Source organism: Coffea arabica, chromosome 8e, assembly GCF_036785885.1.
Source record: "Coffea arabica cultivar ET-39 chromosome 8e, Coffea Arabica ET-39 HiFi, whole genome shotgun sequence".
NCBI classification, from domain to species: Eukaryota; Viridiplantae; Streptophyta; class Magnoliopsida; order Gentianales; family Rubiaceae; genus Coffea; species Coffea arabica.
In genome coordinates, this window is record NC_092324.1 from 7,667,236 (window position 1) to 7,738,392 (window position 71,157).

General features: G+C 35.3%; 4 protein-coding genes and 1 long non-coding RNA gene across 9 annotated transcripts in view; 3 read left to right on the forward strand and 2 right to left on the reverse strand.

Moving 5' to 3' along the window:
* Positions 1-1,642, forward strand: part of LOC113704405 (uncharacterized) — a 1,655-nt gene extending 13 nt beyond the window's left edge. Inside the window, exons 1-2 of the long non-coding RNA XR_011820082.1 lie at positions 1-869; positions 1,162-1,642. The exon at positions 1-869 is cut by the window's left edge and continues 13 nt beyond it. This is a non-coding gene — a long non-coding RNA (uncharacterized lncRNA). The remainder of the gene's footprint in view (positions 870-1,161) is intronic.
* Positions 1,643-6,920: 5,278 nt separating this feature from the next.
* LOC113703428 (B3 domain-containing protein Os04g0386900-like) lies at positions 6,921-9,612 on the forward strand. Of its 2 annotated transcripts, XM_027224783.2 has the most exons (4): positions 6,924-7,126; positions 7,941-8,089; positions 8,796-9,008; positions 9,147-9,612. In XM_027224783.2, exons 2-4 carry the CDS (start codon positions 8,042-8,044, stop codon positions 9,450-9,452), a joined length of 567 nt encoding a protein of 188 aa, XP_027080584.1. In that variant the 5' UTR covers positions 6,924-7,126; positions 7,941-8,041; the 3' UTR covers positions 9,453-9,612. The 2 variants fall into 2 exon arrangements, with proteins under 2 accessions (XP_027080586.1, XP_027080584.1); XM_027224785.2 differs by lacking the exon at positions 7,941-8,089 and having other exon boundaries at positions 6,921-7,126.
* A 515-nt stretch (positions 9,613-10,127) lies between these two features.
* On the reverse strand, positions 10,128-15,358 carry LOC113703427 (protein NUCLEAR FUSION DEFECTIVE 4). The gene is made up of 3 exons (XM_027224782.2): positions 14,635-15,358; positions 11,312-12,204; positions 10,128-11,107 (listed from the first exon to the last, which is right to left on the reverse strand). Exons 1-3 carry the CDS (start codon positions 14,941-14,943, stop codon positions 10,636-10,638), a joined length of 1,674 nt encoding a protein of 557 aa, XP_027080583.1. The 5' UTR covers positions 14,944-15,358; the 3' UTR covers positions 10,128-10,635.
* A 9,118-nt stretch (positions 15,359-24,476) lies between these two features.
* Positions 24,477-53,908, forward strand: LOC113703218 (uncharacterized). 4 transcript variants are annotated; one of them, XR_011819839.1, is made up of 26 exons: positions 24,477-24,785; positions 33,568-33,648; positions 33,883-34,020; positions 36,096-36,206; positions 36,365-36,415; positions 36,523-36,623; positions 37,308-37,401; positions 37,477-37,608; positions 38,185-38,436; positions 38,535-38,613; positions 38,842-38,930; positions 39,020-39,103; positions 39,657-39,731; positions 39,816-39,863; positions 42,920-43,015; positions 43,169-43,398; positions 43,596-47,122; positions 47,221-47,419; positions 47,514-47,594; positions 48,681-48,752; positions 48,831-48,936; positions 49,240-49,294; positions 49,969-50,097; positions 50,177-50,294; positions 51,444-51,526; positions 53,202-53,908. XR_011819839.1 is itself a non-coding variant. In XM_027224512.2 (26 exons), exons 1-26 carry the CDS (start codon positions 24,621-24,623, stop codon positions 53,614-53,616), a joined length of 6,492 nt encoding a protein of 2,163 aa, XP_027080313.2. In that variant the 5' UTR covers positions 24,477-24,620; the 3' UTR covers positions 53,617-53,908. The 4 variants fall into 4 exon arrangements, 3 of the variants coding, with proteins under 3 accessions (XP_027080313.2, XP_027080314.2, XP_027080315.2); XM_027224512.2 differs by having other exon boundaries at positions 47,221-47,300; XM_027224513.2 differs by having other exon boundaries at positions 47,221-47,300; positions 53,205-53,908.
* Positions 53,909-67,088: 13,180 nt separating this feature from the next.
* Positions 67,089-71,157, reverse strand: part of LOC140012925 (uncharacterized) — a 4,272-nt gene continuing 203 nt past the window's right edge. Inside the window, exons 1-4 of the mRNA XM_072061506.1 lie at positions 71,024-71,157; positions 67,686-70,430; positions 67,511-67,612; positions 67,089-67,439 (exon numbers count right to left, since the gene is read on the reverse strand). The exon at positions 71,024-71,157 is cut by the window's right edge and continues 203 nt beyond it. Of these exons, the coding sequence (XP_071917607.1) occupies positions 67,182-67,439; positions 67,511-67,612; positions 67,686-70,418 (3,093 nt within the window). The 5' untranslated portion in view covers positions 70,419-70,430; positions 71,024-71,157 and the 3' untranslated portion in view covers positions 67,089-67,181. The remainder of the gene's footprint in view (positions 67,440-67,510; positions 67,613-67,685; positions 70,431-71,023) is intronic.

Genomic DNA, 71,157 nt, shown 5'->3' on the forward strand with positions numbered 1-71,157 from the left:
ACACCCTTTTTTAAAAAGTCTCTAGTCTATGGCCTCTTTCTTTTTTTCCATCTTCCCAATCCCAACTATATTTTTTTTTGTTTTTTGTATTTTTTGTTCTCCCCCTCTCCCTCTAGTTCTGCTAAACAGTTTTAAAAATTCGTGATCTATATATTAACTTTTATTAAAAAAATTTGGCTTTAGGATTACATATCGTTTCTTGTAGGCAGTTTCAAGTCGAGAGAGGTAGTACTTAGTTTTTTCTTTTGCTTTTTACTCCTGAATCTCACTGCTGTTATTGCTGTTTAGTGTTTCTGTATCTTTTTTTTTTTTGTTTTCCAAAAAGAAAGTTTTGTTCAGGCAAGATGTCTGGCCCTTTGGTTCAGCCAGTTCATGGCATCGTCAAGGAGGAGGTAAAGACCCACACCCTCGACTTTTTCATCCTTGATCTATTATGCACTTTTATTTCTGGCCCTTCTACTATGTGGTTTCTACTCAATCCATGGTACAATGCGTTTCATGGTACAATCCTGATCATGGACTCATTTAATAGTACAATCCTGTAGTTTGAGCAATGGCATACGGATCAGTTATCCCAGAAGCAATGTTGTACGGTATACTCAATACGTATATTGGTTTGATTTCAGTAAGAAACTTAAAGTTCTTATTTCTATCAGCCCTTTAGTATATTGCCATTTATTGATGAAAAGCCATGTTTGGATGCGATGAACATGACCTCTGTTGCCAATCGAGAGCGCTTAAATTTTCAACCTGGATCCAGCAGTCGAACGGCTGAAGTTGATGATACTGAATATTACACAATCTCTGGGACAAGGCCGTATTTTGATGTGATTCTTTCAAGAACACATGTCACTCCTCCATATCGATTGGTAATGTCTTTCTTAGCTGAATTCATATGCAGCTAGATAGTGATAGAGAATGTTTAGCAGACTATCAATTCATTCATGGCTATACAAATGGTGAATGTTGTGATGTATTGAGCTTAATTCATAGATATAAACCAAGTAATGATTTCTCGGTTTCCTCTAGACTAAGTAACTTGGTGATTGTTGTACATCTTGTAAATACTCATGGAGGCAATTTAAGTTGAAGATACTTTGATGGTATTGTATCCTGGAAAGCAGATAAAATGATCAAGAATTTGTAATTTCTTGCTTTCAGAACCTTCCCACTAGAATGGTGTCAGAGCTTCCTTCTAAGTTAGTCCCTATGGTTCTAACTTCCTGTGGCAAGACCTGGGAGACGTTTTACCATGGACGAGGCTCAACCAAAAGATTTGGCTGGAAAAGATTTGTAATTGATAATGGTCTGAGAATGGGAGATTGCTGTTTCTTTGAGCTCATGGAGTGCAGCACGACGAAAATCGTATTCAAAGTTATCATCCTCAGAGGTACCCTGCCTTTGGGTGAAGGAGCTGGAGATGGTGACACTCCGGAGACTGCAATCTTCATTGAATAGAACAATCCATTAGATTTATCACTACCTGTGATAGCTATTGGATCTTTCAACCATTTAGAGCTCCCACGTCTATTTACTGATTATCAGTTTATCACCTTATCTGGATGCTAAACATTTCATGTAACAAAATTTCTAGATCCACCCGGATGAGACCTGTGAGGTAAATTCATTTGTTTTTGTCATCTATCTACACTTGGTAAATAATCTGAGAACCATCTAACCTGACAAGTCATTTACGGCTGAATTCTGAAAGTTATGAGATGCTTTGGCTTGCTACTGCAAATGCCTTAGGTTGCCAAATATTCAGAAAAAGAATTCGCAGATGCCCTTTTCAACTAATGGTCTAAAGACCTCTGCGTCTCTTGACTTTGTCTTGGATCCTTAGAGCTTGAAGCATCTTGACATGAGAAACAACAGGGACACAGGCAATTCTGCTAAAAAAACGTTGTTCCTGAGATTGCTATGCTACATTGGCTGGCATGTTTTCTGAGATGAATACTTGTAAAGTTGTTCTGGACGTATAACAGTCTTGGCACTAAATTTTCAACCATCATTATTTTGTTAATCTACCTGGAAGAATAAGCTGTTGCAGGCTGAATTGGCTGCAATTTTCAGCTTCGCCTAAAGGGCAGGTTATCAGACATTGATTCAGAGCTAATTCTGCAGATAGTTGCCTCTCTTCTCCCCTTCAACTACTGATAGGCTATTCAAATCTTCTACTTTGTTGCTGGTTGTTGTGTATCATTAAAATCTTCATCAATTTGAGCTAATGCAAGGATCCTCATGCGAGGTTCGGACAAGAAATATTTCAAGCCATACAAATTTCAATTTGAGGAAATATCACCATCAATTGCCCCAAAAATTGCAACCAATAATAGCTTTTGAGAATTGCAGAGAATCCTCTCGTCGAGTCAGCAATGACACCAGTTGTTTTGCAACTTAAATAAAATAGGAACGTTTCATACGACAACTTAGCTACAAGTTATGGACACTTTCCAGTTCTTCGATACATTCTATTTTCTGAGACAAATCCTCCTATGTGTCAAAAGAGGATTTTTCGGACTGCCAAGTGTTACTGAAAAGCCAAGGAATAGTAGTGTGGGGCAGGGGATCCGTTGCGCGCAAGAAATTTCCAAAAAGTGCAAAATAGTAGTGTGAGAGGCTCATGTGTCTTTTTCCAACTTTTTTTATTAGAGAAATAAAAAGTTGTAACTTTTTCTTAAACCTTGTGTGCATCCAAATGAATTTTTGTAGACACCTATACGTTGATGTCCACTTATATATTTTACATGTATATGTAAACATATCAATTTGACAAATTGGCTTAAATAATTGTTGAAATCTAATCTCAAACTCAGAATTATCTCTCCGATTGATAAGCAATGTAGCACAATTTAGCAATCTAAAACCGTAGTTATTAAATCCGAACCAACTGACTGGTTGATTAGTTAATTTGGTGAACTGACCATTCAATTAGACTGGTTGATGATTTGACTAGACAAAAATACTGGGTTGGCTTTTAATAGTTTGACTGTTCAGATAGGATCCCAATCGGTTTAAGTAATTGGCTAGACTAGTGTTTTAAAACAGGGCCGCCCAATCAGTTCGACCGATGAAACTACGAACCGGTCATCGTTCTAATTCAATTTTGTGTTTAGTCCAAAATGTCAAATCCACTAATCAAACTCAGTTAAGAATTAGTCGACCCGATAAAAACCCAACCTTTTGAACTTGCTTCTAGGAGTACCGGCGATCTGAGTAACTCGCGAGCTATTCAATCAAAGACTCGATCCAAGTTCGGCTTTGGGCTGAAATCACTTTTATACAGGCAGTCAATTCAAGTTCAAACTTGATTTTCTGGAACTCAAAAGCTTGACAAAGCTTATTTGAGTAATTAGATATTTATTTATTATATATATTATATGTTAATGAATTTACTAGTTTAGGTGTATAAGTTCAATCATTTACGACATTTCATCCGTTTCTTATAACATTAATCAGGGCTGACGTACATTTCATAAATGAAAAATTATAATTCAAAAATCCTAGAAGGGGAAAATCATGCTTCATTCTCATTCAGATTTATGCATTTCACTTAGAGTCTCAGACCCTTCTCTTCAACAATTACATCTCCATCTTCTTCTCTTCATTTCGCAAATTGTGAATCCATCTTCTTCTCTTCAAGACTTAACTCGTAATGCGCAACTCTTCCTCTTCTTCAGCTGCTCGAATTTGCAGTGGGTATTGGGCAGCTTGCGGCCAGTGACTTTAGCTTCAGTCGAAGGTAGAGCTGCAAAATCTTCCACCCTAAATGATACTGAGCTCTTATTTGATAACTTAATTCAGCACTTAAACTTAATAGATTTAGATCTTAACATATTCAGACTGTTTGATAACAAAAAATTAACATCTAAATTAATTAAGTGACATTGAATTTTCTCGGCAAAACTTGCTCCTAAAATTAAGTGATAAACTATTTACTTATCACTGAATGTAATATGCACTCAAATGTATTAGATTTAATACTTAACAATTCAATAATTTAATGAATTCAAACTTTAGATTTTAGATTTCAGACTTTAGTTTTCGTACTTCAATTTTATCAAATGCACCCTGAGCCGCTGAGGCACTTTCACCACCTGAGCTCATACATATTGTGGTATGTTCTTATTTCTCAAGTCTACAAACCCTAAACTAATATGGATGAAATTGGAGAAATTTTTGGTACCGTAAACCCTAAATGCAAATTAGCGGTTTTCAACGTAGAGAGTATTGTGCTTCTGGGAATTGAGAGGAGTCAGGAGTGCTAAGATAACCTAAATTTTCTAGTACATTTATGGATTTTTGGAAGTTTGTTTCCTTTGTCGATTGGAATGAAATTTTTACTGTTTTTTATATTTACTTTGTTGGTGTGAATTTTCTAGAACTACATTGGATTGGAAATTATTTATAAATGGATGAAAGGCTTGAAACAAATTGATTCTGGAGCTTATGAAATTGTACAATAGCAATTGCAGAATGCAGACTACTTCTGGCAAAATTTTATTGAGTTTGAGTACCTTTGAGTCCTCGAGCTCGATTGGGCTTGGTCTAGAACTTGAGCACAATCGAGTCGAGTCTCGAGCTCTGCAAATATGTTGTCAAGTCAAGTACGAATTTGCGAATTATTACTCACTCGAACTCGAATACAGCGCTACTTGAGTTTGACTCGGTTTGAATTCACCCATATTTGCTCCCACTAAATTTTTTTTTTCAATGTTTTTCAAAATCATTAAACCAGAGTCAAGTTGATCAAACTGTCAGTTGTAAGCTCAATTGGTTTACTTGTCGATCCGAGTTTTCAGAACATTGAGTTAGACACCCCAATTCACTCTTTTTTTTTTTTTTTTGATAAATAGGAGGTTTTGAATACAGGACTTCCACTTACAATCCCTCCCCCCTTACCACCCGACCTACACTCCCCAACATCCCAATTCGCATGGTAGTAAACCAAAATAATATATTGCTAGAATTTATTATCAAGACACGCATTAGAATTTCACACTTTGAAATTTGTAAAAAAGATGTCATAAAAACTAAACAAAAATTAAATTCTACATTTGAAAGTTGGGTGAATTATTATTTAAACTATTTTGTTTTCATTCTCACAATAATAATATGCTATTACTTCTTTAAAAATAGTTATAATTTATTAGAACATATTCTATTATTGTCTTTTCCACATATCTCGTATTAAAAAGGGATAATTTCAGAAACCTCCCCTGAGGTTTCTGACATTTACACTTACGTCCCTTGTGGTTTGAACAATTACACTGACCTCCCCTTGAGGTTACTACTCCTTTACAAATTCAGTCTAAATGATTAAAATATTATTTTAGAGAGTGAAATTAGAATTTTGTACCTGATTTGTCATTTGTGCCACATGTCCAATGAATGGCAAAGTATTACAAATTAATTAATAATTAATAAACTTTAACGAGCGTAGTTTATAGGCAAATACGTATTGTCTATTTAAAGTACCAGCTCTTTACATGAATTTTATTTTCAAATATTTACTTTATCACAAATATTTATTCTCAAATACAGATTTGTATTTACTCTCAAATATTTAATTTTTGTTAAATACAAAACCTACCAGTTTTTCTTCCGTAGAAATATTAATATAACATTTTTTCAATTTCAGTTACAAATATTTATGTATTTAACATAAATTAAATGATTCAGAATAAAATACTCATAAAGAGCTAATACTTTACTCATGGAATGGATGAAAATCATAAAAAATTAACATTTTATAAGCCATTTCTTTTTTTTTAAAATTTTAATTTATATTAAATAGATAACCTATCGATTTTCTTTTTACAAGAATATTATTGTAACACCTTTTAATTTTTAATTACAAATATTGATATATTTATTGTAAATTAAATATTTAAAAATAAAATACCTGTAAAGAGCCGGTACTTTAAATAAGTTATGCGTATTTGCCTATAAACTACACTCCTTACTTAAATCAATAAACTACACTCCTTAACTTAAATCAATAAACTATACTCCTTACTTTACATAGTGTAGTTTATAGGCAAATACGTATATCCTATTTAAAGTATCGGCTCTTTACAGATATTTTATTTTCAAATATTTAATTTATGATAAATATATTAACATTTGTAATTAAAAATTAAAAAGTGTTAAAGTAATATTCTTGCAAAAAAAAAATCAGTAGGTTATCTATTTAATATAAATTAAATATTTTTTAAAAAATAAATGGCCTCATAAACTGTTAATTTTTTATGATTTTCATCCATTACATGAGTAAAGTATTGGCTCTTTATAGATATTTTATCCTGAATCATTTAATTTATGTTAAATACATAAATATTTATAACTAAAATTGAAAAGGTGTTATATTAATATTTCTACGGAAGAAAAACTGGTAGGTTTTGTGTTTAACAAAAATTAAATATTTGAGCAGAAATACAAATCTGTATTTGAGAATAAATATTTGTGATAAAGTAAATGTTTGAAAATAAAATTCATGTAAAGAGCTGGTACTTTAAATAGACAATACGTATTTGTCTATAAACTACGCTCGTTAAAGTTTATTAATTGTTAATTAATTTGTAATACTTTGCCATTCATTGAGCATGTGGCACAAAGGACAAATCAGGTACAAAATTCTAATTTCACTCTCTAAAATAATATTTTAATCATTTGGACTGAATTTGTAAAGGATTAGTAACTTCAGGGGAGGTCAGTGTAATTGTTCAAACCACAAGGGAGGTAAGTGTAAATGTCAGAAACCTCAGGGGAGGTTTCTGAAATTATCCCTATTAAAAATTATCCCTACTAAATTTTAAATTAAAAAAATATTATACTGATCCATACATTCAAGCACCCAACCATTAATTACGCCAGTAGCCCATTGATCTGCCCTTCACTAGTCAGGTCTAGGTCCTCAACCTACCACTATTAGCATTCAATAGCATTTCAACTTACAAATGAGGCGGTTAGTTTCGCCCATTTTCGTGCGGACGGACGTTTCTTGATCCTTTAAACACCCTTTTGTCTTCCTTCTCACCTCATTGGCACATTCTCCAAGTCCAACCAAAGAGAAAATACACACAAAACACTCTTAGCCAAAGAGCTCTCTCACCTTAGCACATCTGTAAGGGATAAAGTTCTTGCAGTGCCTTTATTTTCTGTTTGTTAAAGTAATCAAATGCGGCTATGAATATTAAGAAACACTCCATCAGTGATGTTGCATGCTTTTATTTAGAAGATGTAAAACCATTTTTATCTTTTTTCCCCCTTCTAATATGGATATCATTGATGAATGTGATGTGATGTTTTGCCCATTATTCTGATAATGCTCTGTTTTCTGGTAATCTCTGCATGTGTCCATTGTTGCTCTCTTCATTGGGCTTGTTCTTAGTTACTTCTGTTGTTAGTCAAGTCAATTTCTTATTTGTTAGAAGACACACTCTTTTTCTTATTTTTTTCAGTTTCATATTTTGAATCACATAAAAGGGTAAAAAGCCCGTATCTTTTTTTTTTTTTCCTATTGTCCGATATAAAATGTAATATATGTATAAGATTAAAACATGTAAAAAGCCATGAAACAAAAATGGTAATTAAAGAAGTGAAGGGTAATGCCATTAACAAAAAGAAATTTTATTGTTCAAGGATCAAAAGCCCAACTCCTCTGGTTGGGATATTAACCAAAATAAGGTCATAGGAGAAATCTGTGTAACTTGGTTGTAAAATTTAAATTTTGTACCAAAATAAATACGCCATTTAGGGGTTAGTAATAATGTCAGAGTTGTATAGTACAAATGCTTCTTGGTTTTGAATTTCGATAGGTGCTTCAAAATGTCTTGTTAGTATTAATGTTCTCTATGTTACCGCAGGCGGTTCAAATTAATCTGCAATGCTATTGTGTTTTTCACTCTAGTTTATTTTTTAATTCTACTATGAATCAGGAACATAAAATAAACAAGATTGTAGTGGTTTTCCTGATCTTGTCTTAGTGGATCCCTGAGAAATCAATGAAAAGAGAATACTGAACTGTGTTGAAGTAGAGATGTCTAATCAGCCGGTACAGCCGTTTCTTTGCGCTGTCAAGGAGGAGGTATGCACCTTTGGTTTCTAGCATTTCGAATTGATGAACGAAAATTTTGTTTTGAATAATTACCACTTTATATTAGGTATGATTGTACTGTTTGGCGTGCTATGAAGCCTATGATTACCAAAACAAAGAAACATGCCAAAGAAGTTGGTCTTTATTGGGCTAGAAATTTGTCAAGTCAAAGAATTTCTTGATCTCTTTGATGCATTCTTGTAGCTCAGTTTCTTTACCAGTTACAGATCACGGTATACATCTAAGAAATTTTTGGTCTTTTATTTATGTCAGTTTAATTTTGTGAGTTCACGGTATCCCTGTAACTTGATGTAGAGCTCAGTATTGCCTCTAATTGCAGAAGTGGTATAATTCAATTAGAAAAAATTTGAATTCAAGATTTGTCATAATTCACTTAACTGATGGTAAGTTGGCAGAAAGTGAATGTCCTGTGTACAAGGACCAGGTAGTGGAATAGGATTGTTTTTTACTTGCAAAAAGTTGAAGAATGATACACATTTTATTAATGTTTAATTCATGTGGAATTCTTAGAGGTCAATGTAGTGAAGAAAGTAGCATTTCTTTTCCCTGGAAAAATAGGTATTGTAAAGTTGATATTTGGATAAAATGCATTGTTATGATGCACTTATTGCATTCAACATATCTCTGTTTTGTCCTGTGGAATGCCTTTAACTTTGATGTTTATTATTCCTCGCAGCCCTTTATGACAGACTCAGACACTGATGAGAAGCCATATGTAGACCTTATTAACTCAAAATCTGTGCCCAGTGGAGAGAACTCACAGCTTCTGTCTGGATCAAGTTCTGGAATGGCTGAAATGGATGATATTGAATATTGGACAATCTCTGGGAAGAAGCCGTATTTTGATATAATTCTAGCAAAATCACATGTTGGTCCCAGATTTCAACTGGTAATTTCTTTGTTAGCTAAAATTAGTTTCCATTAGATACTAGCAAAAGATTTTGTCCCGCATTGATTTTTTCGTTTCAAGTTAGATTATGTTGAAATCTACGACTTATCTCAAGAAATTCTAATTTGTCACTCTCAGTTCCTTCCAACCACAATTGTCCCAGAGCTTCCTTCTGCTATGGTCCCTGTGGTTCTGACTTCTTGTGGCAAGAATTGGAATACAGTCTATTATGGAGACAGGACAGGCAAAAGGTTTGGCCCCAGCTGGAAAAAATTTGCATCAGATAATGAGCTAAAGACTGGAGATTGTTGTTTCTTTGAGCTCATGGAGTCTACAATGGCACAAATCAAGTTTAAAGTTATTATTCTGAGAGGTGACCTGCCAGTCCTTCGTTTTGCTGAAGGAGATGGTGAGACCCCAGAGAAAGCGATCATCATTGAATAGAACCATCCGTTAGATCTACAGATTTCGTGTTTTGTCATGATGTATCTCAAGCTTTTGGGACCTCAACTTATGTGCTACAATATGCACAATTTCTATAAAGCTCACTCTATATCATGCACTGTTTAGCAGCTTTGAATATATAAACGTTTTTGGTGTAGGATATCAATGCCATGGCTTGAGTAATGTATAGTTTGTTGATGAGGAGGATCTGGCCTGGGGTTTATGTTGCATTGGCTTGATTCTGGTCTTGTTGCAATCTAACTTGTGTCATCTTGTTACTGAGTTCTGCAAAATTTGGATTCCTTTGCCTCCTGATATCAACATCTATGACTCGACAAAGGTTTTTGTAACATGATATGTAAGGTTGATGCTATAATTTGACAAAGTACAACTGCAGGTTTCGACAATTATGAAAGCCTCGAGGGATCATCAGTAATAATCTACCCTAAAGTTTGTAGAGGTTCCATTACTATGTTCAGGTGATTTAGCTAGTGGCTTGATCTGTAGGAACGGTCTTCTGAGCTCATGATATTTGAGTTTGCATTTGCGGGGAAAATAATTATACGGCCTTCCAACTATGTGAGGAAGGGGATCATATAACTGGTGAGGAAGTGGAAATTTTCAGCTTAACTGAAGAGGATTTTAATCAGGTATGGATCATATAAAAGTCGAAAATGAATCAAGATTGCAGGCAGTTCTTTCTTCTTCATTTGAAATATTAGAATTGATGTCATATACTTGATAGGTTTTGCAAACTGCCAAAGAAGTCAAAAATAAGATCCATGGTATTGCTACAACAATTTATCCTTGTCTGTGGGATCTGCATGGTAGGGCGGAAAGTATTGCTTTGCAGATCACCACATTAACAATGTGCATGCATTCTTTTCCTGAACTCTTCACCTTGGCTTCACCTTCATACTTTTTCATAATTTTATTATGTTTCTTTTTTCTCCATCCTGCCTTCAGTGGGGGAAACGACTACATGCTTGGGAGACTTACAGCTTCTGATTTTCTCTTATTGGCCGTGCATAGGCATCTTTGTCGTATTCAATTGACACTATCTCCCTTGAAAACTGTCAAGCATGTGGCTGTTTCTCTTTTGCTATTGTGTGCATGATCTCAAAATCCCCTGGTGATCTTCTAATTTCAATACATATACGATTATGGGGGTCAAGGTTGTGAATTAAGGGTACTGCATCCAATTTCTGTTCCTCTCAAGACTATAAACAGCTCTAGTTCTAAGGAAAAGCAAATAACCCGAAGCAACACCAAACATAGAAATAAAGCTCCACCAGGCAAAAGTCTCACTGTAACATTGCCTACCGATGCATACCGTTGATCCATCCATTAAAACCAGCAAATTTGAGCTCCTTATGTTTCTTTGGTATAGCAAGGCAGCAAGAAGACCATAAAGAAGTGATCCCAGAGGGATATTGGTTATAAGAATGTTATGATTGACTCCAGTACTGACAGGTCCAAACAATTCTGCTGTCATTGAAACTGCTGCTGTAACAATAAAACCAGAACTTAATCCAATGAAGGCTGTGGCAGTTCTCAGTGCTGTCTGGCTGCCTGATGAAACAAGCAAAAGAAATGCAATTGGTGTTGGAACCAGTCCTAGCACAAGCCATCCAGTTCTTGGGTAATACATGTTGCTGCATTAGTAAAACAAAGACATCATGTGATTGCTACTATGAAGTAAAAATGCATTTTCTGTCAGGCAGCAGAAAAAGGTGCTGCTGCTTGTGCAGGAATTTCACCTCCTATTGGTTAGCTGTTCGGCAACTCTTAACATTCCTTTTTAGTTTCTTTGTCCCCAATATCATGAAAAACCAAAATCAATTATAGAAAAAACTTACTCTCCCAGCAAGTCTGGAATGGCAGAAAGCAGACGTCCAAAGAATGAGCAAGCAGAGTACAGAGATACAAATGAACTTATCTCTGAGCCATATCCAAGTGATTGTGCAATTTGGCCAAGATTGTTACCATAAACAATTCCTATTGTTCCACCACAGAAGTATGCCAAGTAGTATAACCAAAAGTCCAGTCGATGGATGAGCAACCTTACTGAGTGCTCTTCTCCTAGCATTGACAAACGATCTTTGAAGAACTTTTGATCACAGCAGGATCTCTTCTCTTCTGGATCATACGCATTTCCATTGCTGCGTGTCAAGGGACTGCTTGAGTCCTCAATTTCCACAAGTTTTTGTTTAATATCAAGATCTCCTAAGTCAACTGAATTGAAACTTGTGCCCTGTAATTCGATGCTTGAATTCTCTGTTCTTTGAGCCCATTCCCGAGCGCAAAAAATTCTGGTGGTAATTAGTAGCAGGATTAGGAATAATATTGCACCAAGCGTGGAAGCACTGCTAGTTACTGATTCTGTATGAAGGACTAGAAGATATACACCGGTACAAGCTGCTAGGATAACTAGACGGAGAAAAACACAGGACTCGCGATGAATAGCACCACCGGAAAGGGCTTGAGGAGGGTGTTGCTGGAGGACCAAAGTAAGGATGCCTATTGAAGCAATAAGTGGCATGATAGCATTAAGAAGGAGATATAATGCGCTATCAGTGGAGTTGATGGCATTGACAATGAGCTTATATAAAGCTGCAGTTACACCATTAAAACTGATGCTGAGGGACAATGCCAGTGGCCTGTTAGCAGGAAAGTTGTTTATGCACAAGACATAACAGACTGTGTTGAACCAGGAGATGCTACAACCCGCAAGCAAACTCGAGAGGATTACCTGAAAGGTATCAGATTGTAGCAACTTTTAGCGTGCTCAATATTGCAACGGATTAAGTAATGTGAGGGGAAGAGAGTAAGCATGATGCACAAAGTTTTAAGGGCACCTGAAAGAGTTAAAATAGAGCTGCAACAAACAATAATATTTCATGGACCTGTTTGTTATCACCTATATGATACATGGCCACATTCTGATCTAAAATATATAATTTTGGGTTTAAGGATGCTCCATTGTGATCGTGATGGCTATCTTTTGGAAAGATGATGTTCAATATGACACTGATGATGACATATTTGATTGACCCCTAATAACTGACAAGTTAATTATCAACATCTTTGTAGTTTCAGTAAAAATTAGCAGCACATAGGAGTCAATCACAGGATCTGCTGGTAACTCCCAGATTACGGAACCAGTCGGATTGCTCTCAGGCTGCTTAGCTGTGTATCCTTGAGGCAAGACTCTACATAGCCTTAGGGGATTAATCTGGGCGAAAGACTGGGATACCCTAAGTGAAAAAAGAGCAAATATTAATCTATCAGCACTCCCTCTCCACCCCCTTCAACCCCCCAAAAACTAATCCCTGATAAGCTTAAAAGGTGTGCTGGAACAACAAAAATATTAGCTTCTGTCTAGTGCAAAATGCATTTTCAAGATTTATCAATTCAATAAAAATCCATAAATTACAAAATGCCACTACATTTTTGCTGCTTGATGGACAACTGTTATATCCTGATATGAGACTTAAGTATCTTTGAACATATAAATTGGATGATCTAGCACTAAATGAACTCAAAAAGAAAGTGTAGGAGAGAGAAATTCCAATGTCTTCTTCAATCTATTGTTTTCAATCCAAGTCCAGCTGCTGCTTGATAAGAAGTGCTTATTATACCAATATCAGTTTTTGGAAAAATCATGTAGTCCTTGTAAAGTTTGCTTCAAAATGAAAAAAAAAAAAATGAAAATTCAGCTTCCTATTTACGTGCTGTCATGCTGCAATTATTCTATACCAACTGCCTAGCTTAACTTAATGGGCACTTTCCAAGATTGTCTTGTATAAAGAATTCCTCGTTTGGATTGTCATTTTTTCTCAAAAAATTTTTACTTTTCGTGAACTTATTTTTCAATCACCTTTTTATCTTATATACGTCAATCACCTTTTTATCTTATATACGTCAAATCGAGTATCTACATTTTTTTTAATAAAAATTTCAGAAAATAACAATCTAAATGAGTATTTAGTTGGTGGTTGACTGGGTTTGACTTCTCTAAAATGTGATATTTCGTGAGGGAGTCTGCATCAAAGGTCAGAGTGTTAGATCAACTGCCATTTTTTTGTCCTCTTGATAACAAAAATATACCAATTTGTTATTATTCACATAAAGTGCCCTTAAGGACAACTGCTTGTAATATAATATGGTAAAGAGATTGAAAAGTGTGAATTGCGTTTTCAAGAAAATTTTTTTACTATGACAATTTTTCATAATGTGATTTATGTGAGATAAAAATGTGATTTTGAAAAATATTAAAAATAAATAATACCCGAGTAATGTTTATTCAAATAGAGTGTAATGAAGGGTAGATAACTTAATAAAAAAAAATGTACGATTATGATGCAAAAAGATGTTTAAGAAAGATTCCTTTTTTTTTTTTCAAAATAATGCCAAAATTATGTTTATCCAAAGGGAGTTATACTTAGTAGAGGGTATATAACTCTCTAGTGTTTTGGCACACAAAAAAATAAAAATCAATTACTTTTTATCTGTAAAAAAAATTCAACATTCCTACATAAAAATGCAGGCAAATTTTGGGTTTGGCAAGGCATAAAAGGTGAAGTCATGTGTATCAGGAGATATAAAGTTTAAAATTCTTATGTAAAAGTATACTAAAAAATGAGTGGAGATAATACTTGAATTATGAGGTGGACTCACATGTTTCAGTGTGACTATCCTATGCCTATATGAAGAAGAATACAAAAAGCCAACTACCTAACAAAATAAATGGCAATGGATTCATGCATTAGAATATTGGTACTGATGGTTATGTTATACCTATCACCTGCCTCAAGCAACAACTTTTTTTTTTCTTTTTCTTCTCTATGTTGGTTATGGTAGTTGAAACAAGTTAGTGGAGTTGGCTATGTACAATCCCAACAAATTAGGAACTCACATCAATGAAATGACAATAACAAACTCTGTCCAACCTTAACTTTTAAGCTACATAAAAAGTGATAGGAATATCTTTTTTTACTTTTTTTTTGTTTATTTGGAAATGTTGTGCAAAATCAACAAATCTTTGATTGATCCAAGTAGTATATGAGTAGAAAGAAAGAAGAAAAACTCGTAAGAAGTGATGAAATCTGCCAATTTTAAGCATTCAAGAAGAGATGAATTTCTAAAAGCGGTTAAGAAATTAAGGGAAAAGGAAACTCACTAGGGAATAAGGCAAGGAGATGTGTCCTTGGATGACAAGCCATTGGAGGCCATAACCAAGAAATCCCATGAAAGCTGCAAGAAAGATGACAACCCATAATGGCAAATACTTGAGACAGACTCCAGAACACCATCCAAAGGCTTTGCCCATGTCTGATGCCATGGACAGATTGTTCAGCTGAACTTGTGAAATGCCTAGAACAGATTTTAAATCTGAAGAGTAGGACGAAAAGTCCAAATTTGTTCCTGTAAATGCCTGTATCCACACACTTGCTGCCAAAATCATCCATTTTCTTGATTGTCCTACCATTTCTTGAGTGGCTAGAATGAGAAGGCAATCATATGCAAGAAGGGATTCTTCTACGACTCAATCCCGAAGCAATGGCATGAGGGAAGGTAGGTTATACGTTCATGTTCAGGAGGATGAGTTTTATGCTTTATAGGCAGCCTCTATCGCATGATGACTAATGAGTAGGCAAGCTAATTAATGGAGGTTCTTTTGGAGGCTTAGTTGTATTGGGTGGAAACTTGTGTGGATACTTGAGAATTGACAGAACCTTTGCAAAAGTTGCTGTTGATGGTCCATCATCATACAAAGCCTTATGCAAGGATTTCCACAGAATATACATCTTCAGGCGTATATATACCCTAAGTGTAACAGCCCCACTTTCCCCTAAGGCGAACCAAAGGGGTTAGCGGACTGTCTGCCCAGCTCTCGCCAGGACTACGGATCAGTTCACGTCGATCTAAAACGTTCCGGAACATACCATTGCACGCAAACAAGTCAAAATCACAAAATAAAAAAAACGAAAATGTGCGCTGAAGATGAATAGTGCAGGCCACGTCAGAATCCGGCCGGAATCTGGCCGGATTTCCGGCCGGAATCTCGGCCGGATACTAGGCCGAGAGCAAACCAAAATTTTTCCAAAACCCTTCTCAATCCGGCCGGCAATCCGGCCAGTTTCTGGCCGGATTCCTGGCCGGATTCAGTCCAGTGTCTTTTCGTTCAAAATTTTCCTTTTGCCGTTTGAAAGCCAAATCGATTCAAAGTTCATCCAAACATCAATTTAACATATATACATGGAAATCCAAAATTGTCAAGCCAAAACGGCATACCAAAATAGCTATTTAGTTCATACATAAACAAGTAGCCATTTACACACCAAACATTGGTGAATCAAAACACTTAGGGTTTTCACCCTGAGCTCAACTTGTCATAACCTTTTCCAATTCCTGTAAGGAAAACAAATAACACGGAATGAGCTAAAGCCCAGTGAGCAACTATCACAATAGCAGTTAAGATCACATAAGCAAAACCATTCAATTCAAGTATGCAATTTCGAAGTAAAGCAAATCAGTGAAAGGATACGGTCGGCTCTCAAGAGCCCATTGCCACGCTTATATTCTTGATCCAATCTCATTGACTCTCCGTCAACGTTTATGAGTAGTAACCGTAGAGCCCACTTCACTCTCATTCCTTCCACCAAACATACCCCAACCGGGCCCGCACTCCAATCAGTAGCTTTTGGTAATACTCGAGTATACCGGAACCAAAGGTCTCATTACCACAAGATTCCACAGTACAGTCCCCGTGGCATGACAATTTTCACGACCAAGCCCTCGCCGGCTCGATCCAATTGACTACCAAACGGGGTTGAGCTCAGTGATACAGTAAAGCCATTGGACATTCGCCCGAATGACACCAAATCAGTTTTCCAAGGATGCAATTCAATATCTCATATAGCCAGTGCAGTATTTCAGTATATCAGTAAACAGTCATGAATGAAATCACAAGGGGGTGAGGGCGGTCAAGTACACCCTCACCTCTATCAATTCCAATAGCCAAGTAAGCCTTCAAGGCATCCAATTCACATATAACCAAGCCACATTTTAACAATTAAGTGAGTAGTATACTCACCAATCACGTAGGTGATATTTCATGCACCAACGTCAAAAAAGTCGCCGTGAACCCTCGTCACGTCCTAAAACACGTAAACAATTGCAATGAGACTCGATAACGAGTCTAAAGCCAAGCCATTCACAACCCCAATGGGTTTCATATACATAAACAAGCATCATAAGCAAACCAGAAATTAAAAGTAGCATTAGTCTTGGCCCCGAATAGAAAAACTGTTTTGCCCTTATTATGCGGTAATGGCGTCAAATTCACTACGATTATCGGATGGGGGTGTAAGACCCACCATTTCGAAGCTATGAAACAGGGTTACAACAATGTAGAAGGCCACTCAATCCAGTTCCTAACACAACTAGGTCAAATATGCCAAATACTATACCAGAATTCCCAAAACAGGTTTGCAAAACACACAAAACTGTAATTACTATAACTCAGTCTATACAGGTCCAAATGCCGAAATTCCAAAGGCATAAGTTAGCTAAGATATCCAGCTATATTTCATCAGAAGACACCAACTTCAAAATCCAAACCAATTCCAGTCAAAACAGACAATTACTATCGCAGTTCGGACATTCTGCTCACCAAAAACAGCAACAGTAAAAACGGCATAACTCTCTCTATACTACTCCAAATGCCCTGAAATTTTGTAGGCACATCAAACTCATCAATACCTACAACTTTCATGTTTTGAGTAAAGTCCAATTCGACCTCTAGCTATGACCTAAAATTTCGGACAGAATAGGGGTTCATGAACCCTAACTTTTCACATTTCATTCCAAATCCAAAATTGATTGCATTTCTCATCAATTCACACCTACTAGAGTCAAAGCCCCTTATTACCAACCATCAAAAACAACCACACCATCAAGATCATATGAAACCAGAAAATTCATCATAAAATGGAAAAGTTCACCAAATCAAGCCAAACCAAGAAATAAATCATATAATTCATCACCTTAGCCACTTCTAAGCCAAACATAAGCATCATTAGATGTAGTAGGGTGTTCAAGCATCACTTACCAAGAAATCAAGAGAGGAGAAGATGTTGGGCACCTTAGCTCTCCAAACAAACCTCACTAAAGCACTCACTAACACTAAAAGGAAAGATTGTATGGAATAAAAACTAAGTTAAACACTTGATTTGGTGGATTTGGACAAGTTGGAAGCTTGAAATGTTGAAGAATTTTCTTCCTTCTTGCAAGTGAGAGGTTCGGCCACAATGAGAAGAAAAAAAATGGTGAATTTTGTGATTTTTTTGAGATATATAATCCTTTGGTCAAAAAAAGTAAAAAAATGTGAATAGTATTTCTTAAGTCAACTCCAATGATCTTGTGACACTTGTCACTATCATAAATGCATTCCTATCCTTTCTTTTCTCTCTCACATCAATCAAATCTCACTCTCTACTTATCTCGTAACATCCGATAAATTTTCCACAGTATCCGAAACTTAATCGTATTGGCCGAATTTTCCCGAACTTTTCGCACTCGTGGGTCCCACGTCCAATATATATTCTTACTGTTCTAAAAATACTCCAATACTAGAAAAATCATCTTAAAACTATAATTACTCATAAAATCCACCAAGAAAATAATCCTAGGCCAGAAAATGCAGAAAACATGAAATTTAAGGGGAAAAACCCTAAGAAAATATTAGGGCAAATCTGGGTTCTCACACTAAGGCCTTCAAGAAAAGTGTTTTTTTTTTAATCTTTTCATGAAATGCCTTTGACTTGGAGGATTTTTTCAATGCAAATGATGATGATGGTGAAATCCCTTATTGTTATAGAGGTCAAAATTTTGAAAATTCTACCGTCCCTTTTGAATATCATACCTGTAATTGTAATTCAATAAATTTTTATCATACCGTTCAATAGTTAAAACTCCTAAATAATTCGAGGGTTGATAATTTTTTTACATGTCCAACAGTTAATTCAACTTAATTGATACTTGCTAGTATATGATATCCAAAAGATACCATAGAGTTTTCAAATTAGGGGATGGTATTGGCACTACATGTTTGTTAATTGCATCCGATTCATTTTTTTTCTTGCCATTTGCTCAAAGACAAAGCTCTAGCTCTCGTTCTAATTCCAGCATGGAAAAACATGACATGGTTATGAATGCAACCAAAACAGCTAATTCAAACGGAGCTATATCTTGCCTTTTCTCATTGTCTTTATGTGATATTTACTCCATAAAATATAATTGTTAAAGAAGGATAATGACCATAAATCCTTGTCTTTATTTAGTACGAAATTTCCTTGCAGCAATAATGGTTAGATTAGCGGTTAGAGTTAGAACTCCACTGAGGCGATGATTTTCTAAAAGAGTTATGTGTATGTGTGCTTACATACTGATACAGTCTATTTGTGTGTGCTTATCATGTGCTTTGAGGACACATAATAAAAAAAAATCTTTCTAAAAAGTTACTTTAAGAGTGAAACTTTTAGACTCAAAATCCTTTCATGCTTCAAAATTTGTATTTTTAGAAAAGCTTTTATCTTTAGTAAGAAATAGAAATCAAACATCGACCATTTTAAAATAAACTCTGATTTGAATAAAGAACTAAATATATTTTTAAAATTAAAGATATGCATTTTACATGATATCATAAGCACTTGTACAAGTATGCATCCAATTACTATTATTAAATACTTAATAAGTAATTTTACTAAAAGCATTAGTATTAGGTAAAAAAAATTTTTGGATAAGTCACCACAATTCCAATTGGTAATTCATCAATTAATATTCTAAAATCTAATTATTGGTCAAAATTCCTATGATTTTGGGCTTAACTACCAATTCCCAACACAAGAGTCTCCATTTCCAATATCTAGATCACCACCCATTTTTCTTTGTTAGAAAGAAAAAGTCTCTGCATAATACTTCCTCCGTCCCACTTTGATAGTCCTGTTTTCCTTTTTCATCTGTCCCAAATTGTAGTCCACTTTCCAATTGAAGAATGTAGTTGTATTTTAATTTTTCTAAAATATCCTTATTCAATGTATTATGTTGTTACTATAAATCTACCCCATTTAATGAGAGTTGATTCTTTTTTTACTATCAATTCAAATTCCCATAAAGTTGTACTCTAATTAATGTGAGAGTATTTTAGGAAAATAATTACCTAAATTGATTGTTCCAACAAAGTTAACTACTTTTTCTTAAACTGTGTGAAAAAAAAATCAGGACTATCAAAGTGAGACGGAGGGAGTATCAGCTAAATCAATTAACGTGTTAAGAAATGACAATTATCTAATGAGTTACTTTGGGGCTTCATAATTTATTGACATTAAAAGACAATAATCTAATGAGATTTGCAAGGAAATACTATAAATGCAACATTTTTATCAGCGTAAATGCAATCGGCGGCAGGCAATTGCACAAAATGAAAATGCAACGGCACCAAAAAAAAAGGCAAACAAAATAAAAATCCAACACTTGAAAAACAAAAAAAAAAAAAAGCAAAGGAAACTTAGCTAGTCAGAGATTATGACTTATGTTGTGAAATTAGCTTCCCCCAGTCCTATATGAAGCCACACTTTTGCGGTCAACGTAAATTAACTCAGTTAACAAATACGGACTATTTCTTCGTAAAAGTAATATATTCAAATGTCGTTATAGATATGAGAATTGTATTAGTCGGTAATTTGAGAGAACCTTGTATGTTGCTAGAAATATGCCCTGACACATGATGGTGATCAAAGTTGAATCCACTCAAACTTTTTTGTACAAAAAAAAGAGTAAATCTTTTATGTATTGACAATGCGTATAATAGCAGGTCTAGATATATGTTACATATACAAACTCTAATGTTGAAATTCAAATTCTATGACATATATTCAGATCCGTCAGTATATATATATATACACTGACAATATAGGAAAAATTAATTTAAAAGATAAACAAAACATAAAAAAAAAACAGTTTCGCCAGATGGAGATTGTAACGTGTAGTTGTAAAATTAGCTTCCTTTAGTCCTATAGGAAGTAAATTTGTTCTGTATTAGCAACAGTACATTCCATTCCACTCAGCTCGGTTCTCCGGATTGACCAAAGGGAGTAGTTGACCAGATTTATTACATAGGATCGAAAGTAAGGGTGAGTAAGTGAGTTTTTTGAATGTTTATTTAAAATTTTATTGTAATTTATTGTAAAAGTTATAAAAAAAATTTTTAAGTATGTAAATTTTGTGATACTTTAAAGTGTATAGTTTAAACATTTTAAGAAATTTTTTGAGGTTACTATAATTAAAGTTGTTAAAAAATTTGTAACAGATAAATTTAGAGAAAAATTTATTTGCCAAACAAGGGCATAGTAAGATGAAATAAGGATTAAAAGTGTAAAGGTTTTAGATGTGTAGTATTTAATAGCTTTGATATAATGGAATTTTGACAAGATCTAAGTTTTGGTTCTAGAATTAAAAAAAAAAAGTTTGAAAAATATTAAATCCCTCCGTCCCGAAAAATTTGACGCTTTTCGAAATTGCAACTCTTTTTTTTTTGTGGGTACAGTGATTTAATTCCCCATGGATAAGCGTTTGTTTCAGATTTACCCTTTATTTCAACAATACTAATGCAGTAGCAGTAAGTTAGTAACTACTGGAACCCACATGAACATGCCAGCAAACAGCAGTTCACATCCTCCAGTGAGAGTGAGAAATACCGGCAAAGCTAGGCCACATGTTAACTTTATTTTTTAAGTAGAAACCACCAAATTTGAGAAGTTTCACTTACATTGCCTCTCTTTCGTATTACTCAACATATCCCTTTCCTAACTTGTCAATCTTTTCACTCTTCATTTGCACTAGTTTTTTCAGCCTCACGCAATGCGTGAGGATGCCTGGGTCTATGTTAATCAAGATCAAATGAAGGTAAGTGGATTAATGTAAAATGGTTATATATTTAATACATGATAGGTGTTAATAAATATGGACAATTTGACTTTAAGTAAATTGAATATTGTTGTTACTCATTTACTCATTTGATTTGTAATTTTCTCTTAGATAGTCACTCTTTGGCTTAAGATCTTTGCGAATTCTTGATCTTATGAATAAATGATGCATTCATTTAAAATGTACAAGTACATACATATATCATAAATATGGTGACGCTGATCACTTTTAAAATTATGCACACACTATTTGTATCTAATCAAGAATGAAATAAGTTTAAACAAGATCAGCTAGGTGAGAGTGCGAAGACTTCACCTTGTAAAACCGCCAAATCCAGGTCTTCAATTGGAGAAAGAAACACATCCAATATGTTGCTTTTCAGATGGTTTTCTTCTCAAGATTACATAGGCAATACAGCTTTGTGCGGCTCCCACAGACCGCTTCGGACACCACCTACTGCCCACTCACCAGGGGAACTCAAGCAACTACAACTATACGATGAAGATACAAATACACGTCTGAACTCTGAAGCACAAACACAAAAACCACCAAAGTTGACCAAGCACACAACCGAAGCACGAATGCAAAAGCCACCGAAGTTGCCCATAATTTAGGCAGTGGATCTATTTTACAAATGGGGTAACAAACTCGTGTTTAAAATCCAAAAATATGTATTTATAGAATCGTTTTTTCATGCACGAAAGAAAAATTGGAACTACTGTAAAAGTTTAAAAATTATAATCCATTTCTTAAATTGCATATTTTTTTTATGAAGAAAGTTTATCCTTTTGCAAAAAAAAAAAAAAAATTTTACACAGCTACGGGATACCTTCATATTTTTAGTAACAAACTCGTGTTTAAAATCTGAAAATATGTATTTATAGAATCATTTTTTCATGCTCGAAAGAAAAATTGGGACTACCGTAAAAGTTTAAAAACTATAATCCATTTCTTAAATTGCATATTTTTTTTTATGAAGAAAGTTTATCCTTTTGCAAAAAAAAAAAAGAAAAAATGTTTACATGGCCACGGGATTCCTTCATATATTTTTTTAATTTTTTTTCCAAAACAGGAGGACCCTCTTGTTTATATTGACAGTATACATTTTCACATTTTAATGCATATTATTTAATCCAAATTTGAATTCTAATATCAACTTTTGTATATATGACATGTATCCAAAAATGATAGTGAGTGTGTTTGGATTGAAATGATTTGAAAAAAATAATTTGCTTCACAAATTCCAATCACCTTTTTATCTCACATATATCTCATCATAAAATATGCTACAGTAATTATCTCAAATAAATTATCCAAATAAACTCCTATCCAAATAAACTCAGTGTATACTGTATATTCTGAAACTCTTGGTTGAAATGTAAGATAATTAAAGAATATTTCATAAAGCTACATATGCAAAACAGTGGAAATGTAAGATGCTGCTTTCAACGTGAATCAAACACAAAGATGCCAAGTTTCATCGTTCTATTGCAACAAGAAAAGTTTGCTTGCATGATATAGCACTATTAATGCCTTACACGAAGAGAACTAAAGAGGATAATAATGGATATGCCATATTATATCTAAAAGTTGAAGCACTCAAAACTGGTCCAACGTCCACCATACATACACCCAAACCCTAAGAAAACAAATCGAATGTTCCAATTTCTAGGTTTCAATTTTTATAGCAAGCCTAATTAAGAATATAAACAAAAATTAAAACTTTGAATGAAGAAAATACGAATAAAAGTATCTAAAGCTAAAGGTTGGGTAGTACATTACTTTTCTGAAATTTCTTATCAAGAATTAGTTCAAACATGTTCAATAATTCTTTTCTCGTTATACATAATAGTGATTAAGGCACACTCAGATGTGTGTATAACTGATTAGAATAAAAATATTTGTAATAATAATTCTCTTATAAAAGTGAAGTATTATAGGGGAAACAAGTGCATGGGCTTAATTTCGGTGATGTTAATAAAGAAAAATTGAAGAAATGTGTGTCAAATATAGTAGATAAACATGGAGAAATTGAACGTAAAAATACGGGAAGATTCGAAGTTATAGTAAAATTGTTGTTTTATTATTTTGTTAGAGAATAAATCCATTTTATCCTTTATAATAAAGGCAAAAAAATAAAAAAAAAGAAGAAAGAACTAACAATACAACACCGTAAAGGGCATCAAGCTTTATATATGGCACATATATGCTTCCTAAAAAATGCCACTGGAGGGAGAGGGGAAAGAATTCTAGTGTCTGAACTCTGGAGCAAGAGGGCAAACCAAACAAATTCCTATGAAATGCCATTGGAATTGTCAAAATTTACAGCATAACCAGTCCATCTGCCTATGAAAAAGCCACCGAAATTGCTCAAAATAACCGGATAACCTGTCCATGAGCACTGTAGCAACTCCAACCCGCGCTTTTAGTATAGTAAAGATTTATCAAATTCAAATTGCTTTAGTTGGCCCATTCATTATTTCCTCAAGTAGGGGTAAACTGTAAACTTGCCAAATGGGGAAGGAAATGTAACAAATATTTTGGAATGGACCATAAAGAAAAGCATGACATTATTAATGAGATAGAGGGAACAGTTAAAAAAACATAGTTCAAGGGAAAAAAGCACTCTTTCCAAGAGAGAGAAAGCTCATACAAAGAAGAGTGCACCTTCATAATCATTTTTATCAAACCTATGATTGTACCATACACAAATTGTCTAACGTGAATCAAACTAAGTTACTAGTCATTTTAACCAAGTTAGGTACAATAATCCATTCACTAGATCGGGTTATAGAAATTCTGATCTTGATATAGCCTCAAGAATCAGAGATTCTTAGTTCAAATTCCTTTATTTCCTTCTCACTTCTTTAAGTCCCACATCTCCCCTATTAGAAAAAGAAAAAAAATATCTTGATTCTTGCACATGGAAATAGTGACAAGAACCCAAGGGCCTTATGTGCAATAAAGTGAAACTGAGAGGCATCAAGGTAAATCACTCACACTAAAAAATTTCTACTCTACAGTTTTGTCCTTACTTCTTACAGCCCAAATTCAAGTCCAATATCAATCCGGGTTTTTTAGATCATCTTCAGACCAAACTCGACCCGTTTCCCCCAAATTCTCCTCATGCATAACCCTTTGCCATAAAATACACAGTGACACACACTAAGCTCACCAATGGAGGTGGAATTGGAGCCAAGAGTGAAGCCTTTACCATTCAAAGTAAAGGCTATTTCGCGAGAATCACCCTCCCAGAAGGCCAGCCATGTCTTGGATACCGACCTTCGGAACCACTGGTCCACGGGGACCAACACCAAGGAATGGATCCTTCTTGAACTTGATGTAAGGATACACTTATTTAATCTGATTTTTCGGTTTGAGTTTGTTGTCTTGCTTTGAGATAGTTAATTTGAACTGGGTTTTTGCTAGTTTTGTTTCTTGTTTGATGGATTGTAAAGGGTAGAGTTGATTGAAATTTAGTTAATGTTGGTGAAAGTTTAGGGTTTTTGGGTTAGAAAGCGGTTATCTCTTTTTTGATTGAGTTGAATTGTGACGGGCGTGTTTTGGAGTTTAAGTAGAAGTGGATTGAGTGCGGGTGGTTGATGGAGGCTGTGAAAACTAGTAGTGAATAGGATAAGATGGCGAATTAAGTTCCCTGAAGCTTTGAGAAGGCTCCCAGAATTTGAAAAGATAAATGTTGTATCAAAGTTGTGGTGGCACTGAATTTAGAGGTATTTATTTTGGACAATGACCACATGCTCACCAACGTTTATTGGTAACCCATCAGCATTTCCAGTATCATCTTACATTGCCATATTTGTTGGTGTCGATTGCTTGACCAAAGGAAGCCTGATTCTGGAGTTGTAGGGTTTATGGATTCAAACTTGAAGAACTGATTTGCTACCCATGGAACTTCTGAGTGTTATGCTGATATTTGTTAAATATCATCGATTATCATCAGAAAATTTTTAAAGGTATTTTTCATGTTGCAGGTGTTATTGGTCTTTTTGCATTGAATCATGCCGATTGTGTATGATTGTCTTTTTTTTTTTTTTGATGCAAATGATGTACGGTTGTCAACTTAAGAGTATGTCTGCTAATATGGTAGTATCAGGTGAAAATCTTGCTTCTGGTTTTTTATTTACTGAATATTCTTTTTGCCTTGGATTTGTCTCTAAGAGATTTGAATAATTAAGTAATAGATGTACTCGTCTTTGCTTCTTTTTATTTACGTATGCATTGTTTAGTATCTTGAGAGAAGTTGAACAAGCAGTGACAATGGTGATACTGAATCATTGCATGATGTAAACTTATGTACTAGAGATGGCATGCTTTCCTTGAAATATTGCAAAGTAGAACAATGAAAGTTAATAAATGCCAGAATTTTTGTGAGGACACTTGTCTGTTATTTAGCTTGAAGTCTCACTGCTTGTCTATTTTGGAGAAATTCAAACTCTTTATACAGAGCCAACGAATAGTGTAATGGTCAATTTTTTAAGAACATTATCCATGTATTCCTGTTTCTTTCTTTTTTAATCATTAGCACCTAATTTCATTTCATCAGTACTCAGCTTCTCTATCTTTATGAATAGGTTTGCAAGTCAATTAGTATTAATAGAAGAATTATAACCAGTAGTTTGCTTGGTTCCAAGAGGTTTATGCCGGCTTATTATGAAAACTATGATGATAAATTTCAATGCATATAAATTATTATGAAATGAGTCGTGATGGGCGCCTTAAATTCGAAAGGCACAAGGAACTCATCTTCCATTCCTTGGAGATTGCCTCAGTATCTAAAATCACATGCCCTCTGGCAATTTGCCTTTCACTTGAGGTCCAGCGACAAGTGTAATTGACCCCAATGTCACCATCTAGAATACTGGTAACGAGTATGCTGCATCGGACAGATCAGTTGTTAAAAATACCATTCAAATGCTACCATAAATGGGCACATGGCTGTCAAAGCTACTATCTGGACAGGAATAGTCATGGTATTATTTACTTTGTTGTTCCATCTCCTATTTGCAAGGACACTACTCAATACCATAATCGGTGGATTTTCATTTCTTCTTTGCGAATAATGTCCTTTGTTTGTTATTATACTTCCAATATGACAGGTGACTAGTGAAGCTTAAGGCGATAATTTGAGACAACCCTAATGTTATTTGTAATCTGTTTCAGCCAAAAGCTGATTTTTTTGTTCTTTTTGCTGCGCTAAAAATTCGGAGTTTAAGTAATTAAAACTTGGAACTAGTGCTTCCTTCCTGCAGACTATACCTTTTTTATTTATTTAAATGATTAACTAACTAGATGCACTTCAACGTAAATTCCAAGTTGTATCAATCAAGTTTTTCTACGTGGTCTGTTATGCCTTAATATTGTCATTATCTCTGGTACTGGAGGGAAATTAAGGAAGAGATTTGTATGATTGTATTGATTTTACAATAATGGTTTAGTTGTTGATTTACTTGGTTGAAAATATTACTTGACCGGAAAAAGTTGAAGATGTTTATCCTTCTGTTTTGAATCTTTTGAGAAACTGTTGAAGTTCATGGTAAAGCTATAACTTACAAATAGATTTACTTTGTCTTGCTTAACAGAGACTTGGGATTGTGAAACTGTTCTTATTATTTAAGTATTTAACTCATTATTCTTTAAAAGAGGAAATTCAATTGATTTGGAGAAGAGATGAAAATGGGAGGATCAGAAATTACTAAAATACAAGCCAAAAGTTAGTACGCGTATTGCTTGCCATGGTTCTACAAATATGTTAGCGAGATATTTCAAAAATCACATTTGCTAATGCCTATGGCAAATACAGAAGTTGATTCTATTCTACAGTAACTCTGCACGCACAGATTGATTGTTAAAAGTCCGGCAATCCTGCCCTTTTGAACAACCCAAAAGAAATTCTGACCTAGCACATTAAAATAGAATTCTTCCAATCACAATTTAGTTGCATGAATATCAAATAATTTTAAAAAAATCCACCATCATTTATTCAGGTACTGATAAATTCTTTGTTAATGATTGAAACTAGGTTGGTCAAGCCTTTAGTCTTTTCCTTTCTTTAGAAAGACTGCTATTATCACTGCTTCTCTTCTTTAATTTTCGGCACACTGTTTATTAAGAACTTTGAAGTCGTCCTACATGATTTTATAACCTTATCTACTTGTATATCCCTTTAAGGTTGGTTATTTCATTTGTTTTTTTCACATTGTCTCATAATGTTTGTCTCCTAAAATATCAGTCATTTTACATTTTATATCCAATTTTCTGTTCCCCATGCCTCATTAGCCTTTCTGAATTGTCCTCTAATACTTGTCACCTAAAAGATCAGTCATTTTACCTTTTGTTTCCAATAATGACCCCACTCTAACAAATGAGCAAATTATCCAGGTAGTCACTAAACTTTTTCAACAGTCAAGATTTGGCCACTCAATTATTAGTAGTACGTCTTTACCCATTAAACTATCAAAAGTGTAAATTTTGGGTCATTCCGTCTGATTTCACTGTTAACTCTGTTAGATCAAAGGGTCTGCATGATTTACGAGACATACTATTAATTGTTAGATTTGATAGAGTTAACGGGAAAATCAGATAGAATGGCCCAAAATTTATACTTTTAATAGTTTAGTGGGTAAAAACATGCTATTAATAGTTGAATGGTCAAAACTCGATTATTCGAAAAATTTAATGGCTATCAAGATAATTTGCTCCTAACAAATTTGCCTTATCTGGCAGACAGACACTCAAGAAATATACTTAACTGAGATCATCAATGCTGTTGATACAATTATGTGTCCTTTCTTCTCAGAAGGGACGAAAAAAGTGTCCACTACAATCATGAGCATCTTTTCATTTGATATGAAATTAGTGGTAGAGCCAAGAATGATTTGAAGTAGGGGCAATAACAATATTAATTATTTATTTTTGTTTTTTAGAAGTAAGACATAATGACAATATTCAAATAACAAGTAGAAGTGATATATCTCTGTCAAGAGAATATAAGTATTCTTGTAGATAATAAATTAGTAAGGGTATTCTTGTAAATAGTTTGTTAGGTTTGTACTCCTATAAATACTAGTTGGTCACTCATAATACTGTGACTAGATGTTTTCCTTCCAAAATACCAGTTGACATGGTATCAGAGCAAAAGTCCTAGGGTTAGGGTTAAACATCTAGCAAAAGTCTTGACGCGATACTGTTCATCGCGCACTGTTCACGCGGTACTGTTCACGCGATACTGTTCACCCCGGTACTATTCACGCGCACTGTTCACGGCGCACTGTTTATAGCGAATTTTGATTGCTGTTTTGTTTGAAGTGCTATTCGCTATGGTTGAAAGTTTTGCTAATGGGGTTACCACTGATCAAGTTAAATCAAGTTCTTCAGCACATAGGTCCCAGAAAACTGTTATTATATCCGAGGAAGATTATGTTAAATTCTTACAGTACCAAACTACAAGTCACGCATCTCTTCCCTCTGCTTCTTTAGCACAAAAAGGTAATGACTCATGGATTATTGACTCCGGGGCTACTGATCATATGTCAGGTACCTCTAAAATTTTTTCTAATTTTCAAGAGTCTACTCCCTTTCCTCATGTTACTTTAGCTGATGGATCTACCACTAAAGTTAAAGGACTAGGCACTGTAGAAATTAATCCATCACTTCCGCTGTCTTCTGTTCTTTACGTACCCAATTTACCATTTAATCTAATGTCTGTTAGTAAGCTCACTAAATTTCTACAGTGTACAGTTACTTTTTCTCCTGATTCCGTTGTCATTCAGGATTTGAAGACAAAGAGGACGATTGGTGGAGGGCATGAGCATAATGGTCTTTACTTTCTCAACTTTAATGGTCCGATAGCATGTCCTGCTACTGTTTCTCCTCTTGAAATTCACTGTCGTTTAGGTCATCCGTCTTTACAAAATTTGAAAAAGTTGGTTCCTACTTTGAATCAATTATCTTCGTTAGAATGTGAGTCTTGTCAGTTAGGAAAGCATCATCGTGTTTCTTTTGCTCCTAAAGTCAATAAACGGGTTTCTGAACCCTTTTTGTTAGTTCATTCTGATGTTTGGGGTCCTAGTCGAGTCACTTCAAAGTTAGGTTTTAAATATTTTGTAGTCTTTGTTGATGATTTTTCCAGAGTTACATGGCTTTATTTAATGAAAGATCGTTCAGAATTATATTCCATTTTTTGTGCATTTGTTACAGAAATAAAGAATCAATTTGGTGTGCCTGTGCGTATACTTCGCAGTGATAATGCGAAAGAATATTTTTCCACTCCTTTTAATACCTTTATGACTAAGTCTGGTATTATTCATCAGTCCTCTTGTCCTCACACTCCACAACAGAATGGAGTTGCTGAAAGGAAAATTGGACATTTAATCGAAATTGCTCGAACACTGTTGTTGCACATGAATGTGCCCAAACAATTTTGGAGTGATGCAGTTCTAACTGCATGTTATTTAATTAATCGCATGCCATCTAATATTCTTGAAGGTCAATTACCTCACTCCATTCTTTTTCCTCATGAACCTGTGTTTAAATTGCCTCCTCGTATTTTTGGATGTGTCTGCTTTGTTCATCAGCTTGCTCCCGGGGTGGATAAATTAGATTCTCGTGCTATTAAGTGTATTTTCTTAGGATATGCACGAGCGCAAAAAGGGTATAGATGTTACAGTCCAGTTTTAAATCGATTTTTTACTTGTGCTGATGTTACTTTCTTTGAATCCACTCCGTATTTTATCAAACAAAGTATGTCTTGTGAGTTAGACCAGTGTCCCTCTTTTTCCTCTCCTGTTTTACCAGTCCCTTCCCCTTTATTACCTGAGTTATCTAGTCCACCAGATTCCATAGCTCGATTATCTCGTCCTCATCTTCAAGTTTACTCTCGTCGTTCCATGGTTGAAAAAGTTCCTGATATGCCACGCACTTCACCAATTAATTCTCAATCTTCCAATCCAGGTATGACGCCCTCCTCTGAGTTAGATCTTCCCATTGCTTTACGCAAAGGTAAGAGACATTGTACTTCCCATCCTATTTCTAATTTTGTTTCTTATTCTCGTCTCTCTATGTCATATTCTTCTTTTGTTGCTTCCCTTGATTCTATCTCCATTCCTAAGTCTATTACCTATGCTCTTAATCATCCTGGTTGGAGATTAGCTATGCAAGAAGAGATGTCTGCTTTGGAACAAAATGGTACTTGGGATCTTGTCCCTCGTCCTTCAGGTAAGCCTGTTGTTGGTTGTAAATGGGTGTACACTATAAAAGTGCAGCCTAATGGTTCTATTGATAGATTGAAGGCTCGGCTGGTAGCTAGAGGATTTACTCAGGTGTATGGAGTAGATTACTTAGAAACTTTTTCTCCTGTTGCAAAGATTACCTCTGTTCGTCTTCTTATCTCTTTGGCAGCCACTTATAATTGGCCATTGCATCAGTTGGATGTGAAAAATGCATTTCTGCATGGAGATTTGAAAGAAGAGGTATATATGGAACAACCTCCTGGATTTGTTGTTCAGGGGGAGAATCCGCGGTTGGTTTGTCGTTTGAAAAAATCCTTATATGGATTGAAACAGTCTCCGAGGGCTTGGTTTGGCCGGTTTAGTAGTGTTGTCATGGAGTTCGGTCTGACAAGATGTGGAGTAGATCACTCTGTATTTTATCGGCATTCTAATGCTGGTAAAATTTTATTAGTTGTTTATGTGGATGACATTGTGATTACAGGTGATGATGTTGTGGGGATTCAGAAACTTAAATCCAATCTGCAGGCAAACTTTCAGACAAAGGATTTAGGTCATCTACAGTATTTTCTGGGTATTGAGGTAGCTCGGTCTAAATATGGGATTTATTTATGTCAAAGAAAATATGTACTCGATATGTTGAGTGAAGTTGGGATGTTAGGTTGCTGACCTGTGGATACTCCTATGGATCCAAATGTGAAATTAGCAGGAGATCAAGGTGCATTACTTGATGATCCTAAGCAATATCGAAGACTTGTGGGTAAATTAAATTATCTCACTGTAACGAGACCTGACATTTCGTTTGCAGTGAGTGTTGTGAGTCAATTTCTTGATACCCCTCGTACTAGTCATTGGGATGCTGTTATACGGATTCTCAGATATCTTAAGAGTGCTCCTGGAAAAGGGTTGCTGTATCAAAATCATGGACACACTGATATTGAAGGATATAGTGATGCAGATTGGGCTGGTTCTGCCTCAGATCGAAGATCGACTACAGGATATTGTGTGTTTGTTGGTGGTAATTTAGTGTCGTGGAAGAGTAAGAAGCAAACAGTTGTATCCAGATCAAGTGCAGAATCTGAATACCGCGCTATGGCTCACACTGTGTGTGAGTTGGTTTGGTTGAAGAGCATATTACTGGAACTTGGGTTTGAGCATAAACAGCCTATGAATTTAGTGTGTGATAATCAGGCGGCTGTTCATATTGCGTCTAATCCAGTGTTTCATGAAAGGACAAAACATATTGAAGTTGATTGTCATTTCATTCGAGAGAAATTGCTTGACGGGGTCATCAAGACATCTCATGTACCGTCTGTAGATCAATTGGCTGATGTGTTTACCAAGAGTTTAGGGGGTTCTAGGGTGAAATACATTTGTAACAAGTTGGGTGCTTATGATATATATGCTCCAACTTGAGGGGGAGTGTCAAGAGAATATAAGTATTCTTGTAGATAATAAATTAGTAAGGGTATTCTTGTAAATAGTTTGTTAGGTTTGTACTCCTATAAATACTAGTTGGTCACTCATAATACTGTGACTAGATGTTTTCCTTCCAAAATACCAGTTGACAATCTCCTTTGAAGTTATAGGCATACTAAGATAATAATACTTTTTTTTTAAAAATTTAAAATAAGTCCACAACAATGGAGTTTAACAAAAAAAAATTCCACTGCAATGGAGTGCAAAAACAAGTTTTAAGATTACTTTATTGTAGAAGCAAGAGGCTTATTGGATTCTTAGATGTTCCATTTCCATCAAATTACAAGTTCAGTCATATATATATATGTTTCCACACCAATGGAGTGCAAAAACAAGAAGTTTTAAGAGAACTTTATGGCAGAAGCAAGAGGCTTTTTTGGATTCTTTGATGCTCCATTTCCATCAAATTACAAGTTCAGTCATATGTATATGTTTACTTCTCAACAACTTAATGGGGGAAATAAATTAAATTGTTTTAAGATTTTGTGGATAGCAATATAATTTTCCGTGCATATGCCCCTGATGTAGATCTTCCATTGAATGGAAGCAAGGTATCTTAACTATTGTAACAAATATTGTGGCTGATGCAATTCCTACTACAGAGGTGTGCCATAGCTGTTTTTAAACTAGTGACAGAAAAGATTGATTTGAAGTAGCTCTGAAAAAACAAGCATGTCAACCATTTCTAGACATTGCCAAGTGAAGGGTGCATGTGTATCAGTGGAGTAGGAGGATGTGGAAAAAGATGAAAAGAAAGAGAAAGGAGAATATCATGCTAAAAACTCTACAGTTGAGGTGCTCCAGGAATTTTTCCCCCCCTTTGTGTTAGAAAAACTAATTTGCTTTCCAATTAATTGCTTGATGCATGAGCGTATCTGCTGTAAATGGTGTGCGCTCCCCTTTAGCAGTTATTTTGTAGTAAATGCTGATTGAGCAAAATATTATTGATGCAAAAATTCATATATCATGCTAAAAACTCTACAGTTGAGGTGCTCCAGGAATTTTCCCCCCCCTTTGTGTTAGAAAAACTAATTTGCTTTCCAATTAATTGCTTGATGCATGAGCGTATCTGCTGTAAATGGTGTGCACTTCCCTTTAGCAGTTATTTTGTAGTAAATGCTGATTGAGCAAAATATTATTGATGCAAAAATTCATATTTCACTAGATTGAATACACTGTGAGATATGGATAAGTCCTAACATGACTTTTGATAAATGGCTTGAGATGGTTTATAGTCATCTGGTGATGATTGTATGAATGATTTTGCATCTTCAGGATGTTATTATACCTTGAATGAAAGTAATTCCTTTCATTTATTCCAGTGGTTGCACTTGTTGATTGCCTAAAGGGATCCCCATTTAGATGTCATCTTTTGTTTTCTGATGTTGCCTTTATTGCAGGAACCATGCCTACTTTCACATGTACGGATGTACAATAAATCCGTGTTGGAATGGGAAATTTCAGTGGGCTTGCGATACAAGGTTGGTTAATTATACGCTTTCACCTATGAATTGATTGAATAATTGAATTAAATTTCAAATCCAGCAAAGAAAGTAATTTAATGGTTATTTGTGTACTTGATAGTGGCTGTTTTTACAAGACTTCTATTGCCTCTCTTTGGTGGCTACAGAAACCCCTTTAAACTTTTGATTCAGAAATACAATTTTCTTTCCTTCCTGAATTGCAATTGGAGTCTTATGAATTTTTCTTCATAGCCAGAGACATTTCTAAAAGTTCGACCCCGCTGTGAAGCACCTCGGCGAGACATCGTTTACCCAATGAACTACAGTCCCTGTCGCTTTGTTCGAATATCTTGTTTGCGGGGAAACCCGATTGCTATATTTTTCATTCAGGTCAGATTTGGGTTTATACATATACATACATACACACACACACACACACACATATATATATATATATTGATCGTGCATATTTATTTGTCAATTGCTTTTCTTTGCATTTCTCTGCTTTTGTTCCTTTCTTATTACAGCGTTTTTGAGCTTTTAATTGATTGCTTGAGCAGTGTTACATTTGAGGATTCGTCTTTTTTACAGTTCCCCATGTTTATATATATCATTTTTAAGTCAAATAGTAGAAAGAGTTTAAGGATTTTACCTGTTTCTTTAGCTGATTCAGAATTTTTTTCCTGAAGAATCTGTTTTAAGAGAAGGTTATTTTTCCTTATCTGGCTATTTTAAAATAGCTTCTGAAAGCATCTCCAGATATTTTCTTTTGAGCTCAAATAATTTTAAAATAGGTGATAAGTAAACCCCAACACCTTAAAACTACTTGAAGCTTATAAAATAGCTTAAATAAGTAAACCCCAACGCCTTAAAACTACTTGAAGCTTATAAAATAGCTTAAATTAACTTATTCTAATGGGTTTGTCTACGTTGCTGCCTTGGAGCTGTTGCATGCGGTTATAAGAAAAGTGGAATTTTTTTTTTTTTAAATAATGGAAAGAGCATCTTTACTTGCAGGTTAGGATGTGCATTCCTCATGATCCATAGTTTTTGAGTTCTTGTACATGGGCCCTTGATTGGTTTCAATCAATCAGTGTAGTGTAATAATTGTAGTTTCCTTTTCTCTTGGCTTATTTTGGGCTGTGCTTAAGGTTTTGTAGTTTACTTGTCTTGTAGGAAAAAACAAACAGAAACAAAATATTTTCCATTGTTTCCTGGTGCCAGCCAGATATACCTTTCTCAATTGCTCTAGATTATTAACACCTTTCATGACGTTTGGGCCAAAAACTTATGGTGAATGGATTACTGGGATTTTGAGTGGCACAATCTTTTTAGCTTTCTGTGTGCATCAAGTTGGGTGCATATTTCTATAAGAATTGGGTTCTCTTCAATTGCTACCCATATGATCAAGCGAAGGATGCCTAATTTCATGGAAGGTTAATTGTGTCCTCCCCCCTCCCTGCTCCCCCCCCCCCCCCCCCCCCCCCCCCCCCCAACACAAAAAAAATTAAGAATTTTGTTGTTTCATCAGGGAAAGTCAATCAATTTTGTGCAAATCTCGTTTATGTGGCTGGTGTTTGATTTGCATCCAATTAATTCATGAGCTTGTTTGGTAAGATTAATGTTCCCTGGGTATTACACAGAATTGCTAAGTTTGTGTAATGACCAGAAAAGCTTCATCCATTTCCACTAGCTGCATGTTACACGAAGGAACTTCAAAAAGGTATCTTATGATCATAGCAGAAAAAGGTCGAGTAATCTTGAAGTTTTAAAACTGAGTATTAGATGGAAAATTGCAAGCAATATTTCAGCCATAGGTGTTGGCCATCTTTAACATGCAATTGATTGTATTGTACTGATGGTTTTGGTGGTTTATTCTTTTTAAACTGTGCCTTGTATTTTGTTGTTATTTTTAATGTTAAATAGGGTATCTTACTGTATTGATTTGTAACTGTTGGAAATCTGTTTGGCTACCTGTATCATTGTTGAAAAGCTGTAGTTCCAGTTCCCTTACAATGTAAGATTGTTATTTAGGATTAATTTATTGCATATGATAAAGTCAATGGTTAAAGTGCTATGCTTAGAACGTTAAACCAAATCAATGCTTATAAAAAAAAATTCATTGAAGATGCAAAATCCTGTTTTTTTTCTTTTCATATGAAGTTCTTTGGTGCTTCTTAATGTCTCTGGCCATGGATATAATTTGTATAGTAGTCTGTCTTTTATCATGGAACTAAACAAAAATTGGCTCCTTCCATTATATGAATTTGCAAGCTTTTTGCAACCTCGGTTGGATGCATTTTTTGTTGTCACACCACTTAATTCCTACTTTTAGCTTTACCTCCAAGTAAATGAAGTTTTCAGCAGCTCTTTTTTATCTTATCATCCCCATTTACTCTTTATACTTGTGGTTGCATGCTGACTAAGCTTCTACTACTTGACTATTTTCTGTGTCTTCTCTGCAGTTGATTGGGATTTCTATACCTGGTCTTGAACCAGAGTTTCAACCAATTGTTAATTACCTGCTTCCACACATAATGTCTCACAAGCAGGATGCTCATGATATGCATCTCCAGGTGAGACATTTAATCGAACATAACTTAAAGTGAGCATGAATCTTGATCTTGTTCATGATTTTGTAATATATAATTGCATGCAAAACAGTTGCATATGTACTTACAGATGTACATATGTATCATTAATTCTTGTTGCTTTCTAAACTTTTTCCTTGTAGTTGCTTCAGGGGATGACTAGCCGATTGGTGACCTTCCTTCCTCAGCTAGAGGTACAATTTTCTGAATTTGTAAATCTTAGACATCTAAAGTTTCATAAGCATGATCTTCCATCCAAAGTTCTTCATTTGTGTTCAGAATGCCATTTGATTGCATGCAGGTGGATCTTAATGGCTTTTCAGAAGCTGCCGAACCTACTTTAAGGTTTCTTGCTATGCTCGTTGGTCCATTTTATCCAATCCTACGTGTTGTAAATGAAAGGTCGGTAGAGTTGCTTTCCATGTTTTTAAAAATTTTGTGATGACATTCAAATCAGCTGCTTTCCTCTCTCTCTCTCTCTCTCCCCCCACACAGATAAATCACATGAACATGAGTACATTTATGGGCACGCTGCACGCATCATTGCATACACACATGTATATGTATATCTCTTCCTTCGTGTCTGTGTTGTGTGTATAGTCACGGTGTCACATACATCAACGTATGCACATATATCTGTATGTCAACCTGGATATGTATTTATATCTTCTTGCACACGTTTGGAATTAGTAATTATCCTTTTCAAAAATAGACCTATTTTGCTGAATATTGATTTGTTTTTAAAGTGAAAAGTTAATATACATCAAGTGCGGTCTGTTCATATTTTTGTCACATGCCTTTATTTTGCCTTTCAACTAAAAGGAGGAGCTGCTTATCCTTCTTTTTGACTCTCTATAGAAATTTAAAATTTTTTTTGAATTAGAGTTAATTGTTCCAGATATCATTTCCTTTAGAGAAAGGGGAGCGAAAGTTTGTTGGCTTGAGTGCATCCAGGGATGAGATTTTGATGATGATTGTATGATTGGCCTTTGTTTTGAGTGATTCTTTGCATACTGAAAAGTAGAGTTGTGGGGATTTAACTTCAGGAAGCGATGTTTCCTTGCAACTTTTTTCCAACTTTTGCAGGGAAGCTGCTAAGGTTGCAGGCAATGTTTCAGACTATGAAGCTTCTAAGAATAGTCAAGTTTCGGTGGCCTTCACTGTTTCCTCTAACTTTGAGGTGATTTTGAGTTCTTGCTTCCTCTTAAATTTTATTTAATTGTGACTTACTGTTTTTTTTTAATCATCCATTTAGCCAAGGAGATTACGTAGTGCATCTGCGTCTACCTTGCCCTCCTCCAGTTACTTGGTTTTTCGCCCAGATGCAATCTTCATGTTGTTGAGGCTAGCTTATAAAGATCAGAACCTGGGAAAAGTTTGTGCAATGGTAATTATGCTTTCTTCATTTTATTTTGTTAAAAAAAAGTACATTGTGTTGAAAAACTAAAAGAATTTCATTTTAGGTTACTTCTCTTGGGAGTCTAACTTTAAATGTCTGTTATTTTATATGTTAAAGTCGCATCTTTTAAATATCCCTTTGACCTTTGCATGAAAATTGAATGGTTCTCAAGTATGACGAAATATATGAGGCTGATGATATATTGATATCATAGGGCCATAAGTCATATAATCAAATGTAAGTTTTGGAACAAAGTAAGATGAAAAAGGCTCTGTTTTGGAGGCCTCGTGTGATGGCTTTGCAAAGGAAGATGATTAACTCAATGAAACATGACTAGGAATCTAGAAGTCAACATGCAAAATGAAACAATGCTCCACTACTTGCTCCCCCAATTTTTTTGTCTCCTCCCTCGATGTCTTGTACTTCTTCACTTGTATGGTTTAGCAAGGCTTTTATGCAAATAAGCTGACACTCATGACCTAAGGGATTTATTTTGGAAAGTTGTATGCTCTTTTGAATGGCCTAAATTTTCATCCTGATGGCCTTTCTCATGCTCTATTTCAGGCATCTCAAATTCTGTTGAAGTTGACAGATCCTGCAGAGCAAGAAGGTCCTAGTGCTGCCTCTGATATAGCCTCTGATGAAGCATCTAAATCTGAAACTCATGGGCCTCTCTCTTTTGTTGATTACTCGACCTTGTTCGGAGAAGAAATAATCCCACCAGATTGTAATCCTGAGCCTAACTATTTGAATATCTTGGATATTGCAACAGTGGAAGAAGGACTGTTGCACCTACTGTATGCTTGTGCCTCCCAGGTAGATTGCAACACCCTGTCATATGTAACCAATACTATTTACTGCTAAATGCCTCCTATTTTGGGCGTCAATTAATACTTAAATTTGGTGTCTCACAGCCTCGTCTCTGCAGCAAATTGGCGGATAGCATTTCGGACTTTTGGTTGGCACTACCTCTAGTACAAGCACTGCTTCCAGGTTTTAGACCTCATATTTTGGATCTGTCTGAGTGTGGATAACAAATGCATGAGATTAGCAGCAATGCCAATTGATAGTGAAAATTTTTTCAAGTGCATATCCTTATTCTATAATTCTTCCCACAATTTCAAGAATGTCACTATTTTGTGCTATCTAAATAGTCTTTCAATTTTTTGTTGGAGAGTTTTGGACATTTTTTATTAACATAAATTTATATTTCTTCTGTAGCACTTCGTCCAATTGTCAATGGTCCAGATCAAATAGATGATTCCTTCTCACAATGGAAACAACCTTTTGTGCAACGTGCCCTGTCAGAGGTATTATGGTGGTTTTGATATTGATATGATTTTTCTATTCTTTTGCCCTATGAAAGAACCTTCTTGGCTTTGTGTAAAAAAAATTGCAGGTTGTGGCAATGTCATCTTCATCAGTTTATCGTCCTCTTCTTCGTGCTTGTGCAGGCTACTTGGCATCATTTTCCCCTTCACATGTTTGTCTTTCTCCTGTTTCTTTTCTCATCTAAATTTTAGTTTTGGAGGTGATGATGCACTTTTTGCTTGAGAATATGGGTTCATCTTCGAAGCCTCTTGTTTGTCTCATGCACCCATACGCACATCAATACATCCATTTATTAATTAAACATGTTGTGGGCCTGAGCATCCAAAAGCCTAGATCTTATTTTTATTAATCTGGAAGTAGCCCATAGAGCATATCAGAGTAGAATGTTATATCCATTTATAATTCTTGGAGAGTGAATTGCATAAGATTTTCGTGTAATATGTAGATTTAGGTCTTTGTTGTTCTTGGCAATCTCAATTATTTGAAGACGTTTGCTGTAAACAAGCATAAGTAGTTTGTGATACTTTTTTCCATGTAAACGTGAGGGAAGAAAGATTAAAATGCATGATATATGCAATTGTAAACAATATCACTATTGTTCCTTGGAGCTAGAACTACTTTGCCATGTACATCTTAGCTTTGCTGGTCAACAGATTCATTACTTTCCAGAAATTAAAGCATTTTGGTGTCATTTTTTCCTACAGGCTAAGGCAGCATGTGTCCTTATTGATCTCTGCTCTTGTGTGCTAGCACCATGGATGGCTCAAGTGGTTGCGAAGGTAAGATATGCATTGATCCATTGCATCCATTATTTTTTGGTCTCTTAGTGAAATCTCTGAAGTGATAGTTTGGTTCTAATGCAGATTGACTTAGCTGTGGAGCTTGTGGAAGACCTTTTCACCGAATTACAGGTATATGGCAGTGCTGAGTTATCAATAATTTTAGTAGCTAGAAAATAATTTTTAGTTAGAATTACTGATTAGTATGATTATAAGAATCAGATAAGAGTAGAGCTGTCTTTACATTTTTGAACTTTATTATCAACTTGCATTATAAATTTAGAACCATGCTGATTCCTTCTCTATGTACTAACATGCATATATAGTGCTGTAACACATGGAAATTCATGTCGTGTGTTCATGCACGAATACTCCAAAACGTTCTGACTGTTTTGATAGTTCTGTTTCAGTGTAAATGGTTTATTTTCTATCATTATGATAGTGTGCAGTCACATTTTGTCCTGCACATTTGATCATTTATACTATGGTTTGCATATTGAATAGTAGTCGTGAGAGTGGCAACACTATTGCTTCATTTATTTTTTGGCCATCAACACTATTTATTTTTTATATTTGCGTATTGGATATTAGTCATGAGAGTGGCAACACTATTGCTTCATTCAGGTTTTGGCCATCAACACTTTTTATTTTTTATATTTGCGTATTGGATATTAGTCATGAGAGCGGCAACACAATTGCTTCATTGAGTTTTTATCCATCAATACTTTTTATTTTTTATATATTCCTTAAATTCTATTTGCGTATTGGATATTAGTCATGAGAGCGGCAACACAATTGCTTCATTGAGTTTTTGGCCATCAACACTTTTTATTTTTATATATTACTTAAATTGTAGGGGAAATAATGAAGAATTTTCTTTGCTTATTGAATACTTTAGTACTTGTCACATTCCATTGTGGATGAGAAAATTTTCTGAAGAATTTACCATGATATACCTGATTCATGCACAATATCTTCCAAAAATCGATAGGTCCTTGCGGCCTCACATGTTTTTCAATCCATGGCAAACCCCCTACCCTAGATTTTCAGCATTATTCTTTTATCTACCATTAATTAGTCAATTGTCTTCTGGTCTGATATTAGGTTTCTTTGGCATATGTTAATGGATTGCATTTTCCTAATTTTTGCTTTGTGGAATACAGTAAAATGCTTAACCAGAGAATGATCTGTTTAAGATGCATGTGATGGTAATTTGTTTTTCTGCTAGTCTTGCACATTATGAATTCCCTTTTAAGATACAAGTACTGATATGGAGACTAAATATACAACAAATTTCTACACTAAGGATTTTTGTTCTGCATAATTGCTAAAAAATTCTACATTTGTAATGCCATGTTGGTACATGCTGGTACGCTTATCAAGTTAAACGAAAAGGATGACCGTTTCTTCTGTGTCTTTGTTAGACAACTGTGTCTTTTATAGACAAAGATTTGCAATAAAAATTACTGTGGAAGGTATACCACTGCATAAAATATTCAGATTACTTTGTTGACATATCTTAGATTCATCTTTAATGGACCAATATGAAGATTCCGGATATCAGAATAAGAAAACTGTATTTAAGCTTGGGAAAAAAAGCTTATAACCTTTTCTTTCAACTAACTTATTGACCTTGGTTGGCTTGAGGGATGCTGCATGGTTATTTCTTTTACCCCATAGGAGCAAATATGTTAAAATATACTACCATCCAATTGTAACACCTCCAGTCTTCTTTCTGTTAAGCTCCCGTTAAGAAGTTGTATTGTCTTCCTTCATGGTTGTCTTTAGATCACACATTTGGAGCTCCAGTGTCTAAATTTCTGGCCATGTCAGACATCTGTGGTTTTTAAATAATCTGTACTTCTGGGTTGTCTTGTGTCATTAGCATGTTTAGATCACACATGGGTGAAGTTTCTGGTAGGAAGTCTGTATTGTCTCCCTTCATGGGTGTCTTTAGATCACACATCTAGAACACCAGTGTCTAAATTTATGGCCATGTCAAATGTCTCAGGATTTTAAATAATCTGTAATTCTGGGTTGTCGTGTCGTTAGCATGTTTAGGTCAGACATCTAAGCTCCCTACTCTAAATGTTTGGCCACATGAAGTCCTTTTCAACTCTTGTACATTTGGGTTTTGAGAATTTACAGTATGCAGACAAAATTATCTGTCAGGGTGTGTAATAGTACTTACATGTGGGAAGAGGTGCTCTTTCATGTTTCTTGATTGTTGGACGGACAAAATCATCTGGCGGGCCTTTATCTTGAATTGAACTATGAAAAGGGACAGGTGAAGAAAGATAAAATCATGGCCTTCCATTGCTGACCTTTGGGTGCCTGGTGTACACTCAGTGAACATGGATATTTGAACACGAAAGTTGCTAACAGATATCTGGTGTTACAGAAAGCAATTACAATCATTTGCTCAACCAAAATTGAATATGTCAGAACCTATTGCTCCTTTTATTTTTACTCCACCAGAATAAAGTTCATTTACCTTTACACCTGTTACTTTGACATAAATTTCAAGATATTTCGTCAATCATATATGTGCTGCAATCTGGAGCCAATGCTGAGCCATGCACATCTTATTTACACATTCAAAGTTTCTGGAGGGCTTGTTCTCAACAGCTTAGGAAAAACTATCAAGAGATAAGTTATTGTTGAAAAAATAAATGCCTTGTTTGGATTGTGATTTTTTGTCAAAAAATTTCTACTTTTTCTGTGAATACATCTTTTAATCACCTCTTTATCTCACATATATCAAATTGTTACAGTATATAAAATAACAATCCAAACATAGCGAAAGTTAATTTTGGAAATTTGTTGAAAGATTTAATAACATATTTCTGTTATTCATGTTTTTAAAAGCTAAAAGCTGTCTTTGGAAATCAACTAAGGCCTGCTTCCCAAGATCAGCTTTTTCCAAAATAAAAAATGCTGCTTGTAGCTTATTATAAGATGTTGAAAGTCTATAGCTGCTTGTCTCACTTGAGTTCTTTGTACCTGAATAGCTCTGTTCAAATTTCCTCAGCTGCCTTGGTGTCTTGCTTGCAAAATAAACACCATCTTTGCTATTGCTTGAACTGTTTTGGGTAGCTTCTGTCATCACAATTTTTTTCTTTGCAGAATGACCTTTTCCTACAATAAAAAATCTTAAACCTACACCTTTTATCTGGCCTGTTTGTCAGGGTGCTCAAGTCTTATTTGCTCGTGCACGTGCAGCCCTCAAGTATTTAGTGTTGGCATTATCTGGGAAAGTGGATGATATAATGGCCAAATACAAGGTTGGGCTTTGGTAAAATTTCCTGATGTTTTAGTCCTCCTATAGTTTCTGCGGTTATTTTGATATTTCAATAGTGCTTGACATTTTTTATTCTGCATCATGGTTTCCAAATGTCATATCTTCCATTTTCTGTCATAATTACTGTGTTTTCCAGGATGTGAAGCACCAAATTCTTTTTCTGGTAGAAATGCTGGAACCTTTCCTGGATCCGGCCATGACTCCAGTGAAGAGTGTGATATCATTTGGAAATGTCTCTTCTACATTTCTTGAAAAGCAGGAGCATAACTGTGCAATAGCACTGAACGTGATCCGTGCTGCCACGAGAAAACCTGCTGTGCTTCCATCCTTAGAAGCTGAGTGGAGGCGAGGATCAGTTGCTCCCAGGTAATAGGAAAACTTACTAAGAATCTTCTGTGAAAATCCTTTTTCTTAGGATTTCGCTATTTGTTTCCTCTTATATACAATTTGCAATCTTTATGATTTAGTGGGATGGCTTTGGTATTGTATCCAAGAACTTTTCACTGATTATTCTATTGCTCCATGGTAATAAGCTCATATTCGTGTGATAAATATTTCTGCAGTGTACTTCTCTCAATCCTAGAGCCTCACATGCAGCTACCTGTGGGTATTGACCTGCGCAAATTTCCTGTTAGTGAATCACCAGAGACACAGTCATTAACTGTTTCATCTTATGCATCTGTTTCCCAAAATGGAGGAGCCTCTGCCAAGTCAAACAGTCAAGATGATAGTGATGGAAGGACAGATAATTTTGATATCACAGGGAAGATGGATATTACTGAGGAGTTAAATGCTCTTTTTGCCCCATCAGAATTGGCTAGTTTGTCTCTCACAAATGCTTCGTGCAGTGTAGACCTAAAACAGTCAGATTCCGACTCTTGCAATGTTAATATGGAGGGAAACAATATTCCAAAGGATTCAAACAAGCAATCACAAGATAATGTTCTACCAAATAACATTTTTGTGGTAGAATACTCTAATTTACAAGCTGATTATTTGCAGCTTATCAACTATCGAGACTGTGAGTTGAGGGCTTCTGAATTTAGACGTTTTGCTCTTGATCTGCAGTCTCAAAGTCCTCTTGCTCCAGAAGGTCATAATACTGCCATAGATGCTTTGCTCTTGGCAGCAGAGTGTTATATTAATCCTTACTTTATGATGCCCTTCAGGAACACTTCTCAGGATATTAACAAAGGCAATGTGAATAGGAACTCTGAAAGCTATGGACTGACAGATGTCAGAAGGGTTCTAGAAAAGAAAGATACCGAGTTGAAAATAGTAGACGGTCTTGAAAGAAAAAGAGATAAAGCTGTTCTTGAACTCCTGCTTGAGGCAGCAGAGTTGGATAGAAAGTATCAGAAAACAGCATTGGATGCGGAAATTGATACTTCACATATTGAAGAGCGCGAGGAAGTCATAAGTTTGGCACCGGATGGTATTCTGTTTGCAGATGCTATCACCTTAGTGCGGCAGAATCAAGCACTTTTGTGCAATTTCTTAATTCAGAGATTACAAAGGAACGAGCAGTCTGTGCATGAGATTCTCATGCAATGTGTTTTGTTTGTGCTGCACTCAGCAACCAAACTGTTCTGTGCCCCTGAGAGTATAGTTGATATAATACTGAACTTTGCTGAATTCTTCAATGGGCTACTGAAATCAATTTATTATCAGTTCAAAGAAGGAAATTTGCAGTTGGATCAGAGCAAGCTGCATGAGGTACAACGTCGATGGGTGCTTCTTCGGAGATTGGTAATTGCTTCAAGTGGCACCGATGAGGAATCAAGTACCTCCATAAGCGTTCAAAATGGTTTCCGGCTTGCAAACCTTATTCCACCATCAGCGTGGCTGCAGAAAGTATCTGTATTCTCTTGTTCTGCCTCTCCTCTGGTTAGATATCTTGGTTGGATGGCAGTGTCTCGTAATGCCAAACAATATCTGAAAGACCGCCTTTTCCTTGGTTCAGATCTGTCCCAGTTGACATATTTGATATCAATATTTTCTGATGAACTTTCTCTTGTAGACAATATTGTTGATCAGAAAAACGACAAGCAGAAGACTGAAGAATCAAGAGTTAGGGACACAGGCAATGAGCAAGTGCTAGGACATTCCAGTCAAGAATATGTGGATCTATCATTTCATGCTATATACCCTGAGATTAGTCAGTTCTTTCCCGATCTAAAGAAAGAGTTTGAAGCTTTTGGAGAATCCATACTAGAGGCTGTAAGGTTGCAGCTGAGATCTCTATCATCGGCTGTGGTGCCTGATCTGATGTGTTGGTTTTCTGACTTGTGTTCATGGCCTTTTCTAGGACAAGAACAAGGTCAACTTTATTCTAAAAAGAATCCTGATAATTTGAAAGGTTTTGTGGCAAAGAATTCAAAGGCTGTTATCCTGTTTGTGCTTGAATCCATTTTGTCTGAGCATATGGAAGCAATAGTACCAGAATTACCTAGGTTGGTGCAAGTTCTGGCGTCACTTTGTAGAAGCTATTACTGTGATGTGACGTTCCTTGATTCTATATTGCATTTACTAAAGCCAATCATAGCACATTCTTTACATAAGGTCTCTAAAGAAGAAATCCAATTGAGTGATGATTCATGTTCTAATTTTGAGTCTCTATGCTTTGATGAGCTTCTTGATGATATTAGGCAGAACAATAATGATCAAGGACATCAAAAAATTTATTCCAGGGCATTAACAATTTTCGTTTTAGCCACAGTTTTTCCTGATCTATCCTTCCACTGCAAAATGACAATTTTGAAGTCCTCCCTCTGCTGGGCTGATTTTGCTTCTTCTGAACTGAAGACTTCATTTCATGATTATCTTTGTTCCTATCAGACCCTAATGGAAAGTTGCAAAAACTTTTTGGTTGGGACATCCAGAGTCTTGGGTATCATTCCTTTTAAGACATCCCTCTATTGTGATGGAAGAGTATGTGAATCTCTCGATGACAGCTCTGAGTCATGCTCATGGTTTCTTGGTGATGTCTGTAACCTTGCTTCTTCGACTGAGGTTCCTGAGAACCTTGAAAAGGAAAAAGATACTGCTGTTCACATAAATGAAAAGGATTGTAAATTGACTTCTGAAGAAATAGTTGAATTTTCAGAGGAGTTAGAGTGCCTCATTAATAAGCTTTTTCCAACGCTAGATGAATGCTGCAAGATTCACCGTAAACTGGCAAAAAGGTTGGCTATTACTTCGGCAGAGTGCTTTGTGTACTCAAAATGCTTGTCAATGTTCAGACAAAGGTTACTTGTGCCCTCGCAAATTGATAAGGAAGGTATTATGCCAACCAGTGCTGAATATGTATCCATGGATTGCTGGAACGTCAGTCTACAAGAATATGCACAAATGATACTGGTGCTTCAGGAAAAACATTGCTGGGAAGTTGCATCAGTGATGCTTGATTGTCTACTAGGAGTGCCTGAATGCTTCAGTTTAGATGGTGTGATTGATAAACTCTGTTCTGCAATAATAAGCTTTTCTTCCAGGGCACCAAATATTGCCTGGCGGTTGCAGACTGATAAATGGCTGTCTTTCTTGCTAAGGAGAGGTACCCACCTTCTTCCCAACTGTGAAACTCCTATAAACGATGTGTTTGCTTCCATGCTTAAGCATCCGGAACCAGAGCAACGATTTATTGCACTTAAACACTTGAGGAAACTTATGGGTGAAGATGCAAATGGTGGAGCAGCTTCTTTATCTTTAAAGCCAACTGGTGGAGTAGCTTACTCAGACTTGGTTATTTCTCCTGTGCCAATATTATCAAGTCTGGTTGCTGGTATGTGGGATCAGGTGGCTTGCCTAGTGTCATCTGATACATCACTTCTTTTAAGAACCCATGCAATGGCGCTTCTTCTGAACTGCATACCTTTTGCTGGGCGGCAGAAGTTGCAGTCTTTTCTTGCAGCAGCTGATCAGGCTCTCCCAAGCCTAGCAAATCTGACACGGTCCACTTGTCAAGGCCCCGTATCAAAATTTTCTTTAGCACTCCTTGCAAATTGTTGCTTGCATTCTCCTGCTGAAGATATTTCTCTTATACCTGAAATTGTTTGGCAAAACATTGAATCTATTGGAGTGCTGGAGAATGGTATTGTTTCTTGGTTACCTTTATATATTTCCGAAAAGATGGAAGCAGTTTAAGCATGTCCCTAATGTTTTTGCTTTTATTTCCATTTCTGTTTTTAGAAAGCTGTCCTTTGAGCTTGGAGAGAAGGGCTTGCCAAGCCTTATGTAGGTTGAGAGCTGAAGGGGATGAGGCTAAGCAGGTAAGCAGTTGACTTTGGTTTGATGAGGCATATTGGTTTAGGTTGGTAATTTAGGCAGCAAAGGCTTTCTATGGTCCAATGTTTTATTTCTCTGTCTTCTTCTAGTCCAATTTTCCAAGGTAGAGAGCTTTTTTCTTTTTCGATGAGTTTTCATAGAGACCTCAGCCTTAATGTTATCCTAACCCCTGGGAAAATTTGTTTTGTCTGTGTAAGATGCTGCAAGAGGTGCTCTCTTCAGCTTCTCCAGAACAACTTGATCCAGACTTTAGAAGTACACGCGAATCAATCCTCCAGGTACAGAAGCATTATTTGGTTATCATCTTGCAATTCAGGAGTGTGGAATACCATTATCATGCCCTGGGGGTAAATGGCGTTTTGTTTACCTCCTATTTTCTTGCGTGGATAGGTTGTTTAGCGAGTTGAGATGAATGAGGTTTTGAAATGAACCTTGGTATTGTAGCTGTGACTTATTATTTTTCTTTTGGAATTTTTTTAATGCCTTTTACTTTGTAAATGATTAAAACCCTATCCTAGTTGTTTTTCTTTCTTTTTTTTTCGCCCCTCATTGTTTAATGGGCTAAATTATTATGATCCAATCCTTGAGTTTAGCACGATTGCAAGGATCTGGCCTAGCAGATAACCCTCTTTTTTTTGCCCCTTTCTTTGGTGGCAGTGGCAGCGATGGTGTTAATGTTTTTGTAGGGGGGGTAGGTTGGATCATGAATTGGATCTTTATATGGAGGCATTTGAAGCTTCTCTTCAGAACACAGATACTATTGAATAATGGATGACAACCGTATTTAGACAGTACATTAGGGGTTTTCACCTACTGCTTTAGCTAACTAGGATCTTTGTATTTAGAGGGTTGTTTATTTCTTTTGTATCATCTTTCTCATGTGGAATGAGAATTTGTCATGGTAACTGGGCTCTGGAAAATCTTTTGTTTGGTTTATTTTTTTTTCTTATCATGCCTTATCAGAAATTTTGTTTTTCTGGATTCGACCTGATTGCTGTGGCAATTTAGCTTTCATCTTTTGAATTACTTTTTACTTTACATCTGTTCATGCTTCCACATAGTTCTTATTCAGATAGAAGATTTGGAGTATTGAATTGTGAGATGATTTCCTTCTTGTGTCTACTTGGATTAGACAATTATTTAGGAAAGAAAGTTGAACTGGTAGCTTACCTTTGTTCACCAGTTTGTCACATTCCTTTCTTGGTATCATCTCAACGTATTTGTATTTGGTGATTGTGATTGCAGTATTGACTTGTTTTATATTCACATCGTACTTTTTCTATCACTTTCTGAAATACTTCGCTAAATTGTTACTTTTGCTAATCATTTACTCTTTCTTTTGCGCCTTTTGTCTAATTTTACAGGTTATGTCCAACTTTACATCTGTCCAATCATACTTTGATTTCTTCCATAAAGAAATGGATAAAAAGTGCTTGGTCAGTCTTAACATCCGTGGAAAAGTTCTTTTCATATGCCAATTCTCTTGTTGTAGCTAAATATGCGTTTTGCTTTAGGAATTCGAGGAAGCTGAGATTGAAATGGAACTTCTTCAGAAAGAGCATGCCTCACCAGAATCAGCTAATGATATTAAAGATTGGCATCGGCTTCCTTTTCTAGCTGGTAATGGAGTTCTCTGCTAGATAGTCCGATAATAGAAATCTACTATACCTTGTTTGTAACTTTTGGCATTCGCACCAAACGAAGGCTCTTTTCGAGTGATGACCTTTTGTTGTTGTGATGAACATTATACTATTTTTATAGTGTACTAGATGACCCTTTTAAAATCAATGACCTTTTAGTAGTTGTATCTTATATTACACTGTTTACTAATAGTGTAATGCTTGCTGTTTACAGTACATAATCTCTCAGTGAGAGTTAATTAAGTTGATCTGGCATTTATTCAACCTCTTTTGCTCTTTGCAGACTGTGCAAAGGATGATAACCGTCTGCAGCAAATCAAGAATCACATTAGATCTCTGTATGCTCCAGCTTGCTATTTCTATGGATTTTTATGATTAGTAGCTAGTATTTAGGGAGGTTTTAGTATCACTTGGATCTCTTATCCAGAAACATGTTATGATGTTCTTGTCCCCATTTTGTTAGAAAGAGCAACAGAAGGCAATGTTTTCAAACAATGTCTTATTTTGTATGTTCAGATTTTTTGTGAAAAGACTTTTAACAATATTTGTCATTGGTGAAAGAAAAAGATAGTGTAGATGTATCCCATTCCTGAAATGGTAAAGAGCAACATCTTCTTCTAAAAGCAGCCGGATAGAAAAGAAGAAAAGGAACTAAGGAACTTAATGCTTCAAGAGGATTATGTTCCATTTTGGATTCAGCAACAACTGGTACTTTGAAAATGTGAAGACTGAAATGCACTTCTGATTCCTTCTTTAAATATTCCCTCTACCATATCTTTCTCTATTTTTGTGTCTCCCATAAATTTGAGAACCTATGATACTTTCTGGATTCTTTTGCTGATTTCTGGTTCTAGATAATTTCACCAATGGGAATCACAGAATTAAAACAACTTTATACATATATGTTGCTGCATTTTTTTTTTTCTGTTTCACCATTATCAAATGATGTATTAGCTTCACTTTTTCTTGATGGATTTACGTTGCTAAAGTTCTGTATGAAATCTCTAATCAGAGAGAAGACAAAACTCAGAGAGGAGATTATAGCTCGCAGGCAAAGGAAGCTACTTCTAAAGCGTGCCCGTCAGAAGTACATAGAAGAGGCTGCTTTACGAGAAGCAGAACTTCTTCAAGAACTTGATAGGTTCTGCCTCCTTTTCCTTGTTTATATTATTTTCACTCCAGTTCAGTTCTGAATATGTTGATGCTGGAATCCATATCAGAGAGAGTACTTCTGAAGCAGAAAGGGACATCGAGAGACAGCGGCTGTTGGAACTTGAGCGTGCAAAAACCAGGGAACTGCAGCATAATCTTGATATGGAGAGGGAGAAGAATACACAGGTAAGTTGTAAGATCATTTAATATGTTCCTGATCATCAGTTCTTACATATGGTAATCCGATCTGATGTAGCCTGATTCAGAGATATGTAGCCCTTTAGCAATTTTTAGCGTCTTTAGTTCTTTCTCAAACTCTTTATTTGCATAGATAATTCTTTCTCATACTACCATGTTCTCTCTAGTTGTCAGTAACTTAGTCAAGCATCTCATGTAGTTCCCCCAATGCCTTCTGACATAATGATGCACATGAATGGTGTAATTTCCTAGTGACGGAGAAATATCCATATTCTTCCAGCCATGTATTTATTGTTGGAAAGAATTGCCTCATTTCTGTTATCCATCTTTGTGAGTTTATCAGTATCATTCAATCTGGGATTTCCCTATTCAGTTAAATCTGGATCCCTTTTACTTACCTGCCATCTGGTAAGATAAATAATCCAATTTTGAGATGCTTTTTAGTTGCTTGACCAAAATCCTTTAGCGTGTTTCTGAAGACAATCTTCTTCACCCCTCTGTGAAGCTGTAAACTGTAATAGTGGTGATATAAAGCTTAGTGTGATCTCCTTAGCTTAGTCACACAATATTGTTTTGGTCTATATTGAAACTTTTGATCTTTAAATTGACTTCGGTAATTACTTTTTTTCACTGTTTGACTACCTCAGCAGATTATCATATAAGCTTGTCCTCTGAAATGATTTGGGAAATGGTTGGTTAAAAGGTCAACAGACAACTCATTTTGATAATCCTTTGTAGATACATCTATACTTTAATTCTTAAGTTTCTTTACTTGGGTTGGCATTCAGTTATCCAATATCTTGGCAAATTGGTTGGGATGCTGGGCTAAAATGGGGTTTCAGTATCAATTTTCTTTTTATTCTGAGTATACCTCAGCTATTGGGATTCGTTATCTTTTAACTTGGACTACTGATCTAGGAGTGGATGGCAAGTTTATACCTGATTAGGCTGTAGACTTTACAGTTGCATCCTTGCTATAGCCTCTAAAATCCTTTTGAATGGAACTAAACCATCTTTCTCCTTGATCTCTTGAAGAAGATTGCTTGAAAGATTACCATGTATATGTGCCAAAGGTAGTCTGCGTACATGAACATGGATACATGTTTATCTGATACGGATGAGTGTTTTGTCTTGTAGAGAGAACTCCAGCGGGAGCTTGAACAAGTGGAATCTGGAAACCGACCATCACGGCGGGAATTTCCCTCGTCCACTCATAGTAGGTAGGGCTTCATTAAATATCACCACCACATCTGATAACTTCTCAAGTATCTTACTTTCACGTGCTTGTTAATAATTGTTTGTTCGTTGTTTGACTGTCTCCTAAAAATTTGGAATTAGCTTTTCTTCAATTGTCTGATGCTAATGGTTGAGGTTGCATCCTTCAATAAACTGCGTGCTATATTGGGCCCTTCAGTAGGATTTCTCTTTTTATAGGCATGAGAACAAACATGTTGGGAACGTATAGTGTCAAAGAAAAGAAGAAACAGAAAAACTTGTTCTAATTGCCTCCCCTCCCCCCCTTTTGAAAGACAGCAAAATGATAAGACTAAAGTAAATTTAGAATTGCAAGTCTCCTAAAACATCTCCATATGTCTTCCCCCTATGAAACTTAACCATAGCCATTGTTGATATATCTTGATTCTCGTATCAATAACAAGTTTTCTGGAGCACAAATGCTGTATAAAGTTCGGCTAATTGCAGCATTGCTACAAATGCTATAAAAAGTTCACCAACTATTGCAACTGCAAAGGCCGTCAGTGAATCATGATATCAATTGTCACAGTTGGAACTCTCTGCAATTGCAGCATTGCTATTAATTTGAATATAACATATACAGTTGTATACGCATCATACACTAAGTATTCGCCTAATCTGAGATAAACATGTTATTTATAGACATTCATGTATTATGCACCTTTTTCGTGCATGCCTGTGTTTTTCTTGTTTGAATCTACTTGTGTATATCTTTTGTTCGTATACAAGATACATACATGTATAGATGCTACATACTGAAGGTTTAATGTTTTATATCTACACTGGGACATCAATAATACCCATTATTGGGAAAGCGGAGTTTGGAGGGGGAATGGATTACTGAGTTTGAGCTGTGGTTGAGCAGAAATAGGGTGGTTGTTCTACTACTGATATTAGAATTGTCAGCGAGGACAAAGGAGGGCTTTAGTGGAGCTGGAGTGCAAGGTAGTTATAGGCCACCAGAAGGAGTGATAGGTGCAGGGTCCTGCAACTGCAACCACAGGGGAGCTCTGCTGTGAGGTTTCCGAGGGAGCCCAAGAATTTTGTTTTTAAATTTTAAAAGGCAGGCAATTTTAGTGTTTGCTTGTTCCATTTTCACATCTCGAGTAAATACAGCTTGTCCTTTTGCCACATTTTCTTTCCTTCTATGTTTGTTTTGGAAAATAAAAGGATGAAGGATTAAACCAGTGTGCATTTCTTATTTTACAGATTTAGAAATTAGAACACCAGAAACAAATAGTTGTGAAATGGATTATTCTATGAATTTTCTGCCTGTCATTGTGGTGTTTAGAACAACTGCTTTTTCCCATGCCAGCTAGAATGATGTTGGTTATTCTAACAAGTAGAAATACCGGAACATATTAAATGACCTACGTCATCAGGTATTAAAGTTTTGGAGATACAATTTTAGAAATCTGATGCTGTTTGTTACTTTAACAACGCAAAGAAATTATGCTTTTGTCTGCTCTATAGTCTCTCTCTCTCTTAGACATTGCAAGCACTTGTAAACAGCTTTTATAGCATGCGTTTTATCCACGGTGTGATCTAACTATTAGTGCTGACATGAAGTGATTGGGTGGTCAGTAGTCAAGGTTGATGAATTTAAATTTGGTAAAATTACCTTTTAACTGCTTTATGCAGCAGACCAAGATATCGGGAGAGAGAAAATGGAAGAGCAGTAGGTGAAGGTAACTTGAGAGGAAGTACTGGCAGTATGCAATCTGAGACTGCTACTACAAGTTCTTCCATGGCAACCATGCCGAAAGTTGTTCTATCAGGGGGTAGGCAATTTTCAGGCCAAATACCAACCATTCTACAATCACAAGATAGGCCAGATGATTACGGCAGTACTTATGAAGAAAATTTTGATGGAAGCAAGGACTCAGGTGACTCAGGTAGCATCGGTGATCCAGATTTGGTTTCAGCTCTTGAGGGACAATCGATTGTTTCGGGGTCCTCTCTAAGGCATGGATCTAGAGGTGGCAAACCTCGGCAGATTATGGAGCGAAGAGAACGAGAGAGCAGACGAGAAGGAAAATGGGAAAGAAAACATTGATAAGATATTTGCATGATTGTATGTATGTATTGTTACCTGAAGTTTCTGCAATTAACTCCCATGATCTCTCTCTGTATCCTCAAAAGAGATGATGCATTGCTGTGGTAGACCATATCAGCAGATGCCCGTCTCAAGGTGAGGCAAGTTTCATGAGCTTAGGAAATTAGTTTGGTAGATAGATTTTGTTACAATTCTTCTTTCAATCAATTGATTTGTGTTTATAGGTGCTGTATAATACACATTAAATTGTATTCGCTGTTGTGATGTAAAATATAAATATAGGATTAGCTAAGCATGTGTCTTGATTGAAGTATAGATTTACTTTTAAATCTGGTGTTGCAGCCAGGTAGCTATTTGCTCGTCCCTTCTTTTTTTTTTTTTTTCTGTTAATTGACAAAGAAGTTTCAATTAAGTAATGGATCAATGGTAATCAAAGAATTATGTAATCAATTAAGATCTTTCTCCTTCAAGTAATTTATCGATTCAATTTTTTTTAACTTATTCTCTTCATTGAACTTTTATTTTTTATTTTTTTCATTTGAATTACTTCTTAATCTCTATGCTCAGTTCATATAGTAATTGATAGACTGATACATCTAATGACTTTTTACCAGGCTGTGTACTGAATATTTATTAGATTTATTTTTTTCAGCTGATTTATACAAAAAAAAAAATTCCTCACTTGTTCAAGACAATTATCATCATCATCAGTCAACTTAACTCAAATAATTATTTGTTCTAAATGAAAATATAAATATGTCCTGCAAGCACTGATGCCCGAGTTCAACTTTAATTCTTTAAAGAGTTTGATTCCCTCATTTTCCTTTCCCTTGTGCTTCTCAATCCTCCCTTTTTGGCAGCAAGCAAAATGCTCTTCAACTGTATTCAAGTCACTGGTCGATGTCAAGAGTACAGAAGATATGCATGATTAGTAAGAATAATGTACTTTCCAAATTTAGTTCTATTTTTTCTAGGAAGCAGAAAATATGCCTTGTTTACTATGAATTATAGTGGGGCTGAAATGGGGTACGAATGTTTGTAAGAGATGGTCATCATTCCAAAGTCCAAATGGCCAAGATTGGCCCAAAAAACTAAATTCTGTAAAATTTTTAGTTGTCATGACAAAATTTGTAAAATGCTCCCATGTGTGCATTGTTCATGTGCAAGAAAGTTATCAAGCCTTTGTAGGCCTTGCAGAATTTGTTTTTGAAGTTGAGTCATGGTGAGGAGATATCTAAAATGTGCACTAAACTTTGAATGGCCACAATATAACTTTTTGCTTATGAGGAACTTTTGAGCTTGTAATACAACCTTGGAACACACTCCCATAGCCCTACATCAATGGAATAACCAAATTTCATTGCATCCCAGTTTTTGTTGCCAAATTCCATTATTTTGCCCATTTTGAGGTCATTTTCCTATTTTCATAATAGTTTCCTTGTTTTTTACTTTTTTTTATGACATTAGGGTGTGTATTGAGTTTTTATACCCCATGTCATTAGCTGCTTTTTACTAGAATAATATTCCAGCTCTTATCAATAAATTTTCTTTTAGTATAAGCAGGAGGTTTCGAATTCAGAACCTCTCATTTACACTTCCTTCCCCTGCACTCCCTTCCATTGAGCTTCTCAATTGCATTGAAAATTTTGCACCTGCCTGCTTTTAAGTTTCTTTTAAACTTTAAAGAAAAAATTGTTTCTCTTCTTCTTTTGGTGGCTTCCACATCAATTGTTCAATCCAAACACAGAGTGAAATTTTCCATGGCCATGTATTAGCATTTACAACTAGTGTCTCGTGTTCTATAACGTACTAACATGTGAATTGCTTTGTATATTACATAACGCGTTAGTCACTACAAATTGTTTGGACTCTTGGATCCTCATTGAGCCATATAACCGTTGTGTTGATGACTTGATGCTGGATCATCTATTTATGTGGCAAGGCATAATTATCAGCTCAATCAAGCAAACTCTTCTCTCTTTAGTTAGAAGGCAGGCGGACATAAATTGGTGGATATGCCTAATTTTTTTAATTTCCGGGTTGGGAAAGGAAACTATCATTTTTTAGAGTACCTTATCTAAATTATGTCCTTTTTAAAAGCTTCAATCTGTAAGCCTATAATTTTTCCAAAAACATATAAAGTGGGCATTCTGTTGTGAACATGATCTTTTACAAACCTAGTCCTTGCATGGATTAATTTCATGAGAAAAGGTGATCTATACCAACTCGTGGTCCTTGCATGATTTGAGATTGGCAACTAATCTTTAATTATTGGTTCAAATACACATCTCAATTAACCCAACAATCACACATGAATAGCAGGATGGTACTTGTTTTTGTCCTCTAATTCAAACAGTGGGACAAAGATGTTCGTGCACACGCAACCTTGTGTTTATTTGCCAATATAGCTCCATAATTCCTTTTTTGCGACCACCGTATCTTTTGATAGTGTAGCAATCAAGTGCGAAATTTCTCACTAAAAATTAAATAAGTTCAAGTAGATTTTGTGTAAAAATTTTAGTGACCACTTTATTTTGGTCACAAAAATTATTAATAAAAAAACACACACAAGATTTTTATGAACCACAATTTTTGGTGACTGAAAAGCCAAATATTCAGCAATTAAAATTTGGTTGCCATACCCATTCAATGGTTGCTAAATGAGATGGAGGGAAAGAATAGTCTGCCACAACAGTTTTAGTGACCGTATTGGCGAACAAGATCTTTGTTCCATTGCTAATACTTTTCATACTATATACTTTTGCCACGCAAGGTTTTTTTTGTCACAATTTGTTTGTTCTAGATGCCATTTTACCTATGCTTGCCAAGTATCTTCGTCGCTGAATCCCAGTTTGGTTGTAGAATTGCACATTAGTAATAAGTTTCAGGACAAGAGTTAAAAGTTTAGATTGTACATCACTGCTCTAATCATATTTGGTGGATTCCAAAACAGCTCCATTTACAGATTAAAACTAGCTTGATCTACATTCCCAATCTCTATTCTGTAGTTGTTCAATTCTTGATACAATATTGTAGCGATTTTGGTCCCTAGACTGCCAAGCAAAGAAACATTACCATGTCCCCAGCCAAACTAGCATTATGTCAAAGATCATAGATTTACATTCTAAAACTGCCTCTTCTTCCAATATTAATCAAGAAACCAAAAATCCAAAGCTGACAACTAGAAAATGCATAAACATATAAAGGGTAGAAACGCGTAATCGTTCAATTTTTGGAGTTCAGAATTTGGAGAAAGGCTATATCCGTGGAACATCAAAACAAAAAATTACTCTATTGCATGAGCTATTAAAAATTGCATTAGGTGTATGATAGCCTAGATTTTTATATTGGGAAAGGAAACTAAAATCCATTCAAATTACTTCTCTTTAAAGGTTACGAGCCCTTGACGTTACTTTTTCCCAAAAATCTATGAAGTGACAATTCAGTTATAAACATGACCTTTAGCAACACTAGCTGTTGCAGAGATCAAGTTTGGTGGAAATAGGTGATGTTTACCAACCCATGGTCCTTGCATTATTTGAGTTTGGCAGGTCATTTTTAGTTATTATGCCTAATCCCTCTCAAATAACTAACAATCCCCCAAAGAATGATAGGATAGTACTCCCACAGTTCCTCTAAATTCAGACATTGGGACAAACGTATTTGTCCCTTGTGTTTTCATGTAAATATAGCTAGCACTTGAGTGCAAACTAGGCAGTACCCAAATGAACTGAAAACTTGACGATAGTGCGCACCCATGTGATGTCTTTTTTTTCTTTTTTTTTTAAAATTTTTGTCATACCCATGAGATGTTACTCTATACTAGAGGTATCAAAATGGGTGATTTGGACAGGTTTGGGTTGGATAAAATGGGTAATGAATATAAGTGAGTCAACCCATTTATACCCATCGGTAAGTCAAAAAATGAATTGGGTAACCCAATTACCCATTTATAACCCATTTATTTTAACTTTTTGTAAATTTATTTAAATTCATTTTTGCAAACTAAGTTATCAATTTATACCATCCTTTGCACCCATCATTAATTTTAAATATTTATTTATAATACTCAATAAACCTAATTATCAATTTTTTTCCCATATGTACTCTATGTCGCAAAATTACATACTATTTAATATTTAAACAATAAGAATATAAAATTTTGAACTAAGTACTATAAAAGTTAACATAAAAACTTAATCCAAAAATTTTGAATCTCTAGCATTTTTTCGTGTGTAAATTTAAAATTTCATTTTGGAAAAATAAGAAAAGAGGTTAAAACTTGTCATAAATTGGTAATGATGAAAAATAAGCAAGTTAATGGGTGGGGGAAGAGAGGAGGTTTGGAGGAAGATAATTCTAAATGGATTAATTGGGTTTGATTAGTTACCCAATAATACCCATTTAATAAATTGGTATTATTGGGTAACCCATTTATACCCATATGCAAAAATTTAACATACCCATACCCATACCCATCTATTCATGGGCGAGTATGGGCAAACTTAATTAAATGGGTTTGTTTGACAGCTATACTCTATACAAATGCAAGGCATCTTAATTATAACCTGCAAAAGTTACTAAACATGTCATGCACCAAATCTTGGTTTCAAGCACTAGATTCAAGATATAACATGTCATACCCATGAGATGTTACTCTATAGAAATGTAGGGCATCTTAATTATAACTTGCAAAAGTCACTAAACATGTCATGCACCAAAAATTTGGGTATCAAATATTAGATTCAAAGATATAACATGCCATCTCCTTGAGATGTTACTCTATTTAAATGTAAGGCATTTATATCCTTAGGGAAAAAAAACATTTTCTATATATGTATGTATTCCAAATTGTATACTATCGATAAGAAAGAAAAGATATAAAACAAATTAAAGATAAGCAGGAATTTTAGTTGGGAAATGCAAAATAAATATAGTTATTCTTTGGTTATGAGTTTGTCAAATTTCTATAGTTTCCTTCAAAGTAAGCATACTAGCGAGGTCAATTACTGTATACTGGAATTTTATTCATTATATTTAGGGATGAAACTCGAACCAAGCTACTGGAACTTTTGATCGAGTTCAATTTGATAAGAGTTTGTTTGAATTTGGTCTATCTATTAATTAAACCAAACATGAATATCATTTTTTGGCCGCTAAACTTTCGAGTTTGAATTAAACTTAGCTCGATTAGCTTGAAATTTGAGATTTATATATAAAAAATTTAGAGCTACTTGTTCTTGACTAGGCTCAATAAAACGTTGTTTGACCTTGACTCGATATATAGACAAATCCAGTTTATATACAGTTTCAAACTAGTTAAAACAAATAAACAAATTGGAAACATTAATGGGGTATCTGGCTTGATTAAACTCATTTTATTCTTTAGAAAAAATGCGATAGACGTTGTGAAAATTACAATTCAATGTTAACCATTAATTTTCTTAGTCTTAAGCACTATTTTTTTTTTCAAATCTATATTTATGTATCTGCTTATCCCTATCTTTTAGATATTTTTAACCTTTTTTAGACAATTTTCAAATATTTAAAGTCCCAAGTGATATACATAACAAGAGAAAGTTTTATATAAATGTATAGCTCTTAAGGTTACAACATCTATCATGCTACTAGGTACTATTTTTGAATGGAAAATGTTAAGATGGCGGACCATAACTTAGGAATAAGTTATGGAAAAATATGGTCCACGACTCACCAATGCTTTTTTTTTTTTTTGTTGCTTTTTTACCTCTCCCCATCCCCTATGCTCTTCCTGCCCCCAAAACTGACATTCGAACCTTGATCTGTAAGGCAGGGCATGAAACCCCTGGCTAATTGCCCCAATGACTGTTGGTTCAAAGCAATGGAACTTGATACCAGCAAATAAATTGTCAAAAAGCCCTTAACTTTAGTCTATTCCAAACTCAACCCATTTTTATCAAAACTGGGGTTAGCTCCGGTGTATGTTATGTATCCGTTATTTAATTGCTGCTCTTTTTAATACATCATGCTGTACTGTATTTATGTACAAGAAAAGAGAAATAGGATGACTAATAATTGTTAGGTCAAATGATAAAGAACTTGATAGTTCTTAAGTAGAGTCCTAAGTTTTGTATTTCAATAAGGTGTTGATTCTTACCCAAGTCAATGTCTCTTCACTACTGCCCGTATTTGAGAGATTAATAAAATGAATATTCCCATACGACTAGTGGCAGAGGAAATTTTATTGAAAGATCAATAAAATGAATTCTCGTCATAAATTATAGTTTTACCTCTAATACACTTTATGGAATTTTATTTCAACTCTGTATTTTGTCCCCCCCAAAGGATTTGTGAAACTTTGTGCCCTCCCTCCCCTTCTCTGTCTAACCTTTTCCTCATAAATATTACAATTCTTTCTCCTCTTTAAATTTATCTTTGAATGATTTTTTCTTTGTATCATTAATTTGTCCATAAAGGATTTTTTTTCTTCTTTTAACCATATAGTCTTATACCGTAGGTACAACTTTTGTACTTCCATACGTAATATTTTACCACGGGTGAAATATTTGTACTCTCTCTTTTTTTTTTTTTTTTTTTTTTCCTTTTGTGTCTAGAAAAACACTCAATTTGACTAATGCAGTAATCAAAATTAAAGCTTTCAACATTGCCAAATACAAAAATTTGCAAATTCTATGTTACAGAATAACATATATGCTGCTCTTTATCTCTGAACTATTGCTGAATCCTGGCTCCACCACTAAATTCTAGGCCATCCAGATTAATTTTCAAAACATTTGTTCTTCTTCATAGGTATGTATATGCAGCAGTTGCTGACCCTTTTGCCAAAGATGTCAGGAGTGGTGAAGCTAGACATATAAGAGTCGGAAGGTTATCGTCATCGCTAGCCACCTGTACGAACCAGAGTGCTTTGTAAGCGAACCATTTTTCGTCCCAAAAGAGCCTAACAACCCTAATGCAGATGAAGATGATGGCTATGTGGTGTCCTATGTCCATAATGAAAACACAGGCGAGTCAAGATTCTTAGTGATGGATGCGAAGTCATTCAGTCTTGAAATTGTGGCTGCTGTAAAATTGCCTCAAAGGGTGCCCAGTGGCTTTCACGGCCTCTTTGTCGGAGAAAGTGAGCTCAAAAAATTGTAAGACTTGTGTTTCTAAAGATGAAGAACAAAAACCACCCCAGGAGAAGTGCAATGGGACATTGGCGGACCAAGTTTTATGCATTCATGTGATTATGTTAAAGTACGTAGTAACTATTAAGTAGTAAGTAAATTAACTTTGGTATGTTAATATGCATTTCTTTATTATGCATAAAGATTTGGATTAATGTTATATACACTGTCAGTGTATACACTATCACCATTAGATATATAACACATGTGTAAAATTTGAATTGAAATTCAAAATTTACTTATCTGTCGTCCATCCAACTGTAACAGTGTATACACTGACACTGTATATAAAATTTACTCGAAAGATTTTATGAATTAAAATAGAAATGCACTTCAATTTTCTTTTCTATGTGAGATTCCCGTTGCCAATAATTGTGCCGAAAAAGTTTTTTTTTTGGGGTACATTTGTCTCCAATTAAAAATCGAACTTGAGATCACACACCCTTAAAGAAAACTCAAGTGCCAATGAGCTATAGCTCATGTTAATAAATCTAGTATATATTACATTTCACGCATTAAATACAAGCATGGTTGGGAAAACTTCGGGTTTAGTTTGAGTAATATCACTATTTTTTGTTTCAACTTTACAACAGGTATTTTATTCAACCTTATAACATCAAAAAGGGGAGGGTAAAAATCACTGAAATCTGGTAAATGGTATATTACTTTTTCCATCTTTATATTTCATTGTCACTTGAACCTCCTTGCAGAGAGAAGCCTTTGGGATTTACCATCCATTAAAATGAAATTTTCCAATTTCTTAAAATTTTTTCTTCCCCAACTTGACAAGTCTAATTTTGCTTGATCAGAAATTTCCACTTTAAGTTTGCTCTTATATTTTACGTTGGATTAGGCATGTAACTAAAATGTGCTAATATTTGGGTCAAAATAATCGTGGTGCCTTTTTGCACTAGAATAAGCAACGCCTAGCGATCACGGTAACTTTACAAGTCAAAATGCGACTTAAGATGGGTTTTGGGACTAAAAAACATGTGCTTCCTATGCGTGAGTGATTTAATTGCATCACTTTGAAAATGACGAACTTAAATGAACACAATGTGAATATGTGAGGGACTATTTGAGCAGTTTTTCCTTAATTCGATATTAATTCAGTCCCTCAAGTCCATTAGTAATAGAGGCGGGTATGGGTCAAGTACCGACCTCGTACATTATTTGGCTGACCTGACCCGCAACTTACAGAGTCAATCATTTTTTGACCTTTACCCGTCTCGCATATCAGAGGATACCCAATTATAGGGTATTTGCTAAAATAAGGGTGGGTCAATAGGTACTCGCTCCGCCCTCATTTATCATTTAATTTTTTTTAAAAAATAATTTATACTAATTTAATTTTATACACATTCACCTAAGATTTAATAAAAATTTTTCTCAAAAAAAGTCTCCTACCAAGAAACAAACATGCAAAGAGATTACTAGAAAAAGAAAAAAAATTCAAAATCAATAAAAGTTTGAAATAAGCAGCACCTTTTCTTAACTATATATTCAACGTTAATTAAACTCTTTTTTTTATAAAACTTAAGAGGTATCATGACCTCTACAAATAAATTTTGTAAATAAATTATAGTCTCTCATATTTGTAATGCAATTTGTTCAATTAACATTTGCTTATTTAGCTTTAAAAAAAATATTTTATTGTATATGTATAAAAATAAAAAGTTTTTAAAAAAATGTATGCGGGGCAGGTCGAGTATCCGCGGATTTTTAATTATGTGACCCTAACCCGTCCCGTATCTAAACGGGTTCCCGACCCTCTTTTGACCCAATCAAATAATATAGATCTAGTATCCTAATTTTCAAATCGGATCGGATCGAGTATGGCTGATTTTTGGGTTACCGGGTAATTTTGTCCACCCTTAATTATTAATTCTAAGAGTTGAATTTTTTTTCTGGAAAAGTATAATAGGGATTTAATCCATGATGACATTAGGATGCCAATGCACTTGACGAATCCACAAATTGCCTTGGAGGGATGAGATTCTTTATCAGCTTATCAACATTCATTTATGTACGAGTGGCATGAGACTCTTTGCCCATTAGGATTTTCTACCGTTTTTTTTTTTTTTTTTGGCAACTTTCATAACTAGAAGAGTAAAAGAAGTGGAACATAAAACAATAGCAAAGAACAAGATGGCCAGGCAATATGATAAAATTGTTTCTGCCTAGAGTGATGAAATAGACATCTCTTTTGTTGGGTAAGCTCTCAGAGTTTGAAGCAATTTATCAACCTGTAATGCGCTCCAGATGTTGTTACATGTATTGCTGCTTCACATTTGTGTTGCTTCCTTTGTGGTTGTTGGAATATTATGTTGTTGAGGCGTCACAACCACTACACAACTTTAGCAATGGCGGATTTAGAAAATTTTATTAGTGAGGACACTTGCTAATACATTATCCTAAATCCCTCAAGATTCAATTGAAACCTTCATATACCATTTTCATACCTTCACATGCACGTGCAAAATAAGTATAACATGTATAATTCATTTTGCCAATCTTCTAGAAGGGTGAGATTAATTCAGAATTAAAGTATCTAGATCGGATTTTGCATTTTATAAATTAAGATAAAATTTTCTAATGGGGGTTCATTTTGTTAGTACACTTGAACTAGCATTTTACTCCGTGTTATGCATAGGTTTCTATATTAAACCAAAATTATTTGGTGAAAAAAAAAGTTATACAACGAGGAAAAGCAAAACTTCAAAAGCGTGTTATTTTTTTACCGAAATTTGTCACTTTAAATAAAAGTGATGAAAAAAATAACCCCACACATTGAGGGTAATTAAGCAACAGCGCCACTCTAACAAACTATAGAATGGGCCAAAACATTTGTGTTTAATTATTGTGTATAATTAAAATTGCCAATCTTTTTTCTCAATTATGAAAAAATACCTCTCTTCTATCATACTATATCCCTAATGAATCAAAATATCTCAAGTTCCCACCCCGCAACCACATCTCGCCTCTACCATTCCACCCGTGGTTTGCCATCGCGGGTCGCAGTCGTGTTGTGGTCTCGGTTGTTCCACATCCGTTACGGCATATCGGGTGATACGCACATTATAACACATGAAAGTTTGATAAAATTTTGAAAAAAATACTAAAATTAGAAAATATCAAAAAAGACACAATTTAAAAAAATATCCGAATCGACTCCGAGTAGATTCGGATATATCGGCTGATATCATGCATCACGGATTTGAATCGGCCAATATCAGCCTAGTTAGAGCGAGTCGTCACGGATATGGTAATATCCGTGATTCGGGGATTGGTATCGTACCGGTCCCCTTCGTTCCAGTTATGACTCGGCCGATATGGCGAACCATGATCCCACCTGCCACCCTTTCCATTCCATTGTCACCCTCCTCCATCTGGCAGTCCCTTCTCACTTGCAAACCTTCCTCCTTTCTCCCATCCTGCAACCTCTTCTTAGGACTTTCTCTCAAGAAAAAAAGGTAGGAAGAAAAAGAATTCTAAGGATTCAGCTTTAACTAATATTATTTTCAGTCATTTAACTATTAAAGCTGTGGTTTTAATTTTCGTTTGTTTTGTAAAGCAACTGGGTACCATATGATAATGTTGCCTCTATTGAAGTGTAATTTGTCTATAACCTACAGCCCTTCAAGGGGAACTTTGGTGGCGAAGTCCATCTCACAGGGCGAAGATTAAATTGTGGTTGTGGGAGGAGAGTTGATTTTCGTAGAAATATGCTCGAGTATACTTTGTTTTGTTAAAGGCAAGTTCACCACTAGGAAGGACAATACATGCAGTTTAAACAATATTAAGGATATATAATAATTAATCCCTTTGATCTAAATGTGTATCGTTTACTGATGCTTTATATTCTCAATATTAAAGATATATAATCCTTTGATCTAAATGTGGATCTTTTACTGATGCTTTACATGGAATACAACAACATAGCTTTTGCTGTTTGCATAAGAAAAAGAACAAAAAAAAAAAAAAGAGAGAAAAGAAGTGTACTTTGTTTTTGCTGATAGGACGAAGAAATAATTGGAAGAAAAACTAGTAGTTTTAAAATTGTACAGAATAAAACTTCAATATTTCTAAGAGGCTATTATTTTTATTAAGGTTATATAAGAGAACGATATATGCAGGAATAACCAAATTGGGTTGGGATTAGAAGACTTAAAATACAAATTAAGAAATTTGTTTACAATTTCTTAAGGAAATCTACCATTAGATATTAACTAATGCACTTTACTTGGAGTGTTTATAAGTCCTCACATCTTAAAAATAAGGGCAAATTACATTTTAGCCCCCTGTGGTTTTCGAAAAAACCACATAACCCCCCCATCGTTCAAAAAGCTATACATAAACCCCCTGTGGTTTGGGTTGAACTGGCAAATAGACGGAAAGCATCCACCGTAACGATTCGTGGGCAAAACGCGCCTGTTCTTCTGGTAGCAGTAGGAAACATACCCATATTACCCCTGACCAATTTGACGTACCCAATAAAGCCTAGATGGGTGCTCCTCATCTCTTTCCATCTTCCGAAATACTTTGTAGCTGACTTTGCACTGAATGTTGGTGAAGGAACCCAAGATAGAGAACGAAGGAAATCTGAAGGTGAGTTCTAACATCAAGGTGCAGTCTTTTCCTTTTCCTGAAATATGACTTGAATGGATTATTAATTTTTTTTCAATAAACTATAGATGTCATGCTCAAGCAGTGCTGGTGGAAGTACTGAAGATCTAAGGTACCAATACCTATTTTGTTCATGTGGGAGAAAAGCAGCGGTAAAAATTGTTGAATCTGACAAACCTTCAAAAGGAAAGCTATATTTTGTTTGTGCGACAAGAAGTTGTGAATTTTTCTCATGGTGCAATCCAACAAGGAGAATAAGACAAAATTACACTAGTGATTTGAATGTTACAAGGAGAGACATATTTAGTGGAGAGTCAAGTATTGATAGTTCAGAAGTGGAAGGCTTGCGCATGGATGGTGGTTTATATTTGAGGAAAATGAAAAACATTGAAGAAAGCTTAGGAGCCATGAAGATTTGCGTGGGTGCTTGTTTTGCTATATCTGTGCTATCATTTCTCATTTTGATGTTTAAGTGAAAATAATTCAGATGAATTGTGGCTCTAAAAGTGTTGTAAATCTGAACCTGTTGTGTTCAATGAATGAATGAATGAATCTGCTTTGGTAGTCAATTGATATAATAGGCAAACATGATTTCCAGTTGGTATGAACCTGCTTTGGTACTCACAGGCTGAACTTGGTACTCATCGAGACAGCATAGCCAAAAAGCACATACATGAGCTATCCAAAGTGGACATTTGCAATGGTTTAAAGCAAAAGAAAGTATCTCAATTAATTTAAGGGATAATTTCAGAAACCTCCCCTGAGAGTTGGACGGGTAACTAGTGTGTCAGAGAGTTGCCATAATCTCCTTAAACCCGCATGCGGGTTTAAAGAGTATTCGGATATTCTCATATGCACCTATGCAAATCGAACCAACCGGATATCTTATCCGTATCCCATTTTTTTAAATAAAAATCTTATAAATTTGAAAAATAAAATCAAATTTAGATGTATTAGGGTTTTAAAAATATTATATAAGTGATAAAAATTTTATAAATTGTAAAAATAAAATCAAATTTAAATAATTAAATGTTATATTTGCATAAGAAATAATACAATAATCATAATAATGATAATACAATAATATTGGTGTAATAAAACTGCCATTAATTTAAATATTTACTTATAATGCCCAAAGAGCCTAATTACCAATTTTTTCTTCTCGCGCTCAAATATAACATTAACCCGCATGCGAGCTAACCTTGAAATAGAAAAAACACAGAATCCCGCTTGCGGGTTTCAGTGTTATTATGCAGGCGGGATTTTAACCTGCTTGCTTGTAAACATGTACCACATTGCTCTGAAATTATCCCTTAATTTAACTACCATTATAGCTATGCGGCAAGAGTTCAAGTATAGACAAATAAGGAGCAGTAAAGGTTCAGACTAAGTTCTAAAGCAAAAAAGCACACATCAAAAGCCAATTTCCAAGATGCCTCAAGCATGGAACCAAATTCTGAAGCATTGAACCAAGCATTGAACCAAATTCGTATGACTTACTTAACATGGGCTCACACCACTGAACTTTGGATTCATTTGACAATATAGCTATCCAGAAGTTCATAACCAATTTTTACAAAACAAAATAAGGTACATAAGTAGCTAATCATTAAGTCCAGCAGACACCAAGATTCAACAAAAAGTGTAGCAACAACATATTAACAGTAGACACCAAGATTCAACAGAAAGTGTAGCAACAACATATTAAAAAAAAGCATTTGCAGACAAATAACTTAATTGAATTACAAACACGTTTAGCCCTCTTAGTCCTCACATTCTAGAAACACGTTTAGCTTTCTTAGCCCTCAAATTTTCCAACACACTTGCAACTGTTGGTACAAGTTTTCTGACTCTAGTTGATCTTCTAGTATCCAAAATGGGTTCAACAGCAGAAGCAGTTCTTGTAGTATCCAAAACAGGTTCAACAGGTTCATCAGTTGGTCTTCTAGTGTCCAAAACAGGTTCAACAGGTTCATCAGTTGGTCTTCTAGTTTCAAAAACTGGTTTAGCAGCAGAAGTTTCACAAGGCTGCATAAATAGATAGGTTTAAGTCAGTTAAATGCAGTAATTGCAGTAATAACCATCATCATTAATAGTACCTGTGACACTGAACCCTGTTGTGAGACAGATCCAATACTTGTATTTCCAGCATTTACAACATCTTCACCTGCATTTCCAGCATCACTAGCTCCAGCAGGCACCTATTTTAATGGTAACACATAAGGTAACAAATTAAGTACATATGACACTGATTACAAATTAACTACTACTTACCTTATAAAACTTGGACTTTGGATGGATTGGGAATTTACAAGTCCTAGAATTATGTCCTGGCCTAAAACACTTCTTACAGTGCACAACAAGTCCTTTTCTTGTAGATGTGGTGCCTCTAACTTCATCAGCTTCTCTTCTTCTCACTTTCTTGGGTCTTCCAGGTTGCTTTCTAATCTTTGGGGGATTCACCTTTTCAGCTCCTTTTGAATCCCAATAGTCTTCAGAGGGCATTGCAGCTATAGTGTAGTTATAGGTGCTCAAGTATGCTTCTTTGCTATAACAAGGATCAACATAGTGTTCAGGCTCTGATTTATCTCTTTGAATGGCAGCAATAGAATGTGAGCATGGAATCCCACTTAGTTGCCATGATCCACATGTGCATGTTCTACGACTTATATCAACAACATATACTCTAGTCCCACAATCCACTTCATACTCAGCATCCCGAGAATAATGAGCTATGCAGAACCTACTATTTAGCTTGTTCCTCTCAAGTCGTTCTTGTATGTTTGGACAAAGGTTCCCTTCATACTGTTGCATGCCTTCCCTTTTCACATTTAGCCTCTGCATGAGTTTTCTTCTTATCCACTCAAACATGGAGATGATTGTGAACTCTCTTGCTGGAAGTATGTAGGAATTAAATGACTCATTCAAATTATTAACAAGAATATCACTCTTGCATGAGGAGCTGAAATGTGACCTGGACCATAAATGTGCAGGAATCCTGTTTAACCAACCAGCTGCATTCATAGCTTCTCCCACCTTTGGATCAGCCCTTTCCAATTCAGCCATTGCTATCTTGAAGTCACGAATGTTCCCAGCAGACGCAGCTGCCCAAAAGTACTCCTTCAACTCCTTTCCCTTGAACTTCTGTTTGAAATTTTGATATATATGACGAAGGCAGTACCTATGCTCTGATTCAGGAAACACATCATCAATTGCACTGACTAATCCTTTTTGCCTATCAGATATGAATGTCCATGGAGCTCCATTTTCAGCACCAACTTCAATTTTCAACTCCATCAAAAACCATTTCCATGAGTCATATCTCTCGGCTTCCACTACAGCCATTGCAATGGGAAACATGTTATCATTGCCATCCCTACCCATAGCTGTCAAAAGTTGTCCACCAAATGGACTTTTTAAAAAGCAGCCATCTAATCCAATTATTCGTCGACAACCAGCTAGAAACCCATTCTTCATTGCACTTAAACTCCAGTACATTCTTTCAAATATCCCAACCTCGTTCTCATCCAGTCTAGTCACTTGCAGGACAATATGGCTACCAGGATTCCGGATCAACAAGGTAGCAGCATAATCTCTGATGACATTATACTGTCTTATATCATCCCCTTGTAGTGCCTCTCTTGCCAATCTTTTAGCTCTATAAGCCTGTCTCATGCTTATGTCCACCATAATCTCTCTCCTCACAGTCTTGACAAATCCTTCAATAGAAGAACTTGGTTCATCTCTGAACCTGTCTAAATATTTTTTGCTCAAATATCTTGCATTTGCATGATGATTGCTGTATTCTCTTCCACACACATGCACTCCCTTTATTGATTTGATCTGAAAGGTGCTTTCATTTTGAATTGGGCTTGCCCGTATTTTCCAAGAACAACCCTTTTTGCACATGGCAATAACTTTTGCTCTTTCATTTTTTTTGTACTTCATGGTGTAGCCTTCCCTGACATTCCATTCCACAAGTGCTTCTCTAAAGGCCCGTAAGTTCTTAAATTTATCCCCAACTTTCAACTCAAAATCTGACTTTCTGAATTCAACTGCAGCATTAAAATCTCGACAACTATTACCTTTCCCATTTCTTTCATCATCTCCCCACATAGTGTCAAGCAGTTCTTCATCATCAATAGCAAATTCATTCCACTCTTCATTAGTTTTAGAACTCTCCCCTTCTTCAAATTTGTTCTTAGAAGAGCCTGGTGTTTGCAGATCCTCCATTGTATATGTCTGGTTCGCTGTTGTTGGTTCTTCATCTGTGCCTTTTGCCTGCTGCTGATTTTCTATTTCATTAGCCTTTGCTCTGTTTGCAAAAATATCCTCATCTTCTGGTCCTTCTAATCCCTCTTTCAACCACTCAGGCTCTTCTAAACTATCAGATGTAGCATCACCGTACTCATCTTCATTTTCAGGCTGTTTTTCAACTTCATCTTGCTTTTCTACAGCTTTTTCACCTTTTTCCTTTGCTGAATTAGACTCTGATTTGCTGTGCTTTTTGTTTCCAGTTAGCTTGGTCTGTCTTTTCACTGACTTCTTGACTATCTGTTTCCCCTTTTTGTTTGCTAACTTTTTTGGGGTATCTTTATCAGATGCCACATTTTGTGCTCCACTATGTGGGGCATCAGTGGGGGCACTTTTACCATGACTTTTTACTCCAACTGAAGCAATTTCACTAGGCATTTCATCACGCAATTCAGCATATATGTTGATAACATCTACTCCTTCATGTGCAGTTAACATTAACTCTATTTCTTTATCTCCTTTAATTTCAGCTGCTCCAACATACAACCCACAATTTGGTATTTCAAAATATAGGTTCACATTCGAGGCATCACCATACCTACTATACAATTTACACAACATATCCCTGGACAATTTTCTTGTCTCACAATTTTTAAATATGGCTACATCGTTACCAGTATAGACAGTTTCTGGTTCCCATATGAATATACCACCGAAATGCAATTTTATAGTAATTCTTTTTGAAGTTGTCATTTTTTTCAAAGCCTGCATTAGAAATAGTGAAACACATGATAAGAAAAAAAAACACAATCTGATTAAGAAAAGGACATTTAATAGATTACACACTTCAATGAAAACACATGATTACAAAAAAATACAATCTGATTAAGAAAAGGACATATTGCATATCGCATACTTCCATGGACCACATGACGGCCAATAAGCCGACAAGCAAAAATTATTCAATGTCCAAATTGTCAAAACTTTATCAGCAGCCAAATCACTCTATATTATTGAAAATCAAGCCACCCACATTTGACCCAAATCTGACACTAATCAACAAATCTCAAACTAACAAAGTCGTATTCTACCCATGTTTAGTTGAAATTCCGGTGATTTTAGAACTCCCGAATGCAATTTTCTTTACCCTAATCTTAATGCATAAATTCAATTCTAGTCGATAAAATACTCTATGCTTAAATATGATAATACAGATTGTCCCAAAGCAGCAAAATTTTAAATTAATCAACGCTTAAGCAAAATAATCATTGATTTATTAACTTTCCAATGCCCGCTAGTTTCTGTTCAAAAACCATGCAAGTGCATCTTATATGCTAAAATGATGTCAAAAAACTTACCAGATGCAACAACAGCTTTCGTGATGCTCTTTCACAGCTACTTTTTGGTCTTCAATGGTAGATCTTTGTGGGTTAAATTTCTCTCCTTCATTCGGTGGTCATGTTTTTCTCTCCTTTTCTCACGACAAAGACAG

What these genes read in the sequence shown, in the direction of transcription:
- LOC113703428 (XM_027224783.2), top strand. Translation starts at nt 8,042, where the DNA reads ATGTCTAATCAGCCGGTACAGCCGTTTCTTTGCGCTGTCAAGGAGGAG. An exon ending in TTTGCGCTGTCAAGGAGGAG is followed by an intron (nt 8,090 to 8,795) that starts GTATGCACCTTT and finishes TATTCCTCGCAG; the next exon opens with CCCTTTATGACAGACTCAGA. An exon ending in TTGGTCCCAGATTTCAACTG is followed by an intron (nt 9,009 to 9,146) that starts GTAATTTCTTTG and finishes TGTCACTCTCAG; the next exon opens with TTCCTTCCAACCACAATTGT.
- LOC113703218 (XM_027224512.2), top strand. Translation starts at nt 24,621, where the DNA reads ATGGAGGTGGAATTGGAGCCAAGAGTGAAGCCTTTACCATTCAAAGTA. An exon ending in CTACGTGTTGTAAATGAAAG is followed by an intron (nt 36,624 to 37,307) that starts GTCGGTAGAGTT and finishes CAACTTTTGCAG; the next exon opens with GGAAGCTGCTAAGGTTGCAG. An exon ending in CTTCTTCAAGAACTTGATAG is followed by an intron (nt 50,098 to 50,176) that starts GTTCTGCCTCCT and finishes AATCCATATCAG; the next exon opens with AGAGAGTACTTCTGAAGCAG.
- LOC113703427 (XM_027224782.2), bottom strand. Translation starts at nt 14,943, where the DNA reads ATGGTAGGACAATCAAGAAAATGGATGATTTTGGCAGCAAGTGTGTGG. An exon ending in TCTCCTTGCCTTATTCCCTA is followed by an intron (nt 12,205 to 14,634) that starts GTGAGTTTCCTT and finishes GATACCTTTCAG; the next exon opens with GTAATCCTCTCGAGTTTGCT. An exon ending in ATTCCAGACTTGCTGGGAGA is followed by an intron (nt 11,108 to 11,311) that starts GTAAGTTTTTTC and finishes TTACTAATGCAG; the next exon opens with CAACATGTATTACCCAAGAA.